This window comes from Cynocephalus volans, chromosome 2, assembly GCF_027409185.1.
Source record: "Cynocephalus volans isolate mCynVol1 chromosome 2, mCynVol1.pri, whole genome shotgun sequence".
Taxonomy (NCBI): domain Eukaryota; kingdom Metazoa; phylum Chordata; class Mammalia; order Dermoptera; family Cynocephalidae; genus Cynocephalus; species Cynocephalus volans.
In genome coordinates this window covers 16,273,171-16,345,259 of record NC_084461.1, presented here as the reverse complement: position 1 = coordinate 16,345,259, position 72,089 = coordinate 16,273,171, and the positions used below count along the sequence as shown (strand labels likewise).

General features: G+C 38.7%; 1 non-coding gene and 1 pseudogene across 1 annotated transcript; both read right to left on the bottom strand.

Moving 5' to 3' along the window:
* Window positions 1-13,135: 13,135 nt before the first annotated feature.
* Window positions 13,136-52,734, bottom strand: LOC134370417 (TATA-box-binding protein-associated factor 11-like protein 11; annotated as a pseudogene).
* LOC134371393 (small nucleolar RNA SNORA51) lies at window positions 51,207-51,338 on the bottom strand. The gene has a single exon (XR_010022817.1). It is a non-coding gene; the product is annotated as a small nucleolar RNA SNORA51 (small nucleolar RNA).
* Window positions 52,735-72,089: the final 19,355 nt, after the last annotated feature.

Genomic DNA, 72,089 nt, shown 5'->3' with positions numbered 1-72,089 from the left:
ATTTCAGGTACTGACAAGTGCTCTGCAAGGAATTGGAATAAGTGGATTTGATAGAGAATGACAGGGCTATTTTAAAATGGGAGAGCAGAGAACTTATCAGCTGAGGCCCAAATAAAAATGCCTTAGATGAATTTGGAAGAGCAACAACTAAAAGTTTTTAAACATTACTTTGCATTGAGTTTATTTACACACTTAACATGTTTAGATAAAAATTTATTCTTGCAGTAGAACAATGTTAAATTAGAGAAATTAATTATAACTTTTCAGAAGTGAGTCCCCACTCATATATTATTCTTCAGAGGTGTGCTCAATAGAATTCACTAAAATTGATCTCTTTTATGACTTCCACACTTTATAATGAATTCATTGGTGTTTTTTTAGTTATTTGCATTCTAATAAACATTTGAATATTTAAAAACCAATACTATATGTAAAACCAATACTATAAAAACCAATACATATAATCATGCACCACATGATGATATTTTGGCCCACGGACCACATATACAATGATGGTCCTGTAAGATTATAATGGCTATACCATACAGCCTAGGTGTGTAGTGATAGGATATACCATCTAATTTTGTGTAAGCACACTCTATGATGTTTATGCAATGAGGTAATTGCCTAATGATGCATTTTTCAGAACATATCCCTGTCATTACTATACACATGACTGTATATATTATATATATACACATATATATACATTTGGTGAGACTACTTTAGCAAGCCTAGTGAGTTAAATCATTCGTAGTTTAAATACAGTGTGTATGTGTATATGTATCTAGTTCTGGTTTCATAATTGTTTTGATTATCCATTATTATCTATCTACACAAAAAGGGAAACAAAAAAAGGTTAGAATCAATGTTCATATAAATTTTAAATGACTTTTATATCTTCTACTGTAAATGGGATAATTAGGAAGTAGGAAGTGGTTGGGTTCTAAAGACAATTTTCCAACTCTAACATAAAAAATATTAACTATGGTCATTTAAATTCATATTCACAAAGCAGGATTCTTTATATCTTTTTATATTAAGAAGTAGAAGGCACCTTACTATATGTTAGTGGTCTTTTCCCTCTACTGCTTGTTTTTTTTTCTTTCTCTTTAGTTTATTTTATAAAAGTAGTACAAGCATAATGCCAATAACTCAGAAAGATAACATAAAAAAAGAAAACTAGATAACACCAAGGTCAAGAGTCCTGATCCTCATACCAGCCAGCTGTCAAAAAAGAAGAAAAAAAAGAAAACTGTAAGTCAATTTCACTTATGAATATAGATATTAAAATTCCCAAGAGAGTATTGAATTATAAATCAGTTTTAATCTATGGTAAAATAATAATATGAGAGTACTTCAAAAAGCTCATGGAAATATTTGTATTACCTTTTTTGAATTTTTTTTTATTTATTTACTACTGATTTTTACATTCTAACGTGTTGTTGCAGAGTGATGGGAAGGGGAAGAGGAGAGGAAAGGGAGGAAAGGAGGGGGAGGGAAGGTGCTAGAATGGCCCACAGCTTGCTCCTTCACTGGCCTGTTTGCAACCCCAAGATCTGGGGGAGTCCATAAAATGGCTGAGACCCTTGGTCCCCCCAATCCTGGCTCAGGGGTCCGGGGGCCTTCCGGCAGCAGGAGCCAGGAGTAGGGGGTCATGGCTTAGACCCTCAGCCTCCCCACCACCAGCTCAGGAGCCTAGGGGGCTTCTGGTGGCCACTTGTTAGCTACTGGGCTGGCTAATGTCCCCTACTGCTTTTTATCTATAAAATGTTTTTGTCCTGTGTAAAATGCTGGTACTCCCACAGCTTTACCTCTTCTAAGTTCTGAATCCCCAAGTAAACATTTAAAAAGATGTTTCTTACGTAATGTTAACTCCCAAATAAATACAGTCCAAGTTGAGATCTATTGGAACATATTCATGCTGCCATGATCAATTAATCAAAATAGCGGCTATCAGACTCACATCTAACTCCAGAACTGTCATTTTCTTTGTAATAATGAGAAGCATATTGGGGTTACAGTGATGCCTACAAGAGAAGAAGAGGAGAAAAAATAAAAGGAAGAACAGAAGGAGAAAGACAAAAAGTCGCAGGATAGAAAAGCAGAAGAAGGAATAACAGGGTGACCAATCTCCACTGGAAAGAAGCAGCCCAGGACTTAGAAGGCATCCACTTTCAGACTTTCCTTGGCTTTTCTTCTATTGTTGAGCTGAACTTCTACTCACTGTTTTAAAGTGGTCAGCTCCACTGCGGGTGTCTCACATTCACCCCAGAGTTGAATGACAGTCTTGTGTCATTTTATTTCCTTCTACATTACACACCATCTAATTTTCCACTGTTGCAAAGCAACCCAGTCTCCATTCCACAATTTAACATCTGGACTCCTTCAGGTCTTTGAGAATTCCAGGTCATAAAATCTGGGTGATAACTGACAGCCAAATCCACGCTCTGTTAAACTATGCTCTTTCCCTTCAAGTTATCTCTTTTTAGTTAAAAGAACATTGCATTTTTTTATGAGTACGAATGGTGACAATATTTCTCCAAATGCAATAATTATATGTTGGACTACACAACATATGATTTTGACAGAATATATCTCCATCAGATAAACAATAAAGCAGTAATCATTACCCCCTTATCATAAGATCTACATAGTCTCCTATGTTTAGAAATACAATATAAGAATTCTAATAGCCATAATATTTTATATCATATTTCTAAATAGTTGATATGTAATTATAATATGTATGTATACACATATATAAGTTCAATATGTCAAGTCTGTTAGAAGTTGAAGTGTTGGTAGCTGGAGATTGGAGTTAAGAAGAATGTGGGGTTATGGTATGAGGAGAGAGACACGGAAGAGAAGTAATCAATTTATCAGGTTAGAGTTAATAAATTTTTTAACCATAGAAAAAATGCATCTTCAACAAAGAAAATGTCTTAGATTAAAAGCTACTACAAAAAGTTGTTCTGTGCCATAAGAACCAGACCTTTGTTCGTCCTGTAGTCCCCTGCTATTCCAGGTATGTCCTGCAGAACTGCAGCACTAGCCTCACACTGGAATTTGTTAGGAATGAGAAAATCTTGGACTCCATCTCACATTTACTGGATCAGAACTAGTGTTTAAGATCCCCCAGTGATTTATGTGGACATTAAAGTTTGAGAAACACTACTGATTCTACAGTCTGCATGATAAGCAAACCTGTGCATATAGTGATAGGTTGTGAATGCATTTGGAAAACTGGGATCTATCATATTGTTGATTTCTGGTAGCCATTGAATAAAAATTATTTGTGCAACAATTTAGAAATATCATTAAAATTACATTTTAGAAATGATATGTAATAGGTAGACCACGGAAGCTAACAGAGGTCATTTATCAGATAACTTGTATATTTAAAACCTAGAGCATAGAAAGACAAAGAATAGGAAAAATAAAACTTTAATTTCAAAAGTAAGCTCTGGATCTTGATAGGAAATGACTGCTGTTAAAAGCAAAGGTGCTGACATTTTCATATTGAAAGGTGAATTCTCAGCTCCTAAAGACACCTATGAGCACATGACAATGTAATTATTATACACTTAAATGTCAAAAGATTAACTTTTTAGTTTCTACAGCAGTGGTTATCTAATTATCAAGAACTATTTATGATGTATTATACAGTCACTACATCAGTTCCAAACCCAGTCCTTCTAGACCCCTTCCTAGATAATTCTATATGTTCTGGTAGATCTCACTGGGGCTTTCACTCATTTTTTTTCTTATTCCTATATAAATACCTAAAAGATATCAATCTACCCTAGACTCAAAATGTTAACAGAAAGCCAACATAAATAAAAGCCAATACAGTTAAATAGTGTGGCCACTATGGAAAACAGTATGGCAGTTGCTCAAAAAATAAAAATAGAATTACTATATGATCCAGGAATTCCCCTTCTGGGTATATACTCAAAAGAATTGAAAGCAGACTCTCAAAAAGACATTTGTACATCTGTGTTCATAGCAGCATTATTCACAATAGCCAAAAGGTGAAAGCAACCCAAGTGTACATCAACAGATGACTAGATTAACAAAATGTGGTATAAGTGAGAACATGTGGTATTTCTCTTTCTGTGCCTGACTTGTTTCACTTAATATAATTTTCTTTAAGTCCATCCATGTCATTGCAAATGGTAGTATTTCATTCTTTTTTATAGCAGAGTAGTATTCCGTTGTGTAGATGTACCACAGTTTCCTTATCCACTCATCTGATGATGGACATCTGGGCTGGTTCCAACTCTTGGCTATTGTAAATAGAGCTGCAATGAACGTGGAAGTACAGGTATCCCTTTGACATGATGATTTCCATTTGTCAAAATTAATAAGTAAATAAATAAACAAACAAATAATCAGTGGGTTGGAGGGAAGAAGACACAACAATCACAACAATTCCTTGAACTTGTTAAGACAAGTGAACAGATATGATGTCTATGTGGGGAGTGAGGAGCGGGAGTGGGGAAAAAGGAACTGGTAAAGGGACATGAAAATCAACTACACTGTATATTGATAAGTTAAAATAAAAAAATTTTAAAAAACCAAATATGACCAAAAAAATGTGGTATATACATACAATGGAATATTATTCAGCCTTAAAAAGAAAGGAAATTCCAGCACATGCTACAACATGGGAGAAACTTGAGGCCATTATACTGAGTAAAATAAGCCAGACACAAAAAGACCGATACTGTATGACCCCACTTATACGCGGTACCTAGAGTAGTCAATTTCATAGAGACAAAAAGTAGAAGGGTGGTTGCCAGAAGCTGGGGGGAGGTGGAAATGGGGAGTTGTTTAATAGAGTTTCAGTTTTGCAAGGTGAACAAAGTTCTGAATTTTGGTTGCACAATGACGTGTGTGTAGTTAACATTACTAAAATGTACACTTAAAAATGGTTAAAATGATAAATTTCATTATGTGCATTTTACCACAACTAAGTTTTTTTTTTTTAATTTTAAAGGAGAAAATAAACCAGTACAGATGGACGCACATACCCTAGTGTTTATTGTAGCATTATTCACCGTAGTGAACCCTAGGAAAAAAATAGATGTCCGTGCTAAATAATTTATGATATACCCATACTGTCTAATAATATGAAAACATTGACTTAAGGTAAATTAGGTAATTTGCAATAATTTCCACAAGGTATAATTGAGTGAGAAAAGTAAGATAAAGAAAATTGCGCATATATGATCACATTTTGAAAAGCAAGCTATCAACAAATGTAAAAATGTAATAACAATTATATTGGTCACTGACATTATTGAACACCCATTATATCCCAGGTAGCTTTCTAAGAAAAAGGCATAGAATTATGCAGTTAATTTTCACAACACCCCTGTTAATCCCACTTCAAAATAAGAAACTGAGTCACTAAGAGGTCAGAAAGCTTCTCCAAGGTCATATGGCAAGTGTCAAATCCAAGATCCAAATCCAAAAAGGTGACTTTCAGAAGCCTGTTTTTAAATGGGGGAGGGAGAGTGTCTTTTTATCTATGATTCCATATGAAATATATGGAAAAACTTGAAATAGGTTGATGTGAGGTCTCTGGAGTAGAGACAGGGATGCTAATGTGGCTGAAAGGGTAAAGAAATTCAGGGGATAAAGCAAGGGAAAAAAAGAACCCAAAACATAGATGAAATGACCATATGTATGCATTTCTGTAATATCATATATGTGTAAAAGGAAGAATTGAAAACTCCAGAAAAAAAATGACAAATTTATTCTTGAGAATATTTTTTAAGCTTTTTGAAATTTAGGAAATGCTAGTCATGAAAATTAAAATTTTCAGGCAATATTACAGATTTCTATAATTGCATTTATTTTGAATACTTGAACAATTAAATAGAAATCAAATATTTGTGACTTTTTTATATACCTCTAATCTTGTTTTCAAAAGTCTGAGATTAGTTCTACCAATGTTTAAAAAATAATAGAAAATATGAATCCGTGATCTGTAAAATAATAGGTATTTTGAGAGGAGATATACGTCCTTCATAGTTAAACAAGTACAGAAGACACAGGATTAAAGAAAGTTAAACAAATTACTTTTACTCAAATCATTTAATATCATTTACTATGCTAATGTTTATTGCAAATCTCCAAAGAGAGCCAGCCAAAGAATGCATAATTTTCCAAACCTTCTTGGGCTAGGGAGCACTTTTTCAAATGCCATGCCTGTTAAGCATTCTCCGAAAAAAGATTTCATAGAGGAAAATCTAGGAGCCACTTACCTACAATATAATTTTTCTTAAACTTCAAAATTGCCATAAATCTCTTCTGGAAGGAGGCAATGGGATGGATAAATAAAGAGATACAATGTGTTTTTTGGTTTTTTGGCTTTTATTTTTTTTTTTTTTTCAGTTCACCAAGTTGTGTTCTTACACTCAATATTTTACCCTGCACAATATATTGATACTGGAAAACCAAACATGAGCTCAGCCAAGTTCTTCATTTATCTTTCTGAATAAGGAGTTTGTTCATATAATAAGCCAGTTATTGACCTAAAGTATTATAATACCTGATTTTCATTTGTGAATTTCATGTTATTTACAAATTAATCTGTCTAAAGCTATTCTTATGTTAATACCTATTTTATGTCTTTCGCCATGTTGAAATTGTTGGTATGAAGACTTAATACATCAAACTAATGACAAAGTCCAAAAAACAAATCAACTAAGACCCCTACAGATACTGCTGTAGTTCAGTCATTACCACTTAGGCAGTCCAATCATCACCACTTGAGCAGCAATCAATATTTAAAATTTACATGCGATTTACTCAATGTCTATATTTAAGGCATCACATAAGGGCCATGAGAATACTAAAACAAATAATATCTTATACACTTCTCAAGGTGTTTATAATCTACTAAGAGAATCAGAAAATCTACTGTATCTGAAATATGTTTAAGGGATTAGGAATAAAAAGAAAGATTTTGTAACCTGGCCAAAGAGATGATTTCTGCTAATGAGCTGCTTTTCTTAGTGCTTGACAAACATTTAATTTAAAAGGCCTTTATTGCTGTATTTCCTAAAGACTAAATAAAACTCACTCTTAAGACTTTTGGGATATCCCTGCCCTTCGAATTTCATTGGGTTTTCAAGAGGATCTAAAGATACTATTATTTGAAGGTGTCCCCTCCGAAACTCATGATGAAACAATCTGCATTGCAGTGGCATTAAGAAGTGCAACCTTTATTTAGGCCATGAGAGATCCATCCTCATAAATGGTTTTCCTCCCTTATGAAAAGGCTCCAGGTCGAAGGCAGTGCTTTCTTGTCCTTCTGCCTTCTACTATATGAGGACACAGCAATAAGACACTATCTTGGAAGCAGAGAGCAGCTCTCCTCAAACACCAATGTCAGCACCTTGACTGTGGACTTCTCAGCTTCCAGAACTGTAAGAAATAAATGTCTGTTCTTTATAAATTACCTAGTCTAAAGTCTTGTGGTATCGTAGCACAAATGGACTAATACAAATGAGAAAACAAATAGGAAAGAGCTTTGAAGATTTCTTTAACATATTTTAATAAGATAAGTTCATTATTAAAACTGAAAATAATGCTTCTGTTTCATAATTTGTAAGAATCAACAGAGCTTAATAACAAAGATTTCCAGCTGTCCATCAAAATCTGTCCTGTCTTCTGGGCACATGGCTGCCCAGCCTTGTTTGTAGTTAAGCGCAGCCATGTGTCTAAGTTCCACTCTAAGGGTTAGGTCACAATTTCATAGGCATGCCTCCTCCACAATCTCTTCTCCTTAATGCCAAACAGAGTTCTTTGCAACCAAGTTTCTTTCATGAAAATGATGACAGTTCCCAAAAGGGTAATGAAATAATATGATTGTAACAAATCTGGATCCCTGAGTTACTAACAGTGTGGAGCAGAGCTATCCACCAATCTGGAAAACTCAACTCAGTCTATTAAATATGAGATAAATAAATGTGAATTACTGAATTACACTATGCAGAAAGAACTCCATTGCCTGGATTAAGTCCCAGGTTTGTCACAGCCTGACTGGGTGATCTCTGACAAACTGTCATTTCCTAATTTCTAAAATGAGAGTGTTGGACTAGATCAGTCTTTTAACAATTGTGCTTCACAGAATCCCAAACCTCACATTTTTAAAGGTGTTTCAGAGGGCAATTCTGGTGGAAGAGTAAAGAATGGGGGCCAATGGAGCAGGAAGGGATAAGAATCATCAGGACGTTGGTTTACAGATCCCTATTTTTCTTCCTCATCAACCCGTGCAACTCTCTGTTTTATATATTGGGCATCCAAGGAAGTATTTGAATAAAAAATTCTGCAATTAAAAATATTCATCAAAAACCACTAAGCTATTTTTTTTTATTGAAACATAATTGATTGTACATATCTGTGGGCACACCACTGAATATCAATACTTGTGTGCAATATGTGATGCTCAAATCAGGATAATTACTGTATTTATCATTAAACAATGTAATGATTTTTGTGGCCCTTTACCATAAGCTCTTAATAAGATACATTCACATTCTGCGATTCTGTGTTTGCAGGTGTTCAGTTTCTCAGTAATGATGATGGATGTCTCTCTGAAATATCTGTGTAGTATTACTCAATTGCCCTTGTGACTAGTGACACATATTTGATAAGTGACCTGACAAAGTTAGTCATGGAGTCCATGGTAATAAAATGTAATTTTCTTTGTGCAAATTAACTAGGCTACCCAGGGATCAAAGACATGATCTTGACCTCATTAATATTGTGCTTGAATCAATCTACTAAAACAAAAAATAGTAAGAAACATCTTCCTGTATTTAATGAGTTCATTCATACACATTTGGTGCCTTTTCTGTTTGTTTTGGAAGAATCCTGGACAAGAAGTATCAAAACTAATTGTTTCATGATGTATTAATGTCACCTTGACTCAATATCCCACCAGCCCACCCCACGTCCCTCATACTGGTATCCATTGTATATGTCATTCTGCCATATTGGCAGCCTTTCCTTTGACTCGCTGATAATCAAAATCTGATCTGTCTGGATTCTCCAGAGTTCCTTTCAAGAGTTATTATTTCTAGGTAACCAAATTTCCTTCCTCTAGATCATATAATTTTACGTTCATAAACTTACGTCTAACACTCAATCAGCAGCACTCATTATACCACCACATAAACTGATTTAATCTTGTTTTTAACAATTTCTCAATACTTAACCTCTTTGTACACATGCTCAATTACCTTTCATTATGTTTATTTATAAAACTCTAAATCATCCTTGACATCAAAGGCCAAACCAAAATGACAGCTACAAACTCCGAAAGCACTCATAACTAATGCCGTGGGATGTACTCCTTAATAATATATTCTTTTCCATCAAATCATTATTATTAAAAGGCATAGAAAGTATGCATACAAAAATTAAGAATTTTACTTAATTTGTGACTAGGATCTCATGGAATTTCTTCTTCGGTTCCTGGTACACGCGTTGCATAGGTGAGCATTGTTGTTCAGCTGCAAGTATCAGAAATGCCTGTTTACAGTGGATCACATCAGGGGTTTATGTTTCTCATGATGTCAGAAGTGTGGAGGTGGCAGCTGTGGCCTTGGACCAGCAGCTCAGAGAGGTCAGGAGTGGCTTCTCTGGGCCTCATGGCTTTTCCATCCTGGGTGCAAGAAGGATGGCTACACCCTAGGTATCGCATCCTCGTTCAAGGTGAAAATAGAGCCAGGGAGACATCAGTGACGGTGACATATGTGCATTTTATCAGGCAAGATTCAGCTTTCCCGTGAGCCTGCCTCCAGATTTCCGAGTGTGTCTCTTTGGAGAGAAGCGTGCTCTGGGAACATCCCAGCGGAGTGAAAAGTCGACGAGAGGTGTGCGGCTAATGAGTTTTCCATATTCCCCTCCCAAGCCCCATGAGCCATCATGTCGCCTATTGATGCCGCTTCACTTGGGGTTTTTCTGTGCAGACATTTTAGGAGTGCAGCATACTACTAAAACATGTCTTGCATTCACGTAAACGTCGTTATCCCGAAATGAACGGCTTCGGAATCTCTGTCGCAGGCAGAATTCCCGGTGGCCTCCGCGCACCTCCCAGATGTGCACTGCAGACGTCTGCGCCCCCTCGTGCGTAGGCGGGATCCCCGAACTGGAGGGCCTTTCCCGTCTGGGATCAGGTTACGAGGAACCGGTGGAGCCGGTGGAAGTTCCTGGGAGGGTCTTACCTGATCATTCGAGCCCTTCATAAGGCAGTGACCCTCACAGAGGTTCTTCCGCAGGGATCCCCATCCAGAGAGGGGGCGATTCCGCACTGCCGGCTGTGGAGACGGAGGGAGCCACCCAGACAGGCCCTGAGCACGGACTCTGCAGCTGGCAGCGCCCCCAAACCAAAGGCCAGAAAGAACAGGGGCAGCCTCGGTCTGTCTCACACGCTACATCCTTCTTTAGTCACAGCAACCTCCCCACTACCGGGCCAACCGTGAGTGTCGCCTGTGAGACTCTTAGCAAAGGAAGCCGTCACTGGGAGCAGCGGGACCTCTCACCTATAGCTGGTCAGGCAGTGGGTGGGTCTGGACAAGCTAAGTGTGTGCTCATGTCTTACACCTCCACGGGAAGCTAATCTGACCTATGAATTATGTCTGCAGCTACAGCCGCCCTGCTGTCGCTCTCCCTCCGCTGCCAGCGTCGCCTCCAGCTCGCCCCGCTCAGCCCCAGGAGAAGGGAGAAGACAGGAGGGCCGGCCCGTGGCGCGCACAAAGCAAAGCCAGGGTGGCCAGGCGCCCGGGAAACCCCCACCTACACAAGTCACTGGCAGGAGGGCGCCCTCCACCGGAGGGGTGAAGAAATCTCACGGCTACAGGCCCCACCCTGGCACGGTGGGAGATCGGAAATGACCAGAAGGCCACCAGCTGCTTTGGCAAATTTCCCTTCCAGCCGCTGGTGCGAGAAATTGCTCAGGACGTCCTCCCAGAGGAGGATGCGTGGCCCTTGGTGCTTTGCAGGTGGACGGCAAGGCCTGTCTGGTCGCCCTGTTTGAAGATACCAGCCTGTGTGCTCTCCACCCCGACAGGTCACCATTATGCACACAGACGCGCAGCCAGCGCGCCGCGTACTGGAGAGGGGGTTTCAGATTCCAGCTAATGGGAAGCATTTCATTCTCAGAAAAAAACAACCAAAAAGGTAGGGCTGGCCGGTTGGTCAGAGCGTGGTGCTGATAACACCGAGGCCCTGTAAAGGCCAGCAGCCAAAATATATACATATATTTTTTTCCTGTTATTGGTAGTTCTAAGTGTTAAATTTTTTTTCTATAGGGTCTAAGCATATGATTGAGAATGGAAAAATAGGGGACGGAGATCAGGTACTGGCAGTTTTTCCATTTTCATCTGAGTGTGAATTTTTGTAAAGCCGAAGTGCCAAGTCCAAATGTTTCAGTGCATAAGTTTCAGCAGTTCCACTTAATCACAATTATAAATAAGCCTGTTCAGTTTGGGGTGGTAATGCCAGCATTTGGTTGTCTTAAAGACAAGTACATTTCCTGTTGATTGCAACTAAATAGCGTTTGTAGCATTTTTGTCATTCAATAGATTCCTGTTCTTTCACTATGTTTTTTAAATTGAGATGTTCTACACATAATCATACATGTTTAATGGTGCGTGCCTTCTGTGCTATTCCTGTAAGTTTGCTATTAAAATGAATTAAAATAAATGGAATAAAAACTAGTGTATTCTATCCACACGTTTCTCCAAGTTGAGAAGTGGAAGAGAAACCAGTGTGTGTGGGAGGAGGTGGAAGAAGGGGGTTAGATGGGGTCCAGTGTTCATAGAATAGGGCTGCACTGAAGCACAGACATTGACATGGTCCATCATTGAGCAAAGCACCCCAGCCTGAGAGCTTGTGTCTACCGCCTCCTGCATCCTCATGGACCAGGCTTGTGAGGCACCCACGGATACAGGTGAGCAGAGATGCTAACTTGTCACTTATATTAAGTTTTTAGTTGCTGTTAGGGCAAAGTGATGACATCTAAGCTCATTTCATGCCAGGCTGAAAACCAAAAGTCCCTTTTATTTTTATTACATGTTTATTACCATGTGTCTTATATTTCTGCTATTTTGATCAACTACATGTTAGTGTAATCATAAAGATCATATAATTTTAAAGAAAATATTTGATGCGTAAAACCAATGGTCACAGGAAACTTATTTTTAATTTTTGTATTTTATATACTTTAATATAAAATCAAAATAAAAATCTATTACATATTATAAAACATATATTATATGCATTTATTTCAGAGAAGCACAAAAGAGAGATCAATAAAGCATTTCAGGCATAAAAATATTTTACATTAGGACAAAATTCTGTTGAGAAAAGGCCATGGAAATTAATGCAGAGAACTGACAGTTTTTCTGGGGTCTGTTTTTCTCCCTCTAGTCTTACAAGAGGCACCTAGACTATGTTACCACTCTAACATGTCAAAGGTCACTTACTAACATAAAACACTATTGGTAAGAAACTAGAAATGGTCATTTTAGAGAAATAAATGCTTCATGATTTCCTTATTTGTGCAAATTGAAAAACAGTTTGTTGATTACCCAAAACAATTATGAAAGAATCTTAAATGTGTACAGGAACAACAAATTATATAGCGCTCCTGAAAACCCCAGAGCCTTCAGGGTAGAGTATCACAAGGGAAACGTTTCCGGATGTTTGTCTACTTAAAATCAGACATAATGAAAAAGACCACGTCATAGCATCTGCAGGCTCCAATGTGAAACTGTCGTGATCTCCCGGAAGGGATTTCTCTCTCTGAGAGCAGCTGCCTGCCCATAGGACGCTCAAGATCCATGCACCTTTCCTCTTCCTACTAGGAAGAAACAGAAAAATGCCTCCACATGCCCTAAGAGATCCAAATACCTAGTCAAAGTGATTACAAACCAGGCTGCTGCCTTCACCCTGGTGAGGCCAATGTCAGAGTTTGAGAAAGACGTTAAAATCCTGGGTAAATCCAGGGTGCACTGAGATACGAAGCTCCAGGTCACAGAGATCACTCTTATAGGAAGACCAGAACCAGTACCTCTTCCTTCATGAACGGGCCTCCTATCTAGCCTTGGACCTAGAAGGACATGGATTTTTCATACTTGGTGATGGGAATGCAGCCCTTGGACTTTAACCTGCAGACAGCCTCCCTCAAGTGCTTGGGGTGCAGCAGAGGTGTTTATCCCAATGTCTCACACATGTCTAGGGCCTGTTCCACCACATTCCCAACAAAGACCTTGGCGATACCTGCCATGACACTGTGTTCTGAGACACCAACATGCCTGCGATGGACTGCGTCAGACTTTTAATGGATGCCTTTGGGAAAGTTGATCAGTGACATGGTTCATAGCAGGCCAGCTGCTCCTCAGAGAAGACAGCGGGATTGACATCTTCTGACCCTCCTCTTCATCCAGCCTCTGACTCATCTCTTTCTTTTGTTTGGTGTCTGTTTTCAATCTTTTGGCCACAGGAGGCAATAGGGATGAGACTTCTCTTTCACTTGCCATTGAATCAGAGACGTCCTGACTCCTGACCTGGCCTTCCCAATCCAGATCTGTGGGTTCTTCCAAGTCCCTATCTCAGTCCTCTGAGATTTCCATTGTTGTGGTTGGCTTCCAGGTCCCGGGGCTCTGTGGGTACCTCACCTGTGTCTGGTCACCTGTGTCAGTGGGTAACATACAAGCCTGGTCCATCAGGATGCTTGTAAACACAGGAGCTTGGGCCACGGTGGTTTCAAGGTACTGGAGTGACTGCTTCCTCTTCGTGAAATCTTACAGGGGGACACACAGGGTTGTCCCGGCTGTGGGGAGGTTGCTGTAAGGAAGGAGCTGGTCAAACACTGATTCAGGGTAGTGGCTGAATTCGGTGCTTTAGGGCTGTGAGACTAAGGCCCCCGTGGGCTTTCTGGGCCATTGGTGTGAGGATGCTCTCAGCTCCTGGCGGTTGTGCTCAGGTCCTGGCCATGTGGCTCCCTCAGTCTGCACAGCCAGCAGTGAGGGATCTCCCTCGCAGGCAGTCTCTCTCTGGCTAAAGATCTCTGTGACCTCAGGGAGGTTCAGTTTCTTATAAAGGGCTCAGGTGATTAGATCAGACCCACCCGGATAACAGCCATTGGATGTACCCAATCAGGGCCAGGAAAGCTGATCAAGTTCACAGGTTCTACCCACATAGGAGGGGAGGGGCAGATATAGGGTGTGCATCTCAGGGGTGGGAAATGTGGGGCATTTCAGAGTCTGCCTGCCACAGATATTTTTAAAGTTTACATTTCATGGTAATAAAATGTTTACAGTAAAAAAAGAGATATTTTATAAAGTTGCATGTTAGACAACTTAAAGTCTGAGCAAAAGACCCCAACTAATGAGGTAACTAGTCGTTTGTCTCGTGCTCTGAGGATGAACTGAGCTGGAAAGGGGAATGTGTAAATATTTATTTCAGTTTTTATGTTATATGTATACATGTGTATATCTGTTGCAGAGAAGCACAAAAAAGAGATCAATAAAACTATACCAAGCCTAAAAATATGTATCATACCAGGAGAAAATTATGTGGGGGAGAAGGGGTAAAAATTAGTTCAAAGAATAAAGCAGACACTATAAAATACCTAAATGTTAAGGAGCTTTTTGTATATTTTTAAATATTTGGTAGAAGATATGAAATGACTTGACGATGTTATTTAAATATTGAAACTATTTAAAAGAATGATATAACTATTTTATTTTAAAAAACAATATTTACAATACACCAAACATTTTTTACCACTGTTTAAACTTGTAATGAAAACCTATAAATGTCAACATAAAAATTTGGGAGGGATATAAAGATTTAAATATTTTTTAAATTGAAGACCAATGCCCTCCACAACTTATTTATACCATTAATAATTAACTGTATTCAAATTCTAAGCAACTTGCTTTCTTGGCATTTTTTTACTAATTCTGATTTTACTCCTACAAAATCAGAGATTCTGGGTTCTAACAAGAACTTCACAGCACCACTCTGCGTATAAAGATATTGTATCAAATAGTTGAAGCTTTATTTTAATTGGTTTTCTTTTTTTTTTTTATTGTATTGGCCTATAATCAACATTACATTAAATATTAAAGGATGATATTAATGTAATATTTATTAATTGGTCAGTGTTTAATAAGGGCTTCTTTGACTTGCCTCTGGTATTTGAGTGAATGCAAGACACAAGAGCAAAATCTAAAACTCGTGATGATACTTAAAAAACATTTGTTTAATATTAAAATTGCTGAAAATTAAGGGTAATCTAAATCACTTGAATTGCTGGAGCTTTGGGAAAAGAATTAAAAATAAAAATCATATTATAATGGTCTTCAAAAATACAGCTTAAAATTGAATCCGTAATAGTTAATTCGAAAATTCAAAGTTCTCAGGATTTATCATGTTTCGGTACTACATAACAAATTTCACTTAACTAACATGAGAGGGAATAGATTTGGCCCAAGAATACCTGTGAAATTCATGCATAATCCAAAACATTTTTTCTCCAATAAGATGTATTTACATCAGAGCCTTTGCAAGCCACACATGGTCTTTCCTTTTCAACCTTCAGTACTGACATTTACCATCACTGGAGGCATGGTAGGCAGGTTACAAGCAGAAAGAAACTACAAGCCAAAGGGTGAGAACTACCCATAAATTGAAAATTAAATCCTGATAAAAAAACAAACAAACACAGATTCCTAAGCTTTAGATAGTGATTAGCTATCCAGTTATCTCTCACTACACCTAAGGAGAGACTAAATTTGCCTAATCTTCTTATACTCCTCATTTTCCTGTTAAAAACTATGGTTCTTTACTGTAGGCAATGGTCTCTAAAATGAAGTGGGGGTGGGGAGGCCATATACCCTAGGAGGTATACAAAGTAATTGAGTCATAAAGAAAAAAATATTAAAATTTCTATTTATGTTTATTTTTATCTAAAAAGAAAGAATTAAACACTTACTAATGTTTAATATTGTCAATCTAAATAACAAACAGAGAGGCTTTCTAAAAGAATAATGAGTTTAATCCGGAAAAGGGCATTGCAATGTGTTTTAGTTGGTTTTGTGTTGCTATAAAAGAAATATCTGAGACTGGGTAATTTATAAAGGCTTATTTGGCTTATGATTCTGGGACAGCTGCATCTGGTACGGGCCTCAGGCTGCTTCTACTCATGGCAGAAAAGCAGCAGGCAGCTGGTGGGCAGCTGGTACAAGCAGATCACATGGCAAGAGAAAGAGAGAGAGAGAGAGAGGAGAGAGAGAGGGGAGACAGAGAGAGAGAGAGAGAGGAGAAAGAGAAGAGAAGGTGCCAGGGTCTTTTAAACAACAAGCTCTCACGGGAACTAATAGAGCGAGAACTCACTCATTAATCCCCCAGCTAGGGAGAGCATTAATCCATTCATGAGGGATCCACCCCCATGACTCAAACAGCTTCCAACACTGCCACATTGGGGATCAAATTTCCACATGAGTTTTGGCTGGGACGACACATCCAATCACCATCACCATGGGAACATGTGCTGTAGTAAACTACATGAGTAGTCAGGGAGGTAAAGGAAGACAAAGGCTTTTAAAGGAAAAGTGATAAAGGATTACATAATTGTCTAGGGATAATTATCCTTGGCAACAAGGATCAATAATGAGGGTGACTCCAGTCTGAGGCTGGACAGACAGTTGCTGGGCAGATGTCCTTGCAGAAGTATTTTTTATTAAGTTTGAGATGGCCTCTGTGCAAGGTTGTGACTCTGCAGAGTTCTTTGTGATAGTTCTTGTTATCAGGCATACGTGCTTGAGGTTTCTTCCCTTCGTGGCCTTCTCCAGCTCAATTTGTCAGGGTTTGTTTTCTTTAACACAAACAAGCCCATTTTGACTCTGATGACTTCCACAATATACAAAATAACAATAGCATGCGAATAAAGCTCATAAATACATAGATACATGTTGAGCTATTTTTAAATGTTTTACTGATAAAATATGTGATTTTAAAAATGGAAAGAGGCTCCTGGATTAACTCTCCAAAAATACAAACGTAAGAGATGCTAGAACCTAGAACCATCAACATTATCCTGCATGGATTAGATAGCAGTTCATAAAAACAATCACAGACAGGGAAGAACCAGCCCACATTGTACAGTGCTCCAGAGAAAAATTCCAGACACTTTGTATAACACATTTAGCTGCTTTCTAAGCCCCAATGTCAGGAAAATTTTTAAACTGCTGTTTTAAAAAGTGCTTTTCCTTTTTCACTAAAAAGTGGCATTTTTCTTTATCTCATTATATAATTCTTGCTCTAAAATCCCTTGTATTTTTTTAAACATTTCTTCTTTTTCTGTCTCATGCTTAATTAAAATTTTTAAAAAAGAAAATGTCATGACAGAACTGTCATTGTTATTTTGCAAAATGCTTCCAAAAGCATTCATTACAAACAGAGCCATCCTAGATGCAATTCACAGGGTGCTGGCAGAGGAAAGTGGAGAGACCATCACTCCCCAAGATGATAATATGTCATTAATTTTCAAATTAAAAATAAGAAAACTAAGAATTAGATGACTGTTTTCTGGATCCCTGCCATCTTCAGTTAAGACTACATACTCAAAAAACTATTTTTCAGCAAATTTTTATTGAACGTTTTTCTACATGCTTGGCATCATGGAGGAAATGGTGTAAATATGTATAAAATTCAAACTCTCCCTTCCTAGAAATAAAAGATCCAATATTTTAAAGTATTCTTATGAATTTTTCTGCTTTAGCCATGGTAGGGGAATTTCTTGACTGCTGTGGTCTTCAGAAAACCAATGTCTTAGTGGCCCTAAATCTGCTAAGCACAGTCCCAGACTTCTATTTCTTACTGGGTTTGTCCTGTTGTACCACTTTAATTATGGCACAGATATTTAATGTAGACACATAGTTGAAAATGTCCAAGATGTTCAGAGAACAAAAGCTTGTATTTTATTTTCACAGAATTTCTTGTTGGGTGTAAAATAGATATCAGCAGAAGTTAACTCTGGGATGACTCTAAAATGAATTTAGGGTTATAAAAACAACAACTCTGTGCTTATAAACAATTTTCATGCTTCCTTTTTTGCTGTGCTACCTACAGGAAGAAAACTCACAAGTTGGAAAAGAAAGATAAGTTCCCTTCGTGGCCGTCCATGGGGGTTATATAGACTGGGAAGACCCATTTCAACCTTCATTCCACCAGCTCTGAATAGGTCCCACTCTCCAGAGACCACCTCCATCTTTTAACTTTGGGATATGGAAAGATCAGGCCAGAAAAAAATAAAAGATGGAAAAATATATAAGGGAAAAACAGAAAAAAAAAGAAGGTACACTCTAGAGTAATTGGCATGTCCTTGGAGGCAGAGAAAGAATCAAACACAACTTTGCCCCTCCACCCTCTAATCCTTCCCTGTGCCAGCACTCTGCCTTCTCTGAGCCACCGCATGGAGCTCTCTGACAAGGCTGTGCAAGCTTTCTCCTGCCCTGTTCATCTTAAAACTCTCCTCCAGACCTCAGTAATGAGAATCAGCCGGGGAAGTATGGGTCTACAGGATTTATATGCTTCACTTGCTTTTAGCATCAGGCATGAGATCCAAGGAAGTGACAATCACAGCATACTCAAAAGCATATACATTTATTCCTAATAGCTTTCAGATTGACTCTAGGATGTATTTATCTTGGAGGGTTTGGTGTTTGGCTGTGTGTGTGTGTGTGTGTGTGTGTGTGTGTGTGTGTGTGTGTGTGTGTGTGTGTGTGTGTGTGTGTGTGTGTGTGTGTGTGTGTGTGTGTGTGTGTAAGAATTGTATTGCCAGTAAAACTCTTTGGGATATAGTAAGACAAATTCAGATTTAACACCATGTTGGTTGCTTGATTTTATTTTTTAATTTTGATTTAGGTACCATCACTGAGTGTTATTTAAAAGGAAAAGAATTGTCAAGCTAAAAAAATGGAAGAAAAAGGTGATTCCCAACAAATTGTTCAGAATATATGTTTGATTTTTTTAAGATTGCTTATTACCATCTTTCTGCAAGTGTTTATTTTTGTTCACTAAGATTATAGCAATATTCTCCTTCCTCTCAGCCGACCACATTGACATTTCTCTCTCTCTCTCTCTCTCTCTCTCTCTCTCTCTCTCTCTCTCTCTCTCTCTCTCTCTCTCTCTCTCTCTCATTCGAATCCTACCCATAGTGGTATCCACTTCTCTACCCAGATCCAATTTTCAAATTTTCCCTGCTCTTTTGTCATCACAAGACAGCTCCTCCGCCACCGATGAATTATTCTCCACCTGTGGTCTGAGTCCCACATTTGGCTCTCTAAGGACATCACTCACTTATCGTCCCATCCTTCTCCTCTCTATGACCTTTGTCCCATGAGCATTTAATGCTGTCAAATGTCTCCTGTCTTGAAAATAACTAACTCCCTCCTCCTCATCTCTCCCTCTAGCTATTGCCCGTTCTCCTACTTAAGAACTGCCTCCGTCACAGTGTTGTTCATCTATACCTCCTGCACTTTGTTAACTCCTATTCACTCCTGAGCCTTCTACAATCCCACTTCTGCTTCCACCATGCTACGGAAATGCCTCTCACACGTCAAATGCAGCATTTAACAATGTTGACCACTCACTTTCTTAAAAAAAATAAATCCTCTTCTTGTGGCTTCCTGATCCCCAAGCTATTCTAGGTTGTTTTCCTTCTCTTGACATGCTTCTCAGTCACCTGCTGAGATCTTTTTCCAGTTACCTGAACAAGTACCAGTGTCCCCAGGGCTCCTCCCTAAGCCACCTTCTTTATGTGTTTCACTTGCTCTCTTGACAACCTCCTTCCTTCTTGCCGCTGTGTTACTATCTCTACACTAATGGATACACCTCCCGTGTTCTCCCTGGACTTGCAGTTCATAAAATTTCAAAAATCAAAGAAACACACTTGAAAGGGAAATCAGAGATTATTTCTCAAGCATGGGTCGGGTGCCAATGTCAAAGTTGGTTTTTGTTTGCTTGTTTGTTTTCAAAAAAGTTTGTAGCACTTGCGCATCTAAAGGTCACATTATAGGCTCTGGTTGTGAAGGTTTTGACAGAAGCAGAATTCTCCTCATAGAATTTGAAATGAATTTTTGAATTGGAGGTTAGATTATTGCCAAACCGCTCATTGTGTTTATTAATATGACAAGGGGATTTAGATGGCATTGACCATGAGCTAAATGGTTGAATTGTTGAATATGGGTGATGGATACATGGGGATGCATTATATGGTATATGTTTGAATCTTTCATAATAAACATCTCTTTTAATTTCCATCATCATGGAGTTTACATTCTAACTTACAAAAGAATCATAAAATTTTCAGTTCAAAGGAATTGAACCCAAAATTTACTTTTTTGGTAAGAAAATTAAATTCCTTCACTTTTCAATGGAACTAAAGAAACTAAGTGACTTTTTCATGTTTTCCAGTTTCTCACCTAAAGGTATTGATGAAAATGACAGTGTAGACCAATGTACTAAATATGAAATTTAATCAGCGCTGACTGTGTGTAGAGCTTTTTCAAGGGTTCAAAAGAGTTGAGATGAACTATTGTGCAAAATCTATACCAGAGCCTTTGGAGCAATGAACAAGCTAGAATGATGTAGAACATTTGGGGTAAACATCTTTAAAATTAGCTACAAAATTTGCAGCGAAAGGAGCATACCACAAAAACTGTTAACTCCTAAAGACATGTATCCCTGAATCAGTTTTGGAAAGGTACCAACTTTGGGTTCTGTGCTTTGAAGAACACCCATTTTAAAAATCAAGGTGCACTACACATGGGCTGCACATCTCCCCACGTGTTGCCTGCTTGGACATCTCACACGTGTCAATATAGATGCCTGCAGTGGGCTGAATGGTGGCCCCAAAAAAGATATGTCCACATCCTAATCCCCAGAATCTGTGAATATTACTTTATATGGCAAAAGTGGGAAGATTACTTACATGGCTGATAGGGTCAAGTGTGTCCACCCAAAGTTCATGTACTGGAAACTTAATGGCCATCATAACAGTGCTGGGAGGCTGGGAAATCCAATTATGGTATTCAAAAGGTGGGGTCTTCAAGAGTTGATTAGATTTTGAGGACTGCTTCCTCGTGAATGGATTGATCCATGCACAGAGTAATGTGTTGATGGTTTAATGGGTTGTCACAGGTGTGGTTCTGATGGCTTTACAAGGAGGACAAGTGAGAAGGTTAGCTTACTCTTGCTAGGCTATTCTCTTACCATGTGATACCCTACATCACCATGGGACCCTGTAGAGCATCTCCACCCAGAAGAAGTCCCTCACCTAATGCGCCCCCTGGACCGTGGACTTCCCAGACTCCCAAACTGTAAAATATAAATTTTATTTCTTTATAAATTACCCAGTTTCAGGTATTCTGTTATAAACAACAGAAACAGACTAATACAATGGCAAAAGGTGTGACTGAGTTAAAGACCTTGTGAGGAGGAGCATTTCTTGTATCATCCAGCTGGGCCCTAAATGCAATCACATACATCCTTATAGGAGAGAGTCAGAAAGAGTTTGGGGACAGACACACAGAGGAGAGATACAAATAAGAGGAGCAGGTGGTGTGAAGAGGAAACAGAGACAAATACAGCCACAAGCCAAGGAACATCTGGAGCCCCCAGAAGCTGAAGAGGCAATGATCATATTTATCCCTAGAGCCTTAAAATTAAAGAAAAGTAGTGTAACTAATCACAACATGATAAACTTTAAGAGGTTTCCTTCAAGAATTTATTTGCACAAAGTAAAGCACCAGTCTTGGAGTTGTCAATACTTGTCACCTGATGCTGTGAGAAGGCCCTCACAATGTGCTGTACAAGTCTCACATGGAGATGTACTGCAGGGAGAGTGACCACTTAACATCTTCAGATAAAACACAGAGTTCATTTCAACCCTGATGCATACAGTAAGCAAGCATGGTGCTGTCGCTGCTAATAAAATGGAAACAGCAAAGAGTGGTCTATCCTACGACCTTCTGCAACTGAAAATGATGCTTAACGACATTTTCAAACAGGACTGCCTCTATAATTTGCAGGGCTCAGTAAAAAATAAAAATGTGGGGCTTCTTGCTCAAAAATTATTAAGACTATCAAGACAGCAGAGAACTAAGTCAAACCCAGGGCACCTCTGAGAATGGGACCCTGTGGAATTGCACAGATCAAATGCCCATGAGACCAGCCCTGCTTGGACATATTATCCAGTTCAGATTTCTCTTCAAGGAGACAGTGTATTTTCAATGAAAACCTTCAGTGGTTACTCTTCCTGGAAAAGTGAGGTGGAGCTAACTTTCCCTATACCTCAGGCGGAGGCCCAGGGGCAGAATACACTGGCAGCTGGTGGACGACACAGAACCTCTCACAGCAGAGTGAGAGGCAACAAGCCACAGCACACCTCCCAAATAATTAGAGGTAGCTCTCGGAAATCAGCGAAACTAGAACTAGGCCTGCTGGTGAGTAGGACAGACCTCCTTAGCAGCATCATTAATAAAGGCTCTAATCTAACCTTGAGTGGACATATTTACTACCAAGCTAAATATAGACAGATAAATAGATACATAGGTGGATATTAGTATATAATAATAATATATTAATATCTATATGCTAATATATACTACAATAATACATATATATACATGTATATCTATATTTCTACCCCTTTCCTCTCCACTACCTTTATAACATAAGCACTTAAATACTGTCAAACATTATATAATATAACACTACTATATACATGTGTATATTAATAGTATATGTAATAATATCTAATACTATTTTTATATATATGTAGTATTTTATATAACATATAATAGTATATAAATTATATTACATATTATATTGCATAAACTATATAACATATAATATATATCGTATATATAATTTCATGTATTTTATATATATTATACTAATGAGGCACCTGATAGAGGCGTTGAAAGAAGCATTCAAACCAATGAATTTTAACATGACTTGAAAACAGAGACATCGTGAGAGAAATAAGTAGTAGAGTCTCAAAAGAACTTGTAGAACATGCGAGGCAGATTCTAGGGTAAATCCAAATACAAATTTTCCTGTGTCATTTCCAACTAAGGGTTTTTACTACTTCTTCAATTATAAGGCAAGTGAATTTATCATATGTAATAATATTTTATAGTTTGTATCAAATTAAGCTTACATTAAATTTCTAGTAAAACAAATGTACTTTACATTACATGATGCAATTGAGCCATACTCAACCAAACTTTTAGTCAACTTCAAAATGCCATAAGTTAAAAAAAAAAAAAGTGTGTAGGCACATTTACAGAGAGCAATGTAGACTGCTATGTTTATCCTGCCAACAAAATCCAGCATTCCAAAATAAGCAACTTCAGAAAATGAGAGCCCTTTACAGAATGTTATCATAACCAGAAGTGTATTTCTATCTTGGCACTGTATAGATTTCACTAAGCGCAGGGAAGGGTAGAATGAAGAGTCAGACATGGACTCACCTCAGGAAACTTATACTCCAGGAACCAAAACAAATATAGATACCTTTAACAAAAATAGAAAAGCAATAAATTCCAATGGAGCCTACAATTCAGAAGTTGGAATAAATCGTCTCAACCGTTCTTGGAATCCTCAAAACTGTCAATTTCCTCATTCCAACCCAAGTACTATTAGTTGCCTACATTCTTTTGTCTACTGGTATATTGAGGCATCTTCAAAATGAAAAATCTCCTGGATCTCCAGGGCCCAGTCACATTTTCAGTAATCAAAATCTTCTCACCCCTGTTTCTCTCTAAGGAAAACACTATCATACTAGTAGCTAACACCGCTGGAACACGCTCCTAATCCTTTGCATGAATTATCTAGTTTAATACTCCTAAGAACACATGAGGCAGGTCCTTCATTGATCATGTTTTACAATTGAATAAACTCGGGCCCAAGGTGTTTAAGAAATTTGCCCAGAGTCACAGGTAGTATAGGTGGAGGAATCAGGACTCAGTATTTGTGCACAGCTTGAACTCTTAATCTCTTTGTTATCCTGTGTCTGGATTAGGGGGAACAGCTGTACTCCCAATAAGTAAAATATTGTAACACACACAGGCATCAGAGTGAGAATTACTGCTTAGAACTGGGGCCAACATACAGTAAATTCTTCATAAGTATTAGAGCTTGCATTCTGGATATAGCTTCTTTCAGGTGTTCCCTACCCCTCATTTTCATGTGTCTCATGTAATCCCCATCTCATACAAATCTGGCCTCAAGATCTAGGTTGTTCTTTCACATTATTGACTATGCACTTGCCCAAGCTTCACTCAAAGTGTTGAATCTTTACCAGTGAAAGAATTGCTTCAGCCAGTATGCACTGTTTTCCTGGGAATGGATTGGGGATTGGGGTTCACATAGCCCTACACTTCCTTTCTCTTGGTAGAAAGGTTTGTTCTAACAACCTGCCTTTGGGGCTGCATCACCCCACACATCCCCCATGCCTTTCCCCCTCCCAGGTTCCTGGTTCTATAAGCCACCATTCTAAATGTTTAAACCCTTGAACTCCTGTGGCAGGTAGACAAAAAAAGGAGCTACTTCTTTAGTCCAAGCTGAAAATAGATACCCTTATTTTGTAGAAAGATATAAACAGGATTACTTCTATATAATACCTTTAAATATCTCTGGTCTGAATGATCCCTGAATTATTACTGTCTAATTATGTTACTCCCAACGTCACCTAGATTACATTTAGCATGTGTATTTGTTCTTCTTATTACAGTGGAGGTGCATAAAAAATGCTGCTTAATCGTAAATGATCATATTATGACACACACAAACACACACTCACACACACACGCTCATGATGAAGATAAGGATTCTCACCAAAGTACATGCACTTATGCCAAATAAGAGTTAGAAAAAAGAGAGTGGAATGTGTGGAGTTCTAATATGTTGGACGTCTTGTTCAAAGAATGGAATATGGCCTCAAATATCACCTAGAACCTGGCAATCTGGATTTACAAACAAGAGAACAGAGTACTTGCATAACTAAAACTATCCAAAGACTGTAAAAAATAAAGCAATATGTAATATACTTAGAAAATCTGTGAGTCAATGATCCTTTGTCTTTTCATTGCATTGGCATTCTTAAGACAGGAGTATTTCAAATATTCTGAAATGAATATCTTTACATAAATACATACTGTCATTCAGCTTCCTCATGTCCTTCATCATTTTCTGTTTCTTGTCTGGTATATTGTTTGTTTGTTTGTTTGTTTGTTTGTTTGTTTGTTTGTTTTGACTATCACTCTAGTTTATTCCTTTAAATGCTTCAAACTCATCTTATCAAAAGTACCCTTTCTCCTAACTCCATATCCCAAAGCAAACCAGTACAGACACACGCTCGTGCATATACCAACATGCTGAAACATGAGTCCAAATTCACAAGACCAATAAATAGCAAAAGCGATGCAGTTAAGTACAAATATTTTTACAATCTAGTTCAATCAATGTTCTGCCCACTGAACCATGCTACTTCAGTAGGACATCCAGTACATTGTTACTGATCAGCAATTGCCAAATGTTTAGCTACCAGTAAAAATAGCTTTGTGTTCAACCTATGAATGATACCCACATCAAAGCAAAACTGCTTCCAAACACCGTGTTTTTATCCCATCTATTGTTCCCAAATTCTATGCTGTAGTCAGCCAACACTAGTCAGCCTTTCTTGGTGGGTTTATTACCTTTCTGTCACAGCCATAGCTCCCCCAGCAAGAATAGCAACCCTGACTAAAGCAAATCACAGTGTTATCATTCTGGAAAGAAGGACTTGAATGTGGGCAACCACCAGTGCCAGCGTCCCCTGCCAGATGAAAATGTGGTGCAGCGTCATTGGTCTTCTCAACAAAGACACGTGTGGTTACCTCCCGACCCAGAGGGTTAGATGTGACTCATTAGATATTTGTTACATTTTACCACTGTTCCTCTTTTCCTCTGCCTACATCAAGTTTCCTCTATTAGAATATTCTCTGATGAACTGTACTTCTAGCAGTATCCACTTTACTTTCTAACCATCAATTTATAACAAGGTTTATTCACTGAAACAGGTGCAGTTGAAAACATGTTTAGAGGGTATACTTTTATTTTTGATGTTTGTATATATGCTTTACTCTAGTAACTGTTCTATTCTCTTGAGAGAAAGCAGAGAAAGGGTATTTTGAGGAGAAAAGTAATTTGATCTTTTTAAAACTTTGGAATCAGAAGGGCCTCAATTCCAAATTTTATCTTATAGAGTAGAAAACAATTGAGGCCCAGAGAAAGTGAGAGACTCTCTTGGGTCACACAAACCAGGCTAATATCCTAACTGACACTGAGGTCCCCAGACTCTCTGTTTAAACTTATCATCTTACATAATGTGCTACTCCTTGCTGCACTGTCAACATAAAGCAGCTGTTATCTACAACCGGTCATAAGACATCAGCAAGTTACTCCATACAGAAGTGTTAGCTTTTATCCTAATTATTGGCTATTTGCTTTCTTTATATTGATTAACAAAGATAAAAAGCATTCCAATAGCTCTTGGAAATATTTACCTTTTCTTAATCACAAAACAAGTGAAGAAGCAGAAAATTCTTATTACAGGCTAAATGGAAATATTCATTACATTTGTAAACAGCATTGCTCACATAGATAACAGTAACCAGCACCCTTTGTAATGACCTAGTTTTTTGAAAACTAATTTAAAATATTCAATAAGCTGTTCTTTCACTGATAATCATCAGGGCATCAGAATAGTAAATACATGAAACATCTTTCCATCTTATAACTACTTGGAAAGAAAACAAATTAGCATTAACTGACCTAGTTATAGGATTTAGTTGGTATCATGGGAAGCAAAACACAGCACAGTGGTTCTCATCTGAGCTGCACATTGAAACATCAGAGGAACTTTTAAAAATCTCAATAACCAATAGTTAAGACCAGTTATTAAAAAAAAAAAAAAATCCATGAAGTTGGGCCCAATCCATTAGCATTTTTAAAGCTCTCCAGGAAATTTCAATCTGCAGCCAAGTCCGAGAATCATTGACATAGTCATGAGCTTTATATTGAACATACACGGCATTGAGTGTTGCATCTGTTCCCTACTTTATAAACCTGGACAAGTTTCTTTGTCATTCTGTGCCTCAGTTTCTCATTCAGTAAAACGATGATGATGATGATGATACCTACCCTGCAGAGTTGTTATGTGGGCCAGTGTTAATATATGTAAAACTCTTACACAGCACATGACAAAGGACTGGCAGTCAATTAATATTAGATATTAGTTCATGAGGAAGTTTTGTTTCCATTTTTGGTAGAATAGCTTATGTCAGACTAAACCTCCTGTGATAACAATTTTAAACTCTAGACAAATATTTTAAAAAGCAGCTGTTTAAAGGTGCTAGTGTACAACCCAAAGCAGGCAGAAACTGAAGATTACAAGTCTTAAGTGAAGGGAAGCACACTAGGTAAGTTCTATAATTAACTGGCTTTTCCCCTGACAACATTCTCAGGTTCACTGAAGTGCAGGGATAAAATAGAACTCAATAGGAAACAGCATCCTATTGGGAAGAGGACTTGAAAACTGGAGTTCAGAGATTATGGCTGAAAGATTCAGCTCCTGAAAGGATAAAGAACTGAGAAAATATCTAAGCAGCTTCTTAGTGGTGGGAGAGTTTATAGTTCAAGTCTACTAGGTTAGAGGGGCTTGATAAATGCCTTCACTTTTTTATTTAAACTCTAGAAGGATCGTGCCTTGGGAGTAAAAATTACATATCAGAACTAAGTTCTATGACACAGAACTAAGGGAAAAACTAAAACATACACCCACCCAGAACCCTAAAACCCAGCTTCCAAATATCAAGGGAATATACTAGTAACTTAATAGCCTTCCTGAACATAATTTAACACTCTTTAGAAAAAGATAACATAATCCAGAAGGTTTAGTATTCAATATTTAGTATCCAATCAAAAATTTCTAGTCATTCAAAAAACACATGAAAATATGACCATAACTAAGCCCCCCCAAAAAAAGTCAATAGAAGCAGACCCTCTGATGACTTAGATGTTGAAATTAGCAAACAATGACTTTAAAACAGCTAACAGAATTCTGATAAATAATTTAGAGAAAAAGGTGGACAAAGTAGATGAATAGATGCAGAATTTCAGCACAGAAGTAGAAACCAATAAGAAAAAAAGGAACCAGACAAAAACTGTATAACTGAAAATAAAACATCATAAATAAAAATTCCATTAAATCAGCTTACCTGCAGACTAGACCTACAGAAGAAGAAATCAGTCAATTGACTCAAAGACAGAAATATGCAAAAAAAAAAAAAAAAAAAAAAGAATAAATACACATAAGAGAATATACATGACCTGTGGGGCAATATTTTGTGATCTATAATATGTGTAACAGAGGTCCCAGATGGAGACAAGAATGAGACAGAAGAAATACTTGAAGACACAATGGCTAGAATGTTTCCAAAATGGATACAAATACATCAACAGATTCAAAAAATGTACAAACCTCAAGCAGGACAAACTTAAAGATAAACACATCTAGGTCCTTTATGGGCAAACTGGTAAAAACCAATGATTAAAAAGAAAAATATTAAAATCAACCAGAGAAAACAATGGCACATTGCATTCGGGAGAACAGCAATAAGAATGATGACTGACATGAGAAACATGGAAGATAGAAAGCAATGGAATCTTTAAATGCTAAGTGAAAAATCAGTCAACTGTTACTTTCGAAAAAGTTAAGGTGAATTAAAGCCATTTTCAGACAAAAGCTGAGAGAATTTATTGCAAGCAAAACCTCACTACAAGAAAAGCTAAAGAAAGCTCTTCGGGCTGAATAAATGACACCAGATGGAAGCCCCAATCTGCAGAAAGAAATAAAGAGCACAAAAAATAGTAAGTATTTGGGAAATAACCGAGTGAGGGTCAGCTGATTGGTTAGTCCATTGGTTGGCTGGCTAAATAATACCAGAGTCTCAGCAGACTGAGATGCTCATGGAGTGAATGACGTTGAAAAGCTGAGGATGAGAGATCACAGCTTCACATTCTCATGACAGGGCACACGCTCATTGAGTGGAATAAAAGGCATAATCATTCCTTATGTGCAGATTGTTATTTCTATCTATTTTTCCCTGAGTCAAGTTATCATAGAATTTGCATATATTAAATGCACATACAACATGAATCCATTATGTCAGCAGCGAATTCATTCTGTAGGGACTAACAGCATTCATTGGGTACTAGAACTCAGGGGAGAGTTCATGTATTTATAAATAATTAAGGACATTGACAACAAAGAGAATAAAGATTAATATTTTCTATAAATTTCTTACTTCTTTTTTCCTTTTCTCTTTTTCTCTTCTCCACCCCCAGAAAGGATGGCATTTAGACAGCCACCCATCTAAAAAAGAGACTGTGCTGAACTAACTTGGTTCAGGTATACAAGACCAAATTAAAGGATGCTGAAATTTATAAATGCAAATTGTCCTGATAATTTAATTTAGGAAGAAAAGGCAATACGTGGTGGTACACCAGTTCCAAGCAAATTTATCAATCCTCTCATTTCCCTTTCTGAAACTTTCTCCTTGCCTTGCCTCTTATCTTTGGTTCTTCCTATCTCCGATACTATTGTCTTCCCCACCTGCTGCCCAAAGTCCCTCATCTTTACAAAAACAAAACAAAAAACAAACAACCCTTCTCTTTCTAAATCCCTTCCTACCTTGTCTATTTTCAGTAGATTTTTTTTTTTTTTTTTTTTTTTTTTGGCAGCTGGCTAGTATAGGGATCCAAATCGACAGAACTTTTATCTGATTGTAAGAATTTATATGTAGTCTGGTCAAAAAAAAAAACTACAGAACCTCCTGGGGATAATTTGTTTGTAATTTAAAATAATTTGCTACTCAAAATAACCTTTATAGAGTAGCATTTCTGAATTCTTTGCTTATCTTTGCTTCCCCAACACACCCCATGCTGTGTCTCCACACACACCCATACACACGCTCACATAGTGTTAAAAACAGAACTAAATAAAAATAGCCATTCTTCCAAGAGAATACAATGGCTTGCTCAACAAACCACAAGTCACAAAAACGACGGTAAGGAGAGCCTTTTAGACTTTATTTCTGGAAAACCACTTGAGCCAGTGCCCCCAAAAAATGAAAAATACCTTTACATCCTATAGTCTAGTATTCCCTGCTAAAATTATCTCAAACAATAAATGTAGAGGAAGCCACCACATCGATCTCTTTTCATCCACCTTAGGGATTTTGGCCAACTTCTATATGGCTATACAATCAATCACAACTTCCACGCAAATGTCCAACCTTGCCACTGTCACAGCTAAGTGGTTCAGTTAATACATTCTCAAATCAATATTGCAGTCATAAACCATCACCTCAGGCTCTTTTGATCTTCTTCTGCTTCTTTCCATTGTCATCAATGTTTTCTGGTAAGTTTCATAATTCCCCAGAGTTTGAACTTGCCTCAACAGTGTCTCTGTTTTAATTGCTGATATTATTAGAGAGATTGGCTTTCCTAATTGAGAATCAAAACAGACAAATGATGAAAGTTAGTAATTAAAGTTGATTCTATAAGATGTTAAACACATTGACATGTAGTAGACATTTAATAAATATTAGATGAATGAGTAAATGAACTAATGAGTAAATTTATGGGAAAATATTTCTAGGCTTTAATATGTAAAGTAATGATGCTTTGAAGAGGTTACACCTTTTTTCTTACCTGAGCATTATCACCTACTTTTAACCGTGTCCCTCTGGTTTTTCTTTATAATTAAAAATATATTCAAGTTTTGAACTACATGCATCAGAAACGTGCTTCTCCCATTTGTTCAAAACCCTGGTTAGGCAGAACTTAACCTTCTGCGAACTGCATGCTTAGGCCTTCTTCAAACTGCACATCAGCTCTGTGCATACACAGGAAAGAAGATTCTGTAGCACTTAGTGTAAGCCTTAAAATCAAGCTTTATTCTTGTTCCCAGGACCCCACAACTCGGGCCCTGTGCTGAAAGCTTAATCTTTCTTTCCTGGAATTTTGACCAGGTTAATAATATTTTCCTTCTAGACCTATAGGTTCTAGGCTCTTGGTTCTGTAGGCCCTTCTATGGGTCTCTGTGCCTTGTTGTCTGATTTCCCTGTCGCCTGCCTTACCTGTTTGGATTTATTGTGTGCATTGACTCTTCCATGAACAACTAAGTTCTCTGGGCTAGAAATCTTTACCTAATCCCAATCCCAAAACCAATCTCTCCATCCTATTGTGTCCTTTTGCCACACCGAGAGCCACCAAGTATTCTAGCTGTACATGAAAGCAAAAGCAGGGCAAATGCACTCCCTTTATCTTACCTACAACCTCGTTACATCTCTTTCAACCCCATTCCAACCCTCACCACAATTTCTCAGTCTTCCCTTAGCTCTGCTTTCTGGGTTTTCTCAGTTTAATGAGTTATTTATGGTTCTTTCCAGCCTCCACCAGACTGCTTTATATCCCAATTACAATTTTGTCTTCCTTTTTGGTTCAGTGCTTCCTTGAACTGGAAAACAAACAAAGAAAAATAAGCAAACAAACAAAAATAAAAACAAAAAAGTTTTTCTTCTCAGATCTAAACACCCCATACTTATGAACTGCATGAGTAATACTGACCAGGTACAAATCAACAGTGATAAAAAATAATAATAACACTTCTGCTAAAAAAGAGGGGAAATAAATTGTCTTAAATATCAATCTATGTGAAGGTCTGATGGTCACCACTCCCCTGATGCTCTGCTGGCACATGCTGCACCTTAGCACGAATTATAAAATTTCCCCTGCAGGGTGGATGATTCCAGAAAAGATACTTGTTCTGAGTGTTTGATGCCCCACAAATTGACCCAATTCTAGCAGACAGCACTCAAACTACCCTGCCCCACCCTAAAATAAGTCGTTCTAGTCACAGTTTTAACTAGTGTGATATCTAGAAATCCAGAGTCCAATAGAGTAACGTTCTTAAGTACAATAAATTTATAGAGTATGTTTGTGTGTGTGTGGAGCAGCCCTCTTGAATTATACTCCCCTTAAATTTTGATTACTTATCGCTCCTTGTGGCAGACCATTATTGTAAAAGGCACAACAATTGCTCCATTTAATACCAAAAAGGGGTGGTGAGATGTTGATTTAAAATTTTTGTTGTTCTGTGTGAGACAGGAGGTGCTCAGTTTCCATGGGTCAGGTTTCAGGACATACCTCCCAGTTTCAAGCCACTCCCCCAAGGTCTCGGGCCCCTCCTCTAGGCCTTCCCCTAGAAGAGAGTTATTGTTGTTTATTGGACCTATTTTTGGTACCAATGTGGGGAAAGTGAGGCCACAAGGGTGGACTTATGCATATCCAGTAGCTGAGTATGCTCGGTAGAAGGAATTTGTGCAGCTTTATACAACCCCAGTGACCAAGCATGCTCAGTGGAAAGGACTTTATCCTTTGAATGACCTTCCACTAAGAGTGCTAAAGAGCACAGAATATTCTTGAATATGTTCAGTGCAAGTGATAGAATTCGAACAATGAACATGCCCTAAAAGGAGACCAACTGAGCATGTGCAAGACTATGTTAGAAAACAGAGAACCACCTCCCATAGTTGAATATTCATTAGATAGCATGAATATGTATTAGATAGAAAAACTATCAAGGCTGAATCCTCGCAGAAGGTGAGGTTTTTTATCACCTTCCTAGGGCCAACCCGCACTTCGGTGGCTGAGGTATATAGGCTTTACTTTTGTGTTAAACCTACTTTTAGCAGGTGGCTGCTCACTCTCTTGAGTCAGCCTGCACTCTGTACTAACCTTTAAACGTGTATTTCTCACTTTCGTGTTAAACTTGGTGTGGGCCCTGCTCAGTTTCTGGAGCTAGGCCACACTTTCTCTGTGAAGTCTGCATTTCTCATTGGTTGCATTAAACCTGTTCTCACTTTCTACTGTGACTGTGCTCTTGAATCTTTCCCGTGGTGGAGTCAAGAACCTGGTAAGAGGATGTGGTAGGTTGAGGCCAGCTATCGGACCTCCCAGACCCTCTCCTCTGACGTCACATGTACATGTCATTTGTACATTTGTCCAAGCCCGTAGGATATACAACACCAAGAGTGAACCCTAATGTAAACTCTGTGCTTTGGGTAACAATGATGTGTCAATGTAAGTTCATCGGTTGTAACAAATGTACCACTCGGTTGGGGAAGGGCAATAGCAGGGGAGATGTGCCTGTGTGGGTGGGGGTAGAGGATATAAGGGAAATCTCCATACGTTCCTCTCAATTTTGCTGGGAACCTAAAACTGCTCTTAAAAAATAGCCTTTAAAACTCTTTTTTTCTCATTGTTCTTATTTTGATCATCCCATTCCTAACAAAAAACAGACATGGCTACAAAATGGCGTGGAAGACACAGACAGACACACAGGGATTAAACGTGCCTGCTGTGGGTTTCCACATGTGTCTACCTAAGCATTTCCAGACACAAAAGGACAGAAACAGATTGTAGATTCATCAGATGAACTCACTTTATATTGCATTTTTATAGTTGCTGTGTATTTTTTCCCTCAAACTAGAGAAAAAAATCCACATCAGTAAGAAGTGGGAGATTGGAGAAGTAATGCAAAAATCCTAGATGACTGACTTCAGGTATTCCATTTTATAGTTTTCCAAACCTTTTTGGGCTTTCTCCCTTTCCAGGTAGAGAAGACAGAAGACTCTGATTTCCATCTTAATTTTGAAAAATAAAGTTTACCCTCCAAACTGACAAGAGAAGAGAGAAAATTCTTGTTCTATAAATTAGAAGTCATATGAAAATGAAACAACTCTAACCAAAGACATTTATTAGCACTATTTTGTATTTGGAATTACAACATGTGAGTGTCTTATCCTTCAGTACAGTTAAAAGTTGCTTTTTAGCAACAAAAAAAGTTGCTTTTCTCAACAACTTCTGCTCACATTCCAATCTTTGAAAGATCTCAAGACAAATGTGACCCATTTTACACTGCTGAGAGATATAGACTATTCAAAATGCATCCTTGGGTTTTGAGAGCCATTTACAAAGAGGCAGATGAAAACAAATGCTTGAGAAAGCCTTCCCTTGAAAATGTATCAATTATTGAAAGAAGGAAAAATCCTAAAATCAAACATCATAATTACTGTGAATAAAGAAGTATACATTTTATATATAATTCATCATTTAATTACATAGTTATTGCAATTTTTATTGCTTAGATGATCAATTTCCATACACTAATACACTAACACCCATCTTCTTTTCCTGTGCCTTTTTTTCCTGCAAGACAACTTAATCTTGATATGTTTCAAATGTATTCTATTAATCTCATTTGTGTGAGCTCATAAAAATATAATTCAGTCTTTCTGCTCCAAGGGATATGGAAGAGAAAAAAAGACTAGGCAGAAGTCCTTAAAAGGAAAGCAGAAGTCAGAGCAAATAACCAAGAGGAAAAAACATCAAATATTAATGCTTAAGATGATTGTGAAAGGAAATAAAACAGGAAACTAGCAAAAACTCCTCAGTAGAAATTATTCCCAAATGTCCCAATGTAAAGGGTTTGCACATGTTACCAAGATTAATTTAGGTACATGGAATCCTTCGGGGTGATGGGAATATTTTGTATCTTGATTGTGATGATGGTCTTACAGGCTTATTCAACTACGAATTCTCATTGAATTGCACACCTCAAATAAATGCCGTTTATTGCACCTAAGTTATACTTCAATAAACTTGATTATAAAAAGCACGCAAAGCATTTTTACAGTGCTTACATGAGAGTTAAGTTTACTAAAAAATAAATGAACTGTAAATGATAGTAAAGTTTCACAATTCACAAAAACTGTTGCTTTGAATGTACTCTTATACTCTATTCTCAGTGATCGGTTTTAAAAATTGTAATATATAATCAGTGTGAGGGGTCACAGGCATCACATTCACATTCATTTGCAATCACACAAAAAAAATCACAAGGAAAAGCAGATGTTATGGTTTTTTATTTTTTGTTCTTTCATCTACATCTTAGAGTTCCACCCTATTAAGGCTGGAAAAGTTGAAGTGTTTCCTATTTTATGGTAGAATATAGAGTCTACGGGTTGGAAGATAAAACTCTGAAACACAGTCACTGTCAAGAACTGTGAAGGATTTAAGAATTCACCCTACTTGCAAGCTAACAAGTTAGGCTGCCAAAAGTTTTGAGGATGCTGATAGAAGACACAGACTCCTGGGTCGAAGACAAAAGACAGTTTATTACTCATGGAAACAGCAGAAGCAACAGTATCAGCATTTTTGTGACAGTGCCCCAGGCCTCCATTCGTGCAAGGTGATGCAAAGAGAGCCAGATGTCACCCTCATGCACGGTTGTTGTCTTACAGCCATTGTGTTACAGCCGAGGAACCCTGTGTTTAGGGAACCTGAACTTTTTGTAATGGGTTGTAACCATGCCTGGCCTTTGCTCCTGAAGGAGACACTATCTCTATCTTCCAAGGCTGCTCACAGCACAAATATGCAAAGATAGTCCAGAACAAAAGGAAGTCACTTCCTCACTCACAAGACAAGCAGAAATAAAAAAGGTCAGTGTCCTCCAACAATTACAATTCTATTGCTAGAGGAAGTACTTCAAGGTAACTTGAGTTGTTTAAAGTAAATTATAACTATTAAAAACCTCTGATTCTCCAGATAAAAGTTTTACATTAATATGTACATACACTTATATAAAAGTGTGTATATGTGTACTAGATTTGAGTCAGAATACCAAAAAGTACACCGTAAAGTTAATATTAGTTAATAATCAGAAAACAGAAATGGCAAGGATAAGCCCACCATGCAGGGCACACACCGAACTTCCTTGTAAATCACCTCATGCAATCAATGACAATCCAACTCGTAATACCTCTTTCACATGATGACTTCTTGTCTGTGAAATTCACTTTTCATTCACCAAGGTAACAGGGATAGAAATGAATCCAGTCTTCAAACCAGGTGCTCGTAATTACAAAGGTCATTTTATTCATATTCTTAAAGAGCCAAAATTGGAGAGTTTTATTTAGCTTTTAGTCTGCCACTACTGAGAAGTAAGGTGCTGATACATGCCACTTCAAAATAAGTATATTCCCCATAAGCTCAACAGCCCAAGGTAGAAATCTGTACATCATCCTAGACTCACTCTCTTTTTACCCTTCTCGCATAGGGTCACCAGCTCACACCTGCTAACTTTACTTAATAAATAGTTACCATATCTGCTTTTGAGCAGGGGCTGTGACTTTTATCTGAGTATCAACAGCATGTCTCATAGTAGGTGCACAATAAAGGTTTGTGAAATGAATAGATCTACTGCTTTATCAATATAAGAAAACGATGCACAGGGGAATGTAAATTAATATAGCCATTATGAAAAACAGTGTGCAAGTTCCTCAAAGAACTAAAAATAGAACTACCATATGATCTAACAATCCCATTACTGTGTATATATGCAGAGGAAATGAAACCGGTATGTCAAAGAGATATCTGCACTCCCAAGTTCATTGCAGCATCATTCACAATAGCCACGACATGGAATCGGGGTAAATGACCATCAGTGGATGAAAAGATAAAGAAAATGTGATGTATATACACAAGAATCATAAAAAGGAAGGAAATCCCTTTCCATTCACAACAACATGAATGAACCTGGAGGACATTATGTTAAGTGAAATAAGGCAGCACAGAAAGACAAATACTGTATGATCTCACTTATGTGTAGAATCTTAAAAAATTTAACTCATAGAAGCAGAGAGTAGAATGGTGATTACCAGGGGCTTGGGGATGAGGAGAGGCTGGGGAGATGCTGGTCAAAGGATATAAAATTCCAGGTAAACAGGAGGAATAAGATCAAAAGATCTCTTGAAGAACATGGTGACTACAGTTAATAACAAAATACTGTATTCCTGAAAATTGCTAACAGAGTAAATTTTGTGTTTTCATTACCCAAAAAAATGAATAAATGTGTAAGGTAATGTATATGTCAATTAGCTTGATTTAGCCATTCCACAGTGAATACATATTTCAAAACATCATATTACACAAGATAAATATATATAATTTTTGTTCTCAATTTTAAAAAAGCAATAAATTTTTTAAAAAATAAATACTGTTGAAAGTAAAAAGAAAATCTTAAAACAAAAAAATGCACAAAGAGATATAAAAAAATTTATTTTCTTGGCAAACATGGATCCTACCTATTTAATAATTACAGATATTTTCACACAGTTAATAACACAAGCATACATGGTGTATATTGGTAAACTCAAAACTCACTCAAAATGGCAAAATTGGTTTCTCTGGCCCCAGTTAGACCACCTGGCTGCACTAATCTGTTTAGACATTAGTTTCTTAGAGAAAAAAGTACTATCCCTTTAAACTGTAGTAAAAAAAATGATCTATGGGACATACAAGTCCTGGATAAAACCTGAGATTTGAGCTATGGGACTCCAGTGACTTTCCAAGCCCAGTCAGTCTGACATTGTCAACTCTATGATCATACCAGAAATGTTCACTCATTCAAAGGAATGTGTGTTTATTTAGGGCTATTTTGCTTGTAGCAGGTGGTTATCCTTAAAATATACAGCTTCTGTCGTGGAGGAGAAAAGGAAAAAAAGTCAAAGGTTAATCTCCAGTTCTCACGGAAAAAAATCTTAACAGCAAGTTCTCCCTGTTTTAAAAAAATGCTAATTAAAAAAAATTTTTTTGTGAAAAGATAAGATCCAGGCATGTTAAGACAATTTAGCCATTTTAATCTGATGCAGTAGTTTTCTCTAACATAAAATGTGTTTGCTAATGAATGGGACAGTCACTTGGGAGAGCATTTCTGGAAGACCTTTTGATAATTGCCTAGTACAAAATTAACTTTAGGAACATCAGTGTTCACAGTGTGAACCCACTACCCTTTGACTACACAGCTTACTCTTAAGGCAAGAAAAACACCGACTACATTTTCAGCATGCAAGTAAGTCAAGACCCCATTCCAAAAATTTTTTTTAATTTGTATTTTAAATACCTTAAAATATCTACAAACTGTTTTATTCAATTTGCTTCTTGTTCATTCTGTCAAGCGTAAACTATAAAACATTAAGAGTTCCAGATAAGAGAAAAAATAAAGCACAGTTGGAGTTGGTAATGAATAAAAAGCTTATTCAGAAAACAAGTTATCTTCATAATTCCAACCACACTTTATGTCAACTAGCACCACTCTCGGCACATAAAAAGTGGTCCAGAAATAGGTGTGGAGTGACACACACATACTTATACTCACGCGCACACACACTCATACGCTTTCACAACGTTTTCCTCCAGTAAATGAATATCGATGTTATGCAAACAATGTTAAATCAAAAAAACATTTTGGGTGTTTTTTTTTTTTTTTCCTGCCTAACACAAAAACTAATTGCATCCACTTTTTGAAAAATATAATTTTATAAACAGCCTCTTCCTGGATCTTAGGGTATAAAGGTCTCCATTCTCCCCTGAATATTCACTGGTTGAGAGAGACACTCTCTAAAAGGCTCAGCACTTTCTATAGCAGAAGGTGTAAAGAGAAGAAGCAGGGATAAAAGAATACGTGGAGAGGAAAGATAGTCGAAAGGCCCCTGCAGTTCAAAGATGCCAAGAATGAGTGTGCAATCAGAGGCTGTGTAACAAAGAAGAGAGAAGGGATGCTATGGGTAGAATGTGTCCCCCAAAAGTTCATGTGTTGGAAACTTGATCCCCACTGCAAGAGTTTTAAGAGGGTGGGAAATCCAATTATGATTTTTAAAAGATGGGGCCTTTGAGAGCTGATTGAATTGTGAGGACTGTGCCCTCATGAATGGACTAATCCATTCATAGAGTAATGAGTTATCAGGGCGTGGACTGGTGGCTTTACAGAGAGCACATGAGAGAGATCCTGCTCTTGCCATTCTCACCATTTAATATCCTGGTTGCCACAGGATCCTGCAGAGGCTCCCACCCAGAAGAAGTCCCTCACCAGACGCGCACCCTGGACAGTGGACTTCCCGCCTCCAAAACTGTAATAAATAAATATCGTTTCTTTATAAATGACCTAGTTTCAGGTATATTCTGTTATAAGCAACAGAAATGGACTAATACAAGGGAGATCCTAGTTTTATTGTAAATAGCAGAATTCTTTAAAGATAACTACAGTAGCAATCAGATCCCAAAGATGGTGGAAATACAAAGACTCTCTTTTCATTCAGGGTAAGTGAGTCCAGTATAATGTCTCTAGACTGGAAAGATGAAGGAGGCTGACTTTGCTTCCCTTCCACCTGCATCTTTTCCCACCCACGCCCAGATTCCCCAGGGAGATCAACCCTACATCCTCTCACACATTACAGTTCACTCTTTTCACAGCACTGACAATAGGTATCGTCATCTAATTCTTAATGGAGGTCTGAAAGAAGAGGCAGAAGAAACAAGAAGAAAGGGGAAGCGTTAAAAATTATTTTGCAACCCACCAAAAAAATCAATTAACACCAATACCCAAGGAGAAATGGATGACAGAAATCATCACGGCAATGTATTTTCTCATTACTTCAACTGACCATGTCCAAACCAAGATGTATGAACAACCTGGGTAACTGTATACTTGAGCACACCTTTGCTATCTAAAGCTATCTTCAGCATTTAGAAAACTTGTAATTGCATGGGGTGGGACAAGAAAGGAGGTGGGAGGGAGTCAGAAAATAGAAATAACTGGCAGGAATGCTCAACTTCATGGCTATTGTCCTGAGCTTTAGCCCCAAAGTTGTGTGGCTTACTCAGAAGCCCTACAAGTCATAGGACCTATTCTCCCCAGACGAAGTTTGCCTGTTCCTTCAGGATCTCAGCCCCATCATTCAAGTGATATCAAAGCACCCTCCATTTACATGTAGTGCTCTCTTTGAAAGGAGCCATAATAGCTTTCAATCCAAATTTACAAATAGACAAACTGGAGTTTAAAGGACTATATCATTAGCAGACATGGATGCATCTACTCATTGCCAAATAATAGAGAAAAAAAATCAAAATATACAATCATATACCTATATGTTGGTATAAGACAAACAACTGAATGACTTAAAGAGGTTTTTTTTTCCATTTTGGTTTTAATCAGTCAGTTAAGTACTTCTTAATTCAGTCACTTTGGCAAGATACAAACAAAATCTTTGAAACTACAACAATCTTAGAAACAGTAAATACCACTACTGTTCACTTGGCAGGGAAGTACACAAATAAATCTCCCAATATCCCAGGCATAAAGAAGTGTTCTAACAAGAGCCATTTGTATGAAATCAAATCACTGGACTTAGGCATTTGATTTCTTAATATTTACTCAGAGCAACAGACAAGAAGACAGAGCTTTGTATTTATTTATATAAACACTCTGCCACAGGTAGTCAAGGGAGGAAGAAGTAAAATGCAATTTGATGGTGGATAAATTTGTGTGTAAAGGAGACTAAAAGAGAAAGGTTATAGTGACCCAATGCTCACAGTTAACTTTTTTTAAGTTGTGGGGGAAAGAAATGACAAAGTTTCCATTTTGGTAAACTTTCTTCTGAAAATTGAATTAAAAATAGTAATACCTAATCATGTTTAAATTCCTTCAACTAAAAACACCACCAAAGGACTTATAATTTTCTTTCAATTTTTCTTCTCATAATTTCTTCCTTGGCTTTGAAAAGGATGGTTTAAAAACAACTTGATTTGCATCTTATTCCCCTACTTTCTACAAATACATTTTGAAATGCCTACTTACGGGAAAGCTGTTGCACGCTTGGCTTTCATCATTTATGAAATCTGTCTACTTCCTTCACCTCGAACTGTCATGTCCTTTGTTTCCAGCAATGTGGAAGACTATCCAATAAGGAATATCCCTTGCTAAGAGATATGTTTAAAAATATAGTTACATGTATTTTTAAATGCATTGCAATTCTTAAAAGAGAAAGGTAACTCAGATGCCAGAAACAAGGAAAAGATTGAAAAGCAGACCTAGAAACATAGAGCTGGCCCAGTGGCAGCTCTAAGTATAGCAAAAGGCTAGTGCTATTTAAGTCACCAGTACAATACCCCTCACGACATCTGCATTTGTAGCTAGGGCACCCAGGGTAATCTCCACATAGCTGCAAGCATCTGGCTCATTTATTATATCTTCAAGTGAGGGTAAAGTCATGACTGAGTGTTTACTTATTTAAATAGGCACGATGTTATAGTCAGGACATCATATTTTTAAAGCTTGCATGTGTATATGACATTATCAAGGATCACTGTTTCAGAATAGAAGAGTTATAAATTATTAGGTTGAACCATAGGAAATTACTGATATTTTGCTATTTTTTTTAAGCAATAAAATTACCAAATGAGATCATTGAGTCCAATAAGTTTGCTTTGCCCTGTGCAAATGATGCTGGTCCTCAGGTGAACGTATAAGTTCTTTATTCACATCTCAGTTCTCCATGTAGTTGTCTTTCTCCAAGTTTATCAGAGCATCTCTTTCAGGAATCCCCACTCCCTCAAGTCCCTCTTCTTCTTGTCTTAACTAGACATCCAGTCATTCAGTTCCATCCAGTTTCCTCTAAATGTACCTATGGGAAAAGAAAAGGTATCCAACCCGTGAGTGAAGTTGAAGTCAAAGGAGAGGCAGGAAGGAACTTGGGCCTCACTGATGATATTGGAGGGGCCCCACTAGTGCAATTCAGGGTTGAGGCACCTCCAAGATCATCAGACCTTGCACACTTCCAAGGATGACCTCCTCATGCTATATGATGCTAAGAGTCTATATAACTTTCTCTGCTTTGAGTTAAGTTACATAAGTCCCCTTGCTGTTATCTAACATTGGTGAGTGCCAGGTTCCAGAAAGGAAGTTACAGGAGAGGGTAAAAATTTCTTTCATGTTTATTTGTGTAGAATCTTCGCTTTTCAGCTATATACCAGATGTAAGGAAGTGTTCTTGCTCCAGTGCCATCTGTCATCTCAGAAATAAGATAGATTCACATACCGCTATAGTAGGAAACAAGAAGTAAATTGACTTGGGTTTAAATTCTGTCACCTGCTGTTACTGATTTTGCTTAACTTCTTGACCTACAGTGCCCTGGACTATGAAGTAGAGCTTGAACCATGCCTAGTCATTTAAGTTCATTGTAAGACTCAAGTAAAATAAAGCCTGTCAAGTATTTTGACATGCCAAGGTACAACTAGGTGGTCAGGGAAATTTACATAGACAATGGAGTTGGGATATAACAGTGTTAGAAAAACCAGAGAGAAAACCAGAGTGGGCCAAAGTTAAGAGCTCTAGAATTTTAATTCCAAAAGAAATATTCATTTGAAACACATCAGAGAGTCTACTGAAATCACAAACACAGCCACCGTATTTAAGGATAATGACAGCCAATTCCTTAGTCACAGATCCTCTGAGTCAGTGGGCACCTCCTCAGGTCCAACACTGCTGTGGATTGATTGAATTGTGTCCCCCAAAGTCCATATATTAGAAGCTCAATTTCCAGTGCTGCTGTGGACGGTGGGAAGTTAATTGTGGAAATTTAAAGGTGGGGCCTTTAAAGAGGTGATTAGATTCTAGGACCATGGCATAGTGAATGGATTAATAAAGGTCAGGGGCATGGTTCTGAGGGCTTTAAAAGATGTGTGCATGAGGAACTATCTCTCTTTCTCTGCTCTGCCATGTGAGACCCCTGCCTTGTTGTAAAGACACCACCAAAGAAAACCTTCACCAGATATGTTCCTTGGAATTTGGACTTCCCAGCCTCTAAAACTGTGAGAAATAAATTTATTTTTCTTTTCAGATCACCCAGTTCCAAGTATTTTGTTATAAGCAACAGAAACGAACTAATACAAAAACACTCCTAGGTTTGCATACAGATTATCATCAACTGCCGAACTGATGCTTGCAAGAGAGGCTCCATGGGCTGTCTGTATGCCCTGTACACTGCATAGAGAAAAAAGGACAATCAAGCTTTTCACATGGGTAGGCCATGTGCCAAGACCTTTAAAGTCCCATTATGGTCTGTAAGATTCAATCTCAAGTATTTCAGCATTTCCATATACAGGAATAATCTTAACAAATATTTTCCATATTGAAAAAAAAATTGGGTGATAAACATGGTTACTGTGTTATAGTCTTTATTGCTACATATGACAGGACTGGAAGCTGCTAGGGAATTAATTGTGTTTAAACTTTTGGCATACAGATTTAATTTTTCGACTTTATTTGCCACACATGCCTGCACTTTTCTTTGTGATAGTCGCATCTGAAGCTCCTAAAAAAGATACGTGAAGATCTCTTCATAGAATATTAGGTTGGAAAAACATAGCCGCCCTAGATTTCTTCAAAGTTGACCTTAAGGGGATGTCCAGTTACAGGTAGAATGCAGTCTGCTGCAGGAGAACACATTCCTGTTAGGCCAACTAAAAAAGGCAAACTGATTGCAAAAAAATCACATTTAAAAAGATCCATGAATTATGAAAACAAACAGAATTAGACGAACAAAAATACCAGTGGGCAGAGAGTTTTGCCAAGGTGAGCTGTCTTTCATGGGCTGTTTTCTTCCTCAGGGCATTTGCCATTTCTGAGCACAGTTAAGACCTGGTTCACTCAGAAGCACTACAGGAAAGAAAAGAGAAATCAGCAAAGCTTCTGGCATTTACATGCAACCACAACAATTTGAAAACAAAAGTATCCTTTAATGCTTGGTTGGTTTTCCCCATACTACTTTTGTTGAATTCTGAGGCTGAGCACAAGGTTAGGGAGTTCCTATGAAGTAGATTAAAATCTCCAGTAATCCCATGTCAATTGAGAGAAAAAGTCCCACTTGAGGAAGGAGGCCTGGCTCAGACACATGGCTCAGACACATGGCTCGTCTCCCCAAGACTTCATCAAATTTGGAAGTTGTGTGTGGCAAGATGCTAAATAATAGATCGACTCTTTTACTATCTTTCAGGGCTCTCAATCAAAAGTATGGGAGAGACAGGCCTGAGGAAAAAACGAAACTAGAGGTAGAGTGAATCTCACTAAAACTTCAATCCAGTCCTGCTCCAGCTCAGTACCATGGATTGAGGTGATGAGCTCCTCACCTCATTTGCTTCACAGAGGACAAACGGAGCCTTGTCTGGTAGAAGTAAGATCATACAGAGCTTTGACACTTGCCTTGAACATAATACCTGGCACACAGTAACAAATTACTCACATAAAAAGAGGCAAGAAAATGTGATCAATTACCAAGTGAAACAAAAAATATCAGCAAATGCAAAGAAAAAAAATGGATATTATAGTTATCATCCAAAGACTACCTTTTGATACAATGACCATTAATATGTTAAAGAAATTAAAAGAAAATATGGACAAAAGTGATAAAGGGATATTGAATTTAATCAAAGAATTGGAATCTGTAAAAACTCATTCTAAGACTGAAAAAATACAATATCTGAAATTAAAACCTTTTTGGATGAGTTTAACAGCACAACCAAACATTGGTTAAATGGTCCCAAAGACAGATCAGTATAAAATATTTGACTAAAGCACAGAGAGAACAAAGGAATACACATTCTGGTTACATGCAAGCCATAGTGCAAAACCCTACATCCTTATTATTGGAGTTACTGAAGAAAAAAGAACAGAGCAGGATAAATATATGAAGAATCACGGTCAAGAATTTTCCAGAATTCTTAAAGCTAGCAACCTTCACATTCAAGAATTTCAGCTAACCCCAAACAGGATAGATATAAAGAAATCATAACTAGGCATTTCACAACCAAACTGCTGAAGACAAAAGACTCACACTGTTTCTAATGAGCTGGATGGTTATTGTGCCACAGTTCCTTTTTTAAACCCCAATGGAATGTGCTACAAATTATCTTTTAATGTTTCTCATTTAAAAGGGAAATCTGCTTCTATAAATTCAAAACAAAGAACAAATGAAAGTTGGGTAAATTGCATTTATTGTTTGAAGATTTCAGCTGCTTTTCAAAATGAATAGAAACCATTTTTCGAATTGTCCTATAACCAAGATAAATAAAACCAATTTCAAGAGGAACCTTCATGCTTGACTAATATGAGTCCATTAGAACATTGAGAAAGTAATTCAAAAGAAGTGGAGTTAAGAATATTAAATACTAACTCTTACTTAGTGTATTTACTTTAGAAAGCACAGGTACATACTTTAGCTTGATTGAAATTGCTCACGATACCGGAATAATCGACAATCAGGCATAATTGTGGGTGGAATCAAAGGTAAACAGCCAACATTCATTGAACCCTTAACAGGTTAACTCCTTACAGAGATCATCATGAATACGAAATGAACTTTACATAGATCGTACATGGATATGAATGTGAATTCGTTCATTAACCTGAGCTTCCCTAAGCTCAATCAATTCAGACAGTCCAGTATCTTCAGGCTCATTTCAGCTCCTCTTTCCTTCTATTTGGAAACAAACATTCATTCTAGCTACCGGCTTCTGAATTTTTCTGGAGTCTGCAGACACCAGTGGAATAAGCCTGGGTTCCCACTGAGTCCATCTTCAGGAGCTGAGCTTGCGTGGCTCCTCTCTTCCCTCGCCTCTCTGAAACTGCCAGCCCTTCTCTCTCCCTTGACTTGCACCATTTCTTCCCCAACCACATGCCTGGCTATGAAATGGCATATAGCCCCCAACTTTTTCCCTCCCTTCCAGCACACACATCCATTTCCTCCTAAACTGTTTCTGCTAATCACTTTGGGAAACAGGGATAATTAAAATCATAAACATGAAGGGACTCAGAACTTCACAATGTGCTTGGAGCTGTGCTTTCTGGAACACTCTTTATTCTACATCTGAAATTATAACTAATTTCAGTTGGGATTCTGCTCCCCTCCCTACTATCAATCACCTAATTTCTTTCTGGGCTCTATCCATTGATTAAATTCAATCCTGCTGATGTCATGAAAACATCTGGTGTCTCCCAGCTCCAAGTGCTCAATTTCACAGCTCTGAGGCCCCCTACAAGAGGTCTCTGCTCATTCCACCAGCCCTTTCTTCCATAACATGGGAGTCCCCAAGGTTAATAATACATCAGCACCTGGTATCTCTCATTCCCCTAACCCCTAGAAGAAAAGGGAAAAGAAAATTCAGAAGAAAAGGACTCTCAAAACTAAACAAAGCAACATTTTGTCCTGGCCCCTTTGGACAGACCCATGCATTCATCTATTATAAGTAAACCTATACAACAAGAATTTTGCCATCTATTAAGAAATTCCTGAAGTTCCTAACTGTCAAACCAACTATGTATATCTCCTCCACATCACTCAATGGAGTCGATATCCTTCCAAGCTAGACACACAGCAGTTATCTTTTCTCTTTTATCAGTTACATGTGATCTAAGTTTATTACTTATTTTCCTATTTATATTTATTTTGTAGACTCACCCTTTCATTCTCATTTTTTTTTTTTAATGTTGAATGTATTTGCTAGTTATCTGTTGTCACCTTTGAGGTATCTTGGAAGAAACTGACAGCAGTTGGTATCTTAAAGACTGACTTTCTATACTGCCCTCTAATTTCAGTTTAATGATTGCTCGTTCTGTTGTTTTAGGTCAATAATTTTTTTTTCCATACATTAAATCATTTTGCCCCTCACATGGTAGAGATTTGCCAGCAGTTCCTGCTGAACTCTTTATAAGCACAATAAAACAAGGAAGGGAGAATTACTTTCTGTCTACCTTCCATGACTGCAACTTTGATTTCTGGCATTTAGCATCAAAAGCAAGCAGAGGAACACAGTAGTTAGCAACTTTCACCAATTTTCATCTTTTCTTCCCCATTATGGACTCTGGTAAAGAGCACATCAGTCTGACTGCTGGGAGATGTCAGGACTCAGAAAGGAAGTTTAAAATTATGTAAGAAATGAACTCAGTGACCTCCCTTTCCTTGCCTCTTTGGTAAATAATTTGTGGTTTTCCAAACCTGGAAGCATATTTTAGAGTTCAAGTAAGCAGTAAATTGTCCCAAGGCTCATAAAACTGTGCACAGAGGATTTGGCAGACACCAAATCAAGTTCACTGAAGTGAAGTGAAACCAAAACAGAGCAGATGCGCAGGCGCACACGTCCCCAGCCTCAGAATTGCAGCCAGAGTCGCCTGTCTTTTACTGGGTAACATAAATTCTGGAACATTAATAGTTCAGTGATAGGTAAATTGTTCCAGTCACTTCTTTTTAACCTCCAAAATATTTCTAACACCATTTTAATGCAAGATGTAGGCTATGGGCTGCAACCTGGAACTTCAAAATGATTCAGGGCCAGCGAAGCCTTGTTCTGGCCTCTCGTCTTCTGCATGTGCTGAGGGAGGTTGGAAAGGGACTTCAGAGCTGAGAGAAAAGGTCTCAACTATGAGGACAGGTGGGGTGAGCAGACACATGCTCTGGCATTGGGAGAAAGGAAAAAACAAACTGACTTGGGGATCCTACCAGGCTAACAATCATAGGGAGTAAGAGGAAAGGGGCTCAAACTTACCTGCGAACTGTTCACCCTTATGTCCTTCTTGAATAAAACATTAAGTGTGCCAAAGCCCTCCAGCAGTTAGTGGAAAAGTCCCAACTAGAATGCAGAACTTGAGACCGTAAGTCCACTGCTCATTGGACAGGCCGCCAGTTCACAAACTAAACAGCTAAGATTCCCTGTGACCACCATGCTCATCTATAGTTTTTTCTCTTGCCACATATCAGTATCATCCTTTTAAAAAGAAGCCAGGTCATAAAGTATGTTCAATTCTCTGCTCCACCATCCAACAGACCTCAAAATCACACATAAAGGAGCTGGAGTCCTCACAGTGGCCTCCAAGGTCGTCTACCACCTGGTGACCTCCACCTCCACTGACCCCTCCCACCCTGACAACTGGCTTCTCAGACCTCCTGCAGGACCCGTTTGTCACACTCTTCCAACCAAATGCGTCTACCCACTGCCCCAGTGCCTCTGCACTTTCTATTTCTCCCCCAGATATCTTCACAACTTGTTCTCTAGCCTCCTTTAAGTTTCTACTCAAAAACTTTCCCAGTGAGACCAAAGAGGCAAGGAAGTGGAGGTCACTGAGCTCATTTCTTACCAAATTATCTAAACTTATAAGCTACGACTCTCTGAGACTCTTATCCCCCATCCTGCTCTGCTTTTGCCTACAATACTACCACTTTCTTACATTCTATATAACTTCCTTTTTTGTCTCCCTCACCAGAATGTAAGCTCTCTGAAGTCAAGAGCTTTTCTCTGTTTTGCACACTGCTAAATCCCAGCATCAAGAATAATTTCTAAGTTCACAGTAGGATTCAATAACTAGACAATGAACCATTTTCTTTATACTTCAGTGTCATCACTAACGAGCTTTCTGATCTTACACAGATAACTGCTCTGAGCCATGATTTTCTCATTTGAAGATAATCATTCTTCCCTATAAGTATCACAGAAGATAATATTTTATTATAAAAGCATTCCAAAAAGTATTAAGTGCTATATAATTTAAAGTTGTGATTCAAAAAATCATTGGTTTAATTAGTAACTTCTCATAAGTGAGCAAACATATATATTATTTATACATATTTATATGTTATTCATATATATCTTATGTACATGCGAGAGAGAGAAAACAAAAGAGAAATCAAATCATCCATGACTAAATTTGAGAATAGATTTGTGTAGTGACCTTTTCTCCCCAATTAAGAAGTTAATAAAGAAAGAGGAACTGACAAAAACAAGTACCAAGCACAATATTATACTTAATTAAGGTTTTCTTTTTTAATTTAATGATTAAAATTATTATAAGTTCCTATGAAATAAATTATTTGGCAGCATGCAGTTTCTTTGGGGGCTAGGAATTTTCAGATGTTCGTCAGTCTAACAGAAAGTTGTTTGCTTAATGTTTGAGTGCACAGTTAACCACCACAAGCGGTGGGTAATTGAAGCAGAAAAACAGGGAAATTTTAGAATAGAGGATGGCTGATGTCAGAAGTTGAATTTCATATCTGGAAGCCACCTCCTTCTTGACTTGTGACTTAAAGGATGAGTGGACATTTTTAAAGAGGTACATGGTGGTTCCTTTACAGTACAGCACTAAGTCGTTGTAGACTCAGGATGTCCCAGACACAGAAAGCCCAGAGTGGGTTGCAAAGGAGTCTAAGGGGGTGAGGGTAGTAATAGCCACCAGGTTGGTTGGTAATTGTTGTTTGATCCAGCACATACATTTTTAGAATTCTAAAAGGTTGGTATTTCATTGCTTATTTAGTCACTTAAATCTTTATGGTATTGGACCTGTTCCATCTGAACTTTAAATCACAAAAGAAAAAAAGACAGGGTGGGGGATGCTGGTGAATGACAGTCTCTTCATAGAACTTCCTCAAAAAATAAAACAAAATTAACATTAAAATAAAACAAAACTAAAAACTAGAGAAAATTAACAATAATTTTGACATTTCTTTAAAAAAAATCAACTTTAAAAACTGAATGGGGGGAAGGAAATGGAGAGACTGAATATTCCTTTGTTAGTCTCTTTTGATCTTTTCACTGCTCCTACTTTATTTTAATAATGTGTCCAAAGACTGATTCAACCTCTCTCTCCCATTTTAATAAAGGTTCATTAGTGGATTAGGAGAGATTTGAAACTGAGCCCAGTGGAGTCAGCAGAGACAAGTTCCAAACAGCCATTCAGCGCATTTTGAAAAGTAGCAAGCTAGCAACCTGGAAAAGAGCCACTAATAAAATGTGGGGTGTACTTGTGTACGTGGAGCTCCACTGGACACATAAAACATCCCCTCTTCCAGATGGGCAAGAGTGACAACATGACCCATCAAAAATGAACAAGGCAAAGATGGTTGAGTTCGGTTTGAACCAACACTGACAAAATAAATACAGCCCATCAGCATTGGAAATGATCCACCAGACATTGTTGTAATAAAAATATGCAAATAAGTGAAGCCGCTTCACCTGTGCTACTCTGGGATCCCATCGTCCCCTTTGAAATTTGCAAGTCCTCCTTCATTATAGCATGTCTTGCCGTCCTCCCTGGCCTACAAAGAACATCATTCCTAGCATGTTTGCGAGGATGCAGGTGCCCTGTTCATTAATGGATGTCTCGGCTCCTTCTAAACCTTCTCTGGAGGTGGAACTGGAAAGGGAGTTGTTGACTTCCTCTTTCCCCTATTTCCACAGTCTTTTTCAAATTTACTTTCAAAACTGATAACATCTTTCAATATGTAGGTAAAAATAGTGCAATTCCTATTAATATTACTACTACTAATAATAATAAGCTAACATCTAAGTACTTATTATGAATTTTTCTAAGAACTTTTCAGCTGTTAGCTCATTTAATGTTCAAATCAGTTCTGTAACACACTACAATCTTCACTCCTGGTTGCCTGACTCAAGCCATATCTATCATACCCTATTCCTCCCAAATTCAAGAAAAGGCAGCTAGGATTCCTCTCCTTCTGCATAGAAAGTAGAATCACCCACAAAGTATGGCAGGAACAAAAGAACCTCACTTCTCTGACATGATTGATTTGCAGCACCTGTTCTTGGGACCTCTCTTTGTTTAAGCCACCATAAGTCAGTTTATATTAATTGCAGCCAAAGTCATTCCTAACTGTGCTGTTATTATTGCCACGTACAGGGGAGGAAGCCAAGGCACCAAAACATGAAGCCATTTGCCCAAGATCACCCAGGTGGTAAGTGGAAAAGGTTGAGTTAAACCTGGGATCTCTTTCCCTAGGGCCCACTTATTAACCACTGTGGGGTGCTGTGATACTCCTGGCAACCATTAGTTGAGAAACATAAACATTTTAAAATCAAAGTAAAGCAGAGCTTTTTCCTCACATTTCAGAACAATAGCCATTATCATGATTGTCTCATTCAAGTTCTGTACACAATGTTCTCATCAGCTACAGATATCCAAAGACCAGTTCTAGATCATCTCACCTCACCTTGCATCTCTGTTGCCATCTCTCCCAGGGACAGCTCCCATCCTGAATCCAGCCAATGCTGTCCTTTAATGGTTTAATCTTAAATTCTTTTTATTTTTTTTCTCAACTCCATGTCCCCCCATTCATAACACAGACCAGACACAGAGCTTGGGCTGAGTTGTATATGGTGTGGGTTTACTTTGCCTCCTCTTTCTATACAGTCAGTGTAAGAACACAGCCTGTGGCAAGCACCAGGAAGCCTTTTCATCTTAAATCCTTATAATCTGTGGAATGTGCTAGTGTGCCAAAAGTTGCTGAACTATACTCATCTGTATGCTGTGGAGGGAAAGAAGAAAGCGAGGGAAGGAAGTAGGGAAGGAGGGAAAGGCAGAGAGGAGAAGAGAAGGAAAGAGAAAGAAAAAAAGAGAAAGCATTGTTATAACTAATTTTACCAGAATCGATACACTGAGTTGGGGTAACATTTTTAAATTTTTTATTTGGAAATAATTTCAAAGTTACAAAAAGTTGCAAAACAGGCAAAGAGTACAAAGATTATCCATTTAGACTTTATGCAGAATCCGTTGTTGTTAACAGTTTACCCCATTTGCTTTCTCATTTGCTATAGATGATAGATAAATAAATAGATAATATTTTTTCTGAATATGATTCTTTACCACTAAATACTTCAGAGCACATCCTAAGTAAAGGGATATTCCCTTATACAACCAACTGTATGCTTATCAACTTCATACATTTACATTAATACTGCCATACAATAATTTTGTGTAACCTTCCAACCATATTTTAATATCATCAATTGACCTATTAATGTTCTTTATTGCATTTTCTGCCTCCAGTGCAAAATTGTCAGAGCTTCCTTGTAAAAGCTCTTTTTGTTGTTGTTGTTGCTGTTAAAATTCAATCTTTGGTGAAATACCTTTCAGCCCCTTGCATAACCCATGGACAGCCCTTCTCAGGACCCAGACTTCCAAGAAAACTTCACACTTGACCTCATCTCTCCCATGTCTACCCTCCATTTTATTTTGTTCACTCCTTTTTGCTGCAGGAAGCAACCAGAAGTCAGTGCCAACTTTAGACCCATGTGAGCTGGTTCCTGCCTCAGGCCTCCTGCTTCAGAGGCCCATGCTTCTCCATGTCTCCATGACATTTCCCCCTACCCTATGGTGCCTGGGCCTGGCTAGAGCTGGAGGTGTTGTCTAAATGAGTTCACTGAGCCCAGATGGAGACCTGCATGTACCCAGTCCCCATTTCTACCCTTTAGAGTTCTTTCCAATCCACCTCCTATACATGGGGTGAATGTGATGCCCCAACGGGCTCTAGAACTCATGCCTGTGGTGTCATCCTGGGGCCCCGGGCCTGGACTCCAGTTCTAGAAAAGCAGCCTGGTGAGTGGATCAGTTCTGCTGACTGGCACAGTATTGCTGTCATGGGATGGTGTGAGATTGGACTGCCAGAACGGTGCTGACACCCTGATTTTGAGTGATTCTAACTCACTTGGACACAGGATGAGTTCAGGACTCTGGGCTCCCAACAGCCCACAGCCAGTGCTTGAATTTGAGCTGCATGTGTGGTTCCAGCATCCTTCAGCACCCACTATGCTGCCCCCCTGGTGCTGCCTCTGGTCTACAGCACCCATGGTAGCATGCAACCTTGACCCTATGCAACCCCTGATGCTGGCACCAAGGACAGTCCCTTATCCCTCTGCAGGCTCTGCATCACATGTAATACAGTCCTCATAGGTGGTGTCACTTATCTCCTCTAAGGGCTTTCTGGACTGTTGCTCTGCAATGCCACAGGCCTTTCCAATCCATCCATGTTCATTCTTGCCTCCACCTGCTGTGATGGTGAGGGTCAGGGATTCCCGGCACGAATGGGACCACTCTTCTTGCTCTACCCGCATGCTGCTCCCCATCCTCCCTGCTGGTGATGGTGTGTGGAAACCAGCAGTGCAACAACATGGAAGAGACCACATTGTAGGAATGCTGTGATTACGACCTAAATTGTTCAAGAGAAACCATATTTGGAAAATGTGCTGTTCTATATTTATGCCGTGATGTTCCAAATGGTGAATTTAACATGACCATAAAATAAATCATTGTTCCCATTTTCCTGCATACAATGTGCATTTGCGGTCATCTTCAAGGAAGCACAGGAACGACCTTTGAAAGAGCCATCAGAAGCCGGTACTCACAGGCAGCAGGATGGATGAGTAATGATGTAACTGGCATGAAACGAATAGCATCAGGGAACTCGGAACTGAGAAGAGCTATGTTTTAACATGGATAGGTTCCGACTAGCTAAAGGACTTGAAGAAGACAGCGCTGTTACGTTTTTTTCACAGTGGGAAATATGAAATTACCAGTAACAGCACCTTTGACAATAAAGAATATGAAGAGATGGTTCCTAGATCTGAAAAGAAACAGAGGGTGTCTGAACACTGTGAAGAATCAGCAAGTGCTCTGACTGGACAATGAACAAGTACATCAGTCCCTCTGCTCTACCCATCATCCTAAACCTTAGAGATAAACCACTAAGCCTCCTAAGTGCTTACCAGTTTTGCAAAGTATCTTTAAATGGAATTGATTATATGAACAGGGGACCCACAAAAAAATATTTGCCCAACATCTCACACACTCTAGCAAGGGACCAAAAGCAAGAGGTCGGGTAGAAACATCCACCATGTCCCAGTTCTAAAAAGTGCATCACAAAGATGCCTCTGAGCTTTTCCTGATATCTTTATCAATTCCTATTCTTTTTTAAGAATCATGGGAAGCAGAAAAATTACAACTGGAGAATTTGTCTAGAATACAAGACATAGGTTCGACGACAGGCAGAAATGCCAGTTGAATCTTAAAGCCAACACAGTAGAGATTGACATCAGCCCAAAAGGTGATGTCTGCAAGGCCACCTGAACACCCTTTGACCAAAGAAGAAAGAGTGGGGAACATGGCTTTACAGCTGGACAACATGAGGAAACAGCATATGAGGGAAAGGCTGCCAGTCGAACTAGAGACTGAAGTGTACGATGACATCTCTGCAAGCTAAGGACAAGGCAATTCATCATGCCGAGAGGTCTGTGGCAATGCTAGGAGTCACTGTGGTTTTATTCAATATTAAAACGAAACTTGGAAAGGAAGCTGACCTGTTTTCACCACGGATTACATCCTAGTCGCCTGTTCTTTGGCAACGGCTTCCTTTTCTTTCCATGCCTCTCGTGCTCCACATACACACTCTTTCCCCACCAGGTCTCTTGTTCTGTACACTTGGGGCTCAGCCCAATGCATGCTCGCTTCCTCACTAGCAGCCACGCTTCCACATTCGAAGTGCTACCCTATGCACGGATTCTTCCCCTGTCGGTCTCTTCATTGTTTTGAAGCATAATCCTTCCTTCCCTTGATTTGTGATCATTCTGCCTGTTGTATCTCCATTCATTTTCCCAAAGAGCAGTAAGAAACACACAACAGAAGAGCAACAGAAGAAAAAGCAACAGAAGCATGACCCACTGCTGCTCCCTTTATTTTGATCCTTTGTTTAGGTCAAGCTACACTTGCTGCATCCACATTCTGTCAGGGAGAATTACCAAAGTACAACTTGCGATAGAACCCGAACTTCAGCAGTTACTGGAAACCACAACTAATTTAAACAAAAGGTATGTACAGTGACTCTAACACTTAGAAAAGCCAAGTGATATGCTCCTTTATTTAGCACAGCATACACTCTGGGGGGAGGGGTTAGGAATCTCTTTATTTCTGTCCTTTAGTTGGTAGTGGAAGATGCCTACGGCTTCTTTTGGCAAACTTCAGATACAGCAGGAAGAAAAATAAAAACTTAAGGGAAATAAACAGTATGGTAAAAGGAAACTGTGAGAGGGAGAGAAGAAAAGAAAAACTAAAAGAGAGAGGTGCATCTGATAGGAGAAAGTAGAGTGTCACCAAGAATGGTCCCATGTCTTAGACAGAGACACGTGGGTATAGTTATGGACTGGTGGTGTATACACATAGTGCATGTAATGCATGAGCAGTAACAAAGCTGTGTCTTGAAAATGAGTCTGCTAATGGGGATTTGCTGCATGCCTGTCTTGCTCAATGCCTATGTAAAATTTCAAGCCCATTTGTTAAAAATCGGTATTATTTTTCATTGTTGCATTTCAATGTCCTTCTTTAAATCAAAATGAGGGCTTTGATGCGGGAAAATGAAGGCTGGGTTCACCTAGCACAATACCCTTTGTTCTCAGCAATCCTATTAACATAACAATAATTGTACCAAATGCCATAACACAAATGCCAACCCAAAAATTCAGGCACATTGTTTTCATTCTGTCTTTACAAGGCTTTCAATAGATGGGGAGATTTTCCTGCTCAGATGATTTTTCTGAGTTGTTTAAATAATAGCTACCATTTAGTGAGTGTTTTTGATGTTCCAGGTATGTTTTCAGGTACCTTAAATATACCAATTTATGGAAACCTCACAACAGCCCTACCCTCATTTTGCAGATGCTCAGAGGAACTAAGCAACCCTCCCAAAGTGTCACAGCTAGTAAATAACAGAGCTGGGTTACAATCACATAGCAGTTTATTCAATGATACTTTTGAATTCTCATCCATTCCAATACAATAAATAAATTAACATCAGCTAGGATTTTTTTTTAAATGACTTCTGGATTTCATTCTACTCACTGCCTCTGCAATTAATGTCAGTCATCTACACAATAAGTACTTTTCCTCACTTTCCTGATTTTTAGGGTAACCTGTTCCCCTAGACCTGGCAAAAGCTGATTATTTATTCAAGAAGCAAATAACTGGTGGGATCTATTCCACCATTAGGAGACTCTTTCATGTCCTGTATATGAAACTGTCATGGATACTTTAGTAATTGCTGAGAACTCACAACACCCTTAGAACTGGACAGAACATGAAAGAAATTGTTGTCCCCTCACCCTCTACAATAAGTCAAAGTAAAAGCAGAAGAACTTTTTACTGGCTGTGTCATGTGGCACATCAGATGCTTTTAGATTTGTTTTATCAGGACAAGCGGTGCTTCATTTTTCATTTTGGGCCCCACCCTAAATTCAGCAGAGGAGGAAGTTTCCTAAGCCACCCGGCGTCATGTTAGTTTTATAGTGAAAGGATAGGGTTCTGTTCTTGTTTAATTCTGGCAATGAACACACATGACAGAAATCTAATCCTACAAAACTGTACCTCTGGGACAGCATCACCTTTCAGTCTCGTAACCATTAATTGCCTGTATAATTCACACTTCTATAACATAATTGTTGGCTAATGTCACATTTGCACACAAACGCCACACAGTCAGTAAAAGAGGCAGCACAATAAATCAGATACAGCAGCCTGAAAAATCAAGGACACATCTCTTAGGTAGCTGCTTACCTATAGGCCTGTTTAGAAAAAAATCACCTCTCTGTTTAGTTTATCTCCAGGGCTAATAGCCAAATCCAGAACGCTGGAGCATCTCATCATTTCCACATCACTTTTTCCCAAGGAGAGCTCCAAATTCAACTTTAGAACTTTGTCTCAAAAAGATTCTTTTAGCAGTAGTATTCAAATAAATGTACAAATATTTCAACATTAATAACTAACCTTTGGTGGGCTATTTAGTTTGCAGTGTACTACCTCATATACTTATAACACTTCAAGTGAAAGGTCAGGCCATGTGATTACCCACATTTTACACATACAGAAATTATCCCACTTCCCCATACCAGCCAACCACCAAAATCCGTGAACTGAGAGAGGTGCTATAACATGATTACTGGTCACATGGCTAGGAGATATCACAGTCAAGGTTCAAACCCAGGTTTTCTGGGTCTGAAATGTTCAGCAAAAGCCCACTTTAATGTGAATCAGTTCATGTTCACACAAATTTTATTAAACAAAAATTAAGGAAATATTCCAAGGGAACACTGTCAGTGTTCCCTTGAGCTATTTTCTATAAATTCAAGCATACTACAGCTTACCACCACATAAAAGACAAAGAAGTGAAACCAGACTCAAAATGAAAACTAACATTACTATTTTTACTGCCCACATTCTGTATAAAAAGCAAGAGGAGGAAAAGGCCTGAAGATCAAGTGACAAAGAACTTTCTAAATCTGTTGCTTAGTAACATATTGCCAAATTCTTGGTGTCTTTGCCCCGAGAAGTTTAAATTCTGCATCCCACTACAGAAGCATTCTCTCTATCTCTTTCTCTCTCCATATACCACCTTCTTGGGCACTATGGGAGAATGACATGTTTACTGACTAATATATGTGTAATACAGAAAATATGTAATCATAGGGTACTTCAAAAAGTATGTGGAAAAATAGAATTAAAAGATAAAATTAATCTTCCCAAAAATTAATCTTCTTCAAAATTTTTTGAAGTCCCCTTGTACATATGTAAAAAGAACTGTTCTATATTTGACATTTTCTGTTTTCCTCCCATTTTTACTAATTTTCCAATAATGACATTGTCTAATGAAGACCCAGGATACTACAAAGCCACATAAAACACAAGAGGACATAATTTATGCTTCAAGAGATGTTTTATACACACAAAATCCAGCCCATGAGCTTCTTCCTTCTCTATGTCTGCATTTCAAACCATTTATAAGACATTTGTGGGCAGCTAGTTATTTTTTCCAAATCCATATTTAACCTTCTGAAGTCACATTAATGGACTGGGAGGGCTTCAGCATTTGTTGCCTAGAAAACGATCAATATACTCTCCATTTTGAAGGGCATCAAATCCTCCAGTCAGGAGCAGACAGCCTCAGGGAACTGCCTGCACGGGACAGAATAGAACCTTCCTGAGGCTCTCTTGGCATCACTCACCTGGCAGAGGCTGAGTTGCTATACTGGGCACTCAGAAATCTGTCAACTGGGCCCAGAAATCGTGGCCAAAGCCCAACTAATCACAGTCTGTGGGAGGCCAGAGCAATCCCAACAACACCCTTGTGATGAAGTCTCTGGGGTTTTCTTAAATGTGTGTATGTAGGGACATTTCAGCCTGACCATCTTCTCCTACAGTACCCAGGAACTTCAACAAACTGTTGGGCAAGATTACAGGAGAGTCTTCCTTTTCACATTATACATTTCTGCAACAACTGAGTCTTTTAATTTTTTTCTCAATTTTATTTATATTTATTTTTGTGGGGTACAGCATGTTGTTTCAATACATGCATATACTGATCAATGATTCACTTAGGGCAGATAGAATAGCTTTGTATTGTTTAGTCTAACCCTTCTCCCCACTCGCTTCCCAGCCTCATAACAAGATATTCTTCTCGGAAAAAAATAAGATGCTTTACAATGCTCTCTAGCTCAGTATTCTTCCTAGTTTATTGCTATACCCGAATAACACGTGCAAATGAAAACTATCTTGCCCCTGTTTAAATTGAGTCATGATAATTTAGGGCTGAGCTGCTTCAAAGACTGCTAAGAATGAGCTCCAGTTCCATTTAAATGATTATCTCACTGTGGAATACACAAGTGTGTTGTCTTGGGGTCTTTGGATCTGTTTCTTGGTTGCATATCATAAAGGCTGTGCCATTAACAACCATAAGTAAAATGATAATTTGTAAATGAGTAAAATGTAAAATTGCAGGCTCTGCAAGTCGACACTTTCGTTAGAAAGCTGAAAATTGTGACTTAATTCTGAAAATTCCTTCAATAGATCAAGTTGGAAAACGTCCACCAAACTGCAAGTTTATTTTATAAAGAAAGAATACCATATCACACATACAGTGTCAAAAATGTTCTTGGCTCTGCCTTCAAAGGCTGCCTAGTACCTAACCACTGCTCCCTGCTTTGACTGCTGCCACACTGGCTCAAGCCATCATCTCTCCCCTGAATCTTCTATAGCCTCCCAAAGTTCTCTTCAAAGCACATGGCTCTTCGAAAACATAAGTCAAACCACGTCACTCGTTTGACCAATACCCTGCAATGGCTCCCTAATTTCCTCTGAGGAAAAGCCAAAGCCCATGAATGGCCACCAGGCCCTGCTGGAATTGGCTCCCATTAGAGTTCTCCCCTCACTCCCAACCCAGCATACTGGTCTCTCATTGCCCCCAATTATGCCATTGCTGTGGCTTCTCTCTGCCTAGATGTCTCTTCTCTAGATACCTGAATAGCTAATTCCCTCATCTACTTCAAATCTTTGCTCAAATTATTCCATTACATTGAGGCTTTCCCAGACCGTCCTATATAAAACTGTAACCACCGCCTTTCTTCCTCCCTCACTACCCTACTCCACTTCCCCTTTTTCCATAGCACTTAGTCCCTTCTGGGGTATCATATAAAGTACTAAAATATGTTGTTTATGTTCATTTGGTTCACTCACATATCTCAAATCACCTGGAACCACACTTGACACCTATCAGGGGCTCAGTAAATATTTGGTTAACAAATGTTGCATTAAAGACTAGTTGGATATGAAAGCTAGAATTTTCTCCTTAAGTACCAAAACTTTTAGAACATTTCTCTAATTGAGAAAAACTGCAACCCTACCCTTACCAACATAATCCATTGTTAATATAGGACTTTCCTTTTCCTTACATGCAGTTCTTAATATTGATTTACTTCTCCAACATAATCGCCAAAGGAATAAAAGAAGTCTCAACCCCTCTTTTTCTACTCCAAAGTCATTACTTTTGGGAGAGACAAAATGAAAACCTGAAATTTTTCAATTGTACACAAATGCTTATTTATGTGTATGTGTTGTTAGAATGGCTTCATAAGTTTTGGCAGCAAGTCAGAGAAAGCCAAGTAAGATAACCAAAATTCAACTGGAAATAATTTTAAATATTCATCAAAGTTGTAAGGGCTCAGGACCATGAAAGAATGCAGAGTCACATCAAGAAAAAAACTTCACCATTTGATAGAAAATATACTTTTAAATATATTGAGATTCCATCAATCATCTTAAGATGGTACAATCATCTTAAGAAATCAAGGGAAAATATATTTACAGATCTTACAAGCCAAAAAAATAAAGCTCCATCAAGTGATCAGCTTGGATAGAATCTGCAGATTTCTGAGAAAAAAGAGAAGAATTAGGGAACGTGTGGTATACAACTTGAAGCCAGAGGTGTGGGCTACAGGACCAAAGAGACCTACTCTTTTTAAGTTTGAAAGCCCATGACATAACTTTAACATAGGCTCCATGAATCCTTCTACGGAATCCCAGCCCTAAGTAACCTGACTTAACAGGGAGGCTACTATCGTCCATAAATATCTTTTAACATTGGGAAAACAGAATTCATCAAAGAAAATTTTAAGAGCATCAAAACCCTAGTATATTATTTGTGTTAAAATGAAATTTGTGTGTATTTAATGTGTTTTCCATGCCAAACTTCTCAAACCAAAACTAAACATTTCAAAATACTTGGAATGATTTGGCCTGTTGAAATGACAGCTTTCTAATGTCCACTTAAAATATATGGTTGAGTCATTGACTTAAAATTAGTGTCTTTAGTTAAAATTACACTGCCTTTAAAACCATGTGCATAATATTAGAATATCAAGGTAATTAAGGTTCTCTTTATTAAGTTTCTTTTTATATGAGGGGCCTTCAAAAAGTCTGTGGAAAGATTTGTATTATCTTTTAATTCTTTTTTTCCATGAACTTTTTGAAGTATCCTCATATCTATAATATCTAGCTATTTAGTATGAGAAAAAGTTTGATTTAAGGCAGATAACTGAAGGAATTAAAGGGACGTTAAAAATATAAAATTTATAAATGCCTTCTTATTAACATAATATACTAGGTTGAAATAGGATTTATCTAGGTTTGTGAATGAAAACAACACTATTCAAAGCCCACTGAGAAATTATTGTGAAAATCTGCTAAATAGGAGAGAATAGAATAGACTAATAATTTTGTAAACTGAGCTTTAAAGATTCAGAAACAACTGGGGTTTTGAATTCACATCTCCATAAACTAAATATTAGCTGGTTAAAAATAAAAGTGAACTGTTAATTAGTCTTTTCTGAATTTCCTGCATTTTTCTGCACACCAAAAACATTTTGGGAAAGATGAAGAGTAAGGGAGACAATGACCCAAATGTTTGACTCCTCATGGAGGAAAACTGGGGTCAGGAGAGTGGGGCCTCCCGAATGGGACAGGATTGGAGACGGAAGGGTGGTGAGGCTGCTTAGGAACAGTGGAAATTTCTAGATGAGTGGCCTGAAAATGTTAGTGTTATGAGCACAGGTGAAGTTTTCCTTGAACACGAAAATAATAATGATTGCAAGAAAACCCTCCAAAGTACTCTGGACACCATGAGGAAGGAAAAAAGAACCCAGGTAGGACTTGCCAGAACTGGGGAGGGAAGGAAGTTGTCCAACCCAAGTTTCTGGAGAATGACAACTGTGACAGAAGACAGAGTCAGGGAATCTGGGACTGAGCCCCCTTCCTCTCTCCAGAAGCCCCTTTTATCCCTAAACTGTGCCGTTGCAACCATGAGTAAACCAAGGGGATTACTTAGGAGACACTCTGTAGCACGTGCTAGAGAGTAAACGAGCGTGGATGCTACTTTCTGTTAACAAGTCATTTTCTAGGACAGTTTAAAATTGCTGAGCTCTAAATACCGATGCTGAAAGCTTCCTTGAATTCTGAGGGGTGTCTACAGTACTTAGCAAATCTAGTAAAATTTAGCTTAAAAAAATAAGTTACTATAACTCAAACGTCTATAGGTACCTGGTAATAACATGACTGCCTAACCTTTATTTGGTTTATAAAGCACTTTTTTCTGCATTCTCTTCTCTGATCCTCAAAATGGCCCAGTTGTAAGGTAGACAAATCAGGCTATTCTTAATTTTGATTCACATTTTAGTTGTGTAACTAAATATGTAAACACACACACTCATTTCTCCCTGACTCTTTGCACGATAAACAGAACTCCCATTAGGAGTTGACTTTCTGGGCATAGAAGGGGGTTGAGCTGTGGGAGAGTCTGACACTCGGGGGTGATGTGCCTCTGCCCATGAGAGTTGGGTTGCCCTCCTGGATTTCAGACAATACAGGTTTCTAAGGCTGGCGAGCTGCTGTCAACAGTGAATTTACGAAGGTAGACGGGTGCCTCTCTGGCCAGCCAGGTGTCCTTCCCCAGGTGACCTTGATATGATTCTCTCCTTTAATGTCTAGATAGAGGAATCATGACTTCTGAATTTCAGTGTGGTAGAATGAAAAACCTCCTGGACTGGAAGACTTGAGTTCTCTTTCTTAGCTCATCACTTACTGATTGGATGATTTTAGGAGACTCACTCCATCATAGGCTGGAAGGTTTTGTAAATATGAATTTGAAAATATAGATATTATTATAGAAACCTGAGACAGGGGCATTGAGACTGTAGTTCTCAAGCTTCGGCATGCATCCACATCACCGGGGAGCCTTGCTAAAATGCATATTTCTGGGCCCTGTCCCCAGTGTCCCCCATGGAGTAGCTCTTGGGTACAGCAGAGAATGTGCTGCTCTAACAAGCACCCCGGTGATGCCGATGCTCTTGGTCCAGGGACCACACTTTGAGAACCACTGGAATAAGCAGTTAACATAGTTCTGCATCTAATGAATTTGTAAAATGGGAAAAGAATTGTCTTGAGTTGTGAAGAAAAGGGTATCCGTTGCTGGTACCTGTTCTTGAAGGTGGTTCACTTCATTCTGTCAGAGGGCTGCTCCTCCAGAAAGAATGTCACAAATCATGAAGTCCTTCTCGTTACGTTGCCTCCCTGGAGGGTAGGAAGGCACCCGAGGTACTGCCCTCCGCCTCCTCTTGCTGGGTGACCTCTTCCCAGAGTGGCCGCTGCACCTGGCACACATAGAAGGAAGCCATGGTGCACCGGTCCCAGCTGGCCGCAGGGAAGCAGGCCTGTCATCATTCGGGCTTGACACAGAACCCTCGGGGCCTCACTGGTAACTGTGAGTGACGTGGCCACAGATGGCCACATGGGGTGTTTAGAGGTGGCAGAAGCTACTTCAGCAGCTAGCAGTGTGTCCTGCTTTGTGTGCAGGTCCCCTGTCACCCTAGTCCCACCCTGGCCACCGATCTGTCTGCTCTCAAGGCAATTTGGGGACAGGATAACATGAAGGCCAAACCTACATGAGTCTGGTTTTTTCTGTTTTCTTTTTTTCCTTTCTTGACAAAGAAATTAAAAGCAGAAAATATGAGGCCTCCCTTTCTAATATCGGCAGCAATGAATACAGAGGAAATAAAGGTATTTTATGGGAACTACAAATAACTATCAGATAATTAAACTCATTTAGCTTGCACCACGAGCCTGCTGGATTCACTGTGTACTCCTAAGCAGCTCGTCCTATGTGCTCTGCTCCTTCTTTAGAAGTTTAGTGTTTAGAGTTCAGAAAAGAAGTCAATGTGAAATGTTTGAGATATTTTAGATTTCTATTATTTTTCTCTAAATAACTATTTTAATTAAAAATTTAATCTAATATTCTGTTAGGTAGCTAATGTTTGGAGGAAGTAAATATACGCACATATGCATATCTATGTATACACATATGTATTTTTTTTTACCATGTATGTGTTTACCATGCTGCTGGAAAAATTATAAGGCACATTCCAATAACTTCTTTTGTAAGTAATCTATCTTCTGTACAAAGTTTTACTTAAATAATATGCTTTTTTTTTTCTTTTTTGATGAACATGTTTGGTAACCAAACTCTGAATTAAGCAGAAAATAATGTGCTTCTGCCTCTACAGAAGATGCTTTATTAAGTCTTTCAGATAAATGGGGGTTTTCAAATGAAATGTTGATGAAAATAGATTTCTTTTGAAAGAGCCAGTGTTGCAAAGATGGTTAACCCGATTTATGAGGACAGCTCTGATTTCATAGATGCTTTTGTATTTTCATAATCTGTATACCAGTTTCCTATTTGGACAATATATGGCATTATAGAAAGTGGCAGAGCTGGACCACACACTGCATCACAGATCAATCAATCTGACCGCACAGGACACTGAGGGTGAGAGAGGTTTGATGCCTTGCTCAAAGCGACACAGTGAGTTTGTGCAAGTGTAGGAATCAGGGACCCAGAGTTTTTAACTCCTAACTCGGTGTTCCTTCATGAATTATGAAAGTATTTGCCCATTCCTGAGGAAAAAATAACTCATAAATGTATGTTTCTGGGGAAACCAAACCTGAATCACCTTCTTAACCAGCTCTTTCCTCGCTGAGGGGGGCTGGGGTGGAAGTGGGCTGGGTGGGGATAAGGTGGAAAGACTTCTGCTAGAGTCTTTCCCCACAGTCCCTAGGGCAGAAAAGCCAGAATGATTTTATCACTATTTTCTGAGATTTCCTCATCACCATTTCTCAACCTGACAATGTGGGTGTGACTTATATTTGGGTAGTGACCATGATCTCTCCACCCCACCTCCTTTGCTTTTCTAATTAAGACTCTTGCAGCTACAAACTGAGGCACGTGTCTGAAGCTTTGACCCTCCCATAGGACAGGGACAAAACCAGGCAAATCTCCCAAGCATTTCTGATGGGATACTGTACAAACAAACATTTAGGGCAACACTGAGGGAAACAAAGGGTCCCAGAAGTACACCCTGAATCCTGAATGGAAAGTACGAAGCAAACTCAGCATGGAATTGTGCACACAGCTTTGCCTTTCTCTGCTAAGCCAGTTTCTTACCTCACTCTCAGTTAAGAAACTTGGAGCTGGTTGGAGGTTGCTTGTGCGAACCTGTCTGTTCCTTCTCACCCCACATAAGCCAATGCTCCAAGATGGAGCCAGGATCTTCTACCTCCAGTCCTTAGCAGGGTGGGTCATTTGTTCCTCCTGGTCACTGCCAAGGAAGGGGAGGCCAGTCTGTGTCACCTCATACTTGACTTAATTCTAATAGCTCCATCACGCGCTCAAAGAAAGCACCCAGTGACCAGTGTCAGAAATATATAGGTCATCCGTATCCTCTCCCTTAGGGTCTTACTGAGTGAGAGAATCCCTCTTCTCACGCGCATCAGTTCATGCCTTCCAAGAAGCAGACACGAAGACAGAATTAGACATTTGAGAGATCTGGGAGGAAGGGAAATACCTGTGAGGGATAAAGGGGAGTGTGGGGGATGGGGAACAGGAATACGTTTGGGACGGTCTTCAGACTGAGATGCAGTTCTGACACCTGTGACAGGAGAGAGAGAAGGATGCAGGAGGCAACAGGAAGAGCCTCAGCCTGTAGGAGCTCTGAGAACATCTTGTCCAGGCTGATGGTGAGCCCTGGAGCAAAAGCTACTTATTAGAGGAAACCCACTTTGGGCAGGAATGACCTCGTGCTAAGTCACTGCTCAGTCACTGGCTGGGAGCAGCCCAGGGATAGCATAGCCTCCATAGGAATGCCCCAGGACCATGAAGGTAGAGCAGTCTGAGCATGTTTGCCAACCTTCAACCTTGAAGCAAGTTTTCTTAAAGGGAGAGCTGAGTTACACACTTCATGGCCACCTCACACGTGTATCTGCTACCCTGTGTTTTGATAGCTCTACCCTAGAGCCTTCCTCATGAAAAGGAGTGATTCAGCACCTCAAGGAGGAAATAGCATGAGCAGTATATGGTGTGAACATACTGATAGTATCTTTTATTTTGGAGGTTGAGAAAGTGATTTCTCTTACAAAATAAGAACATCATATTTCTTTCATTCAATCATTGTATTTTAGGGATGAACGGGGGCTTTAGAAATAATTGAGTCAGTTTATCTATGAGATGTGATTTAATTTAAACAGGTTTTCCTTCCTACCTCTTTCCTCCCATGTATTTCTGGAGCAGGCTTCTGGATCTTTCTTTCAGATTGTTTACCTTGCAACTAGACATCTAGGTGGTACAGTTTGACAGCTAAGATATGACTGTCCGGAGGAATTTCAGGACTGCGCTTACGTTGGCACAATTCTAGCAGAGGCTTGTGTGTAGATTTTATATCCAGTGGATCATTCTGGGCCTCACCTAAATTCCAACAAATGATCTACCTTACCCCATAGAATTCCCCCAAACTGTGCTTATTTTATTGAAATAAACTGGGTTTACCTCTGTCCCGTGCTACAAATGCCCATGACACTGCCCCTTCCCTGCCCCTCCCTTCCATTAACATCTACCCTCATATTATTCATGTCTCCATTGCCCTGAGTACAGCTCATATTGGCTTGAATGCTGCATTTTTAAAAATAGCCCTGAGTGTGTGTATTCTCCAAGTTCTTTGGTCTTCTATACTTGGCTGTAGAATGTTTTTCAAAGCTCAGCAACTTGATTCAAATTGCCTAGAAAGCTTTTAGTAGTGGCCTATTTCTCAGTCACACTGACACCCAATGTCTTCAATATTTTGGAATGAATACTGAAAAGCCCACTTTTCCTTTTTTTGGCATGAGATAATTGGAATAATCAGAACATGTATTTCATTGGCATCGCATCAGAACAGATTTGCTTCCTTAACCTAGAAAAGAAATAGGAATGTCTCACTAATTGAAAGCTAGAGCACGCGTTCATTTCCTACATCAGGCAGGCTTCTCATTGTTTAGGCAGAACTTAAGACTCTTATTCATAGAATCTTAAATTTCAGGATAAGGGCAAGTCATCACAAAAACTTCTTAGCCAGTGCTCATTTTATACTTGCCTATTTTAATCTAATATAGTGACTTAACTTTGAACTTTGTTCTCTCTTCATCATACTTCTACTTTTTCGTGAAGATTTCTAGATCAAAACATATTGAGTATGTGATAAGTACTAGGTATGACAGGCTAGATGCTGTGTGCACACAGTGGCAAACACACTACAATGGAAGTTCCATAAGAACAGGAGTTTTCCTTTGTTTATTGCTGCTGATTCCATACCTAGAGGAAAAGTGCTAACTAGAGTCAAAAAATAATCATTATCTTTCCCAGGAGTGATTGTGGACTGGAGAGTGACTCTAGTTACATACCTAGATGATAAGAGCTAACACAATTATTGAAGGCTTATTATAGTGATAGGCACTGTCTCATATCTATATATATTTATAAAATAGACATACGTAGATATGTGCATTTAAACATATATATGCCCACATAATACAATTGATTCTCAGTATTTGTAGTTATTATGTTCTGTAAAGTTACCACAAACACTAAATTAGTGAATACTGAACCATTGCTCCTAAGGGAAATACAAGGTTATGTTCCTGAGAGCATCTGGTAACAATGTTTTCATCAACCAAGTAATTCATAACCTTGTTTTATATGCGTTGCTTATTTAACATGCAATGTTGATTCATTACAATTCAGCAGCACTGTAACTTCTATCTGAACAAAACTTATCTAACATATATTTCCTCTGTAAGGAACATCATAACCTTCTTACACTTAGGAACACTAGATAGGACTTCAACACTGGACTTGGGGGCAATTTTAAACAGCAAAATCACCCACAGACAGCATAAAAAGGTGGGAAACATGGCGTTACATATCTTGAGAAACATACACTTGTTTACGGTATGAGAGCTGAAACAAGAATCAACAGCATGGTCTTGTGTGAGCTCGCTGGGAACACGGGCATCAGGCATCTCTCAAATGTTTGGCTACCCTGTGCATGTCCACAAATTATCACAAAAGTGCCATGAGTATAGATCTGGGGGATTCAGATAAATATAAGCAAATTTACAAATGTGGAGTAAAGTAAGCAAATTTACAAATATGGGGTCTGTAAATAATGAGGATTGACCATATGTGTACATATGCACACATATACATATGTGTGTGTATGTGTATACAGACTCATTTAATGCTCACAACAGCCATTTTAAGCAGATAATAACCCTATCCCTATTTTATAAATGGAGAAAAATGAGGGACAAAAAAGTTAAGTAGCTAGCTGAAGGCTATCTAGCAGGCAAATTATTTAAACCCAGGGATTCAAACCCCAGAACTTGTCTACCTGATACACAGTAAGTGTTAATTAGTAGTTTTTGTTTTGTTTTTCTTTTATTTTCTAAATAATTTTTTACTTAAATACAGCATGAAGGCCGGAGAGTGCGCATGTCATAAGTGTACAGCATGATGAATTTTCATAAAATGAAGAAACCCAGGCAATCGGGACTAGGATCAAGAAATAGATCAGATATGCTTGAAGCCCCTTGTGGACCTCTTCTGGTCACCATCACCCCTCCAAGGGTAACCACTATCTTCACTTCTAAGTATTAGCTACTATTTAAAGTAAGATTCATACCTAGCATATACACCTTAGTTTCTAATACCATTTTCCAATAAAAGGAACCAAAGATCCTTGGAGAAATGACTGATTCTAGGACTCAAGCAGGAAAGCCTAAAGCATCTTATAGTGCCAGAAAGTAAAGTGCTAAAACACATACACACACACACACACACACAAACACAGCAGCTAGCATGTCAAAGGACACAGGAGCCAATGAAAAAGCTCCCGATGGATAAGGTAAGAAAAATTTGAGCAAGAAAATAAATAAAATCTATTGGATTATGACCCAAAGTATAAAGTACCCATGAGTCCATATTGATACATACAATATCTATCAATATACATATATCAATCTACATATATATATGATTGAATAGACTGAATAAATAAATAAATGGGGAAGAATAGATATTCCCCTATGCAGAAGGATTTCGGTTAACATGGATAATCTGCCCTCAAGAAGGTTGAGGATAACTCTCCTTTCCTTAGATGTGAGCTATGCACAGTGACTTCCTCCCAAAGAGCACTGCATCCCATTGTCACCCTGACCCTGAAGGTTATCTAATCTTTACTGCTCTGTTCTTTAACGTCTTCCTTTTAGAGTAGAAGACTCCTAATATACTGGACATACATCAAACTAAGATTCAGGAGACCTGAATTATTGTCTTAATCCTGACACACACCATTGAGTGAGTCACAAACTTCTGATCCTCTTTATCCTCTTTCCAAAACTAAGGAGAGAGTTCTCTTTTGTCCTTATTAATCCTTATAATTGTGGTTATATATACAGGCTCTCGAGATCAAATTCAAATATCAACCCTGCTACTTACTAGCTGTAGAATCCTAGACAAGAAACTTGACTTCCTTCAACCTTAATATCCTTTATATTTTATATTTGTAGGTATAATATTAGTGTCTATATCCTTAAGTTTTTGTGAGGATTAAATCATATAATACATTAAAAAATGTATAGCGCCTGGCACAGAAAACAGCCAATACATACCAGAAGCTAATAACAATAATGATCATCTTCTTCAGATAAGTCTTGGTAAAACAGCACAAAGACCTCCTTCTCTGGATTTCCTCTTCTTATGCTTTTCTGGATTCTCAGTCCTCCTTCTGTTGGACAAATTCTCTCTTTAAATATATTGATACATTTAATTGACCAAGAGTTGAGGTCCAACTGGCCTAGAACCATTTTTTCTCTAATCAGTTGTATCAGTCCATTTTTGTGTTTCTATAACAGAATACCTGAAACTGGGTAATTTATAAAGAACAGAGGTTTATTTGGCTCATGATTCTGGGACAGCTGCCTCTGGTGTGGGCCTCAGGCTGCTTCTGCTCATGGAGAAAAGTGACAGGCAGCTGGCAGGTACAAGCAGATCACATGGCAAGAGGAAGCAAGAGAGAGAGGAGGTGCCAGGGTCTTTTAAACAACCAGCTCTCGCAGGAACTAATACAGAGAGATCTCACTCACTACTCCCATCTGCCAGGGAGAGCATTAATCCATTCATGACAGATCCGCCCCCCAAGACTCAAACACCTCCCAACACTGCCACATTGGGGATCATATTTCCACATGAGTTTTGTGGGGACAATAACATCCAAACTCTATCAGTCCACCACTGGCCCCCAAAACTCATGTCACTCTCACATACAAAATACAATCATTCCATCTCAACAGTCCCAAAAGTCTTAGCTTGTTCCAGCACTAACTTAAAAGTCCAAAGTCTCATCTGGAAGGCAAAACTCCTTCCAGCTGTGAGCCTGAAAAAATCAAAAACAAATTTATCTACTTCCAAGATACAGTTGTGGGACAGACATTGGGTATATATTCCCATTCCAAAAGGGAGGAATAGGACAAAAGAAAGGAGAAACAGGCCCCAAACAAGTCCAAAACCCAGCAGTGCAGGCATTAAATCTAAAAGCTGGTGAATCAGGTACCTTGACTCCGTGTTTGACCTCCTCTGCAGCTGGTGCAAGCGTTGGGTCCCCAAGTCCTCAGTCAGCTCTGCTTCTAAGGCTTTCCTGGTCTGAGGTGATGCTTTAGCTCTCCCAGGCTGGTGTTCCACTCTGGTAGCTCCACAGGTCTGGGGTCTCCATGGTGGTCCTGCTGTCACAGCTCCACTAGACATGGCACTGCTGAGATTTCTCCGCAGCAACTCTGATGCCACATTTCCAATCAGCATTGCTCTAGCAAAGGTTGTCTGTGGTGACTCCACCCCTGTGACAGATCTCTTCCTGGGTCCCCAGACTTTTCCATACATCCTCTGAAATCAGGGTGGAGGCTCCCAAGCCTCCACAGCTCTGGTATTCTGTGAGCCCGCAGACCTAACACCATGTGGACTCTGCCAAGGTTTCCGTCTTGTATTTCCCAAAGCTGTGGGTCCAGCCACACCTGGAGCCAATTTAGCCATGGCTGGAGCAGCCAAAGCAGCTGGGGTGCTGGTGTGGGGAGCAGCATCCCAAGGTGGCCCTGGGCAGTGAGCCCATGGAGGGTGCCTTGGGCCTGTTCCCCAACACCATTCTGTCTCCCTAGGCCTTTGGGCCTGAAAATGGAAGGGTTGGCCCCAGAGGCTTCTGTGATGCCTTCAGGGCCTTTTCCCCTTCTCTACACAATCCCTTTCTTCTGTACTCATCTTCTTAGCAAAGGGCCACTGAGCTATGCCCTTGCTTTTGTGGCCAGGCTGAAAGTTTTCCAATTGTTTGTCCTCTGCTTTCTTTTTAATTATAAATTGTGGATTTATCTCATGCCCTTGCTGCCATAACTCAGCATAGGCTGTTACAAGTAGCCATACAGCTTCCTGAATGCTTTGCTGCTTAGAAATTTCTTCCACCAAATACGCTGGTCCACAGCTCCTAAGTTCCAACTTCCACAAAGTCCTAAGGCATGGACAGAATGCAGCCAAATTCCTTGCCAGTTCACAGCAAGGGTGAGCTTTGCCTCCGTTTCCAATAAATTCCTTCCTATTTCTATCTGAGACCTCCTTAGAATGGTCTTTACAGTCCATATTTCCATAAGCATTCTAGTCACCCACCACCATTTAACCAGTCTCTAAAACATTATAAATTTTTCCTGGTTTTCTTGCCTTCTAAACTTTCACCAGCATCTAGGCTTTTTCTAGCCTGTTCCTTCAAATTCCTCCAGCCTCTCCTCAACACCCAGTTACAAAGCCACTTCCACATTTTCAGGTATTTGTTAAAAGCAACACCCCACTTCTCTGGTACCAATACTCTATATTAGTCTATTTCTTTTGCTTATAACAAAATATACAGAATGGGTATTTTATAAAGAAACAAAATTTATTGCTTACAGTTTCAAATGCTTGGAAGTCCAAAGTCCAAGGTACACATCTGGTGGTGGCAACAGTGATCCAGGGGTCTCACATCATCAGTACCTTTGCAAATCTATACTCTGCTCCCTTACAACTCAGTTTTACAGTGTATTCAGACAGCTTTCTCATTTTTTCTAATTCCACATTCTTTAGGGACTCATTATAGACCCCAGTTTTGGCCATAAGCTCTAACTGGAGAATTTCTGTGGTTGCTTCCAGTACATGAATAACTCTATGATTAGATTTTAATTATACATATAGCAAACATCTACATGTAGATCTTTAACACTTGACATCACTTGAAAAGAAAAATCAACTGAAAGAAACTGATGGGCTGTCACCACTGCAAATTGAAGAAAAATGTTAGGTACACCCTTTTCCTTATAGTCAAAGCAGGGTGGAAATGTAACATCTTATTATGGATCTTTATTCAGTAGGTAATTTCTATACATAGGTCACATATATTAGGAA